The 72,089-nt window shown below is 45.8% G+C and overlaps 1 protein-coding gene across 1 annotated transcript; it reads left to right on the top strand.

The window, feature by feature from the left end:
* Nucleotides 1–53,174: 53,174 nt before the first annotated feature.
* Nucleotides 53,175–54,776, top strand: LOC127347731 (mitogen-activated protein kinase kinase kinase 18-like). The gene has a single exon (XM_051373893.2). It carries the CDS (start codon nt 53,412–53,414, stop codon nt 54,774–54,776), a length of 1,365 nt encoding a protein of 454 aa, XP_051229853.1. The 5' UTR covers nt 53,175–53,411.
* The last annotated feature ends 17,313 nt before the right edge of the window (nt 54,777–72,089 follow it).

Below are 72,089 nucleotides of genomic sequence, written 5' to 3'. Positions count from 1 at the left end.
ATAAAGGTGGAATTAAGTATCCAGAAAGTATGAGTTGAGGCATATGGATCAACAGTGGGATTTGTCCATCCCGATGACGGATAGATATACTCTGGGCCCTCTCGGTGGAATGTCGTCTAATGTCTTGCAAGCATATGAATGAGTTCATAAGAGACCACATACCACGGTACGAGTAAAGAGTACTTGTCAGGAGACGAGGTTGAACAAGGTATAGAGTGATACCGAAGATCAAACCTCGGACAAGTAAAATATCGTGTGACAAAGGGAATTGGTATTGTATGTGAATGGTTCATTCGATCACTAAAAGTCATCGTTGAATATGTGGGGGCCATTATGGATCTCCAGATCCCGCTATTGGTTATTGGTCGGAGTGAGTACTCAACCATGTCCGCATAGTTCACGAACCGTAGGGTGACACACTTAAAGTTGGATGTTGAAATGGTAGAACTTGAATATGGAATGGAGTTCGAATATTTTTTCGTAGTCCAAGATAAGATCCCGGACATCACGAGGAGTTCCGGAATGGTCCGGAGAATAAGATTCATATATAGGATGTCATTTTATGTGAATTAAAATGTCGCGGAAGGTTCTATGGAAGGTTCTAGAAGGTTCTAGAAAAGTTCGGAAGAAACCACCAAGGAAGGTGGAGTCCACATGGGACTCCACCTCCATGGCCGGCCAACCCTAGTGGGGGAGGAGTCCCAAGTGGACTCCCCTTAGAGGCCGGCCACCCCCCCATATGGGAGGTGGAACTCCCACCTCTAGTGGGAGTCCTAGCTTGGCTAGGTTTCCCCTCCATATGGAAGGTTTTTGGTTCGGGTCTTATTCGAAGACTTGGAGACCAACTCTTGGGGATCCACCTATATAATGAGGGGCCAAGGGAGGGGGCCGGCCACCCCAAGACCACAAGCTGGCCGCCCCCCTTGAAGTGGCCGGCCCCCCCCTCCCAAACCCTAGCCGCCCCCTCTCCTCCATATCTCCCGCGTAGCTTTAGCGAAGCTCCGCCGGAGTTCTCCACCGCCACCGACACCACGCCGTCGTGCTGTCGGATTCAAGAGGAGCTACTACTTCCGCTGCCCATTTGGAACGGGAGGTGGACGTCGTCTTCATCAACAACCGAACATGTGACCGAGTACGGAGGTGCTGCCCGTTCGTGGCGCCGGAACCGATCGTGATCAAGATCTTCTACGCGCTTTTGCAAGCGGCAAGTGAACGTCTACCGCAGCAACAAGAGCCTCCTCTTGTAGGCTTTGGAATCTCTTCAAGGGTGAGACTCGATAAACCCCTCGTTGCTACCGTCTTCTAGATTGCATCTTGGCTTGGATTGCGTGTTCGCGGTAGGAAATTTTTTGTTTTCTATGCAACGTTATCCTACAGTGGTATCAGAGCCGTGTCTATGCATAGATGGTTGCACGAGTAGAACACAATGGTTTTGTGGGCGTTGATGCTCTTGTTATCTTTAGTTTGAGTACTTTGCATCTTTGTGGCATAGTGGGATGAAGCGGCTCGGACTAACTTTACATGACCGCGTTCATGAGACTTGTTCCTCGTTCGACATGCAACTTGTATTGCATAAGAGGCTTTGCGGGTGTCTGTCTCTCCTACTATAGTGAAGATTCAATTGACTCTTCTATTGAAAACATTAGTATCAACGTTGTGGTTCATGTTCGTAGGTAGATTAGATCTCTCTCGAAAACCCTAAACCACGTAAAATATGCAAACCAAATTAGAGACGTCTAACTTGTTTTTGCAGGGTTTGGTGATGTGATATGGCCATAATGTGATGATGAATATGTATGAGATGATCATTATTGTATTGTGGCAACCGGCAGGAGCCTTATGGTTGTCTTTAAATTTCATGTTGAGTAGTATTTCAAAGTAGTTGTAATAGTTGCTACATGGAGGACAATCATGAAGACGGCGCCATTGACCTTGACGCTACACCGACGATGATGGAGATCATGCCCGAAGATGATGGAGATCATGTCCGTGCTTTGGAGATGAAGATCAAAGGCGCAAAGACAAAAGGGCCATATCATATCACATATGAACTGCATGTGATGTTAATCCTTTTATGCATCTTATTTTGCTTAGATCGTGACGGTAGCATTATAAGATGATCCCTCACTAAAATCTCAAGATAATAAAGTGTTCATCCTTAGTAGCACCGTTACCAAGTCTTGTCGTTTCGAAGCATCTCGTGATGATCGGGTGTGATAGATTCAATAAGTACATACAACGGGTGCAAGACAGGTTTTGCACATGCGGATACTAAGGTGGCCTTGGCCAGGCCTAGCATGTACAGACATGGTCTCGGAACACGTGATACCGAAAGGTAGAGCATGAATCATATGGTTGATATGATGAACAGTTTGAATGTTCGCCATTGAAATCACACCTTTTCTCGTGATGATCGGGTTTAGGTGCGGTGGATTTGGTTCGTGTGATCACTAAGACAATGCGAGGGATATTGTTTTGAGTGGGAGTTCACTTAGATTTTTAATTATGTTGAATTAAAATTTGAACTTAATCTGTCATAAACTTAGTCTAAACTTTTGCAAATATATGTTGTAGAGATGGCGTCCCCAATCAATTTTAATCAGTTCCTAGAGAAAGAGAAACTTAAGAGCAACGGTAGCAACTTCACCGACTGGTTCCGTCATGTGAGGATCTTCCTCTCTGGCGGAAATCTGCAATATGTGCTTGATGCACCGCTAGGTGACCCTCCTGCAGAAACTGAAACCAATGAAGTAAAAGCTGTTTACGAGACTCGGAAAATACGGTACTCTCAAGTTCGATGTGCCATCCTATGCGATCTGGAATCCGATCTTCAAAAACGTTTTGAGCACCACGATCCTCATGAGTTGATGAAAGAGCTGAAAGCTATTTTTGAGACTCATGCGGCCGTGGAATGCTATGAAGCATCGAAACAATTCTTCAGCTGCATGATGGAAGAAGGCAGCTCCGTTAGTGAGCACATGCTCGCCATGACCGGGCATGCGAAGAAACTCAGTGACTTGGGAATAGTGATTCCTAACGGATCGAGGATTAATCGTGTCCTTCAATCACTGCCACCAAGTTACAAGAACTTCGTGATGAACTACAATATGCGTAACATGAACAAGGAGTTACCTGAACTCTTTGGCATGCTAAAAGCTACGAGATTGAGATCAAGAAAGAGCACCAAGTGTTGATGGTCAACAAGACCACCAGGTTTCAAGAAACAGGGCAAGTCTAAGGGAAAATTCAAGAAGGGTGGCAAGAAAGCTGCCACACCTCCTGTGAAACCTAAGAACGGCCCTAAGCCCGATCTTGAGTGCTATTCTTTGCAAGGAGAAGGGACACCTTTGGAAGCGTAATTGCTCCAAGTATCGGCTGATCTGAAGAGCGGCCTTGTCAAGAAGAAGAAAGAAGGTATATCTGATATACATGTTATAGATGTTCATTTCACTGGTTCTCGTTCTAGTACACAGGTATTTGATACTGGTTCGGTTGCTCATATTTGTAACTCGAAACGAGGAACTAAAGAATAAACGACAACTGCTGAAAGATGAAGTGACGATGCGCGTTGGAAACGGATCCAAGGTCAATGTGATCGCAATCGGCACACTTCCTCTACATCTACCTTCGGGATTAGTTTTAAGCCTAAATAATTGCTATTATGTACCTGCGTTGAGCATGAACATTATATCTGGATCTTGTTTAATGCAAGACGGTTATTCATTCAAGTCTGAGAATAATGGTTGTTCTATTTTTATGAATAATATCTTTTATGGTCGAGCACCACAAAAGAATGGCTTATTTCTGTTAGATCTCGATTGTAGTGATACGCATATACATAACATTGATGCTAAGCGAATTAAATTGAATGATAATTCTACTTATATGTGGCACTGTCGTCTTGGTCATATTGGAGTGAAACGCATGAAGAAACTCCATACTGATGGATTACTTGAATCACTTGACTTTGAGTCACTTGATAGATGCGAAGCATGTCTAATGGGTAAAATGACTAAGACTCCATTTTCTGGTATGATGGAGCGAGCTACTGACTTATTGGAAATCATACATACCGATGTATGCGGACCAATGAGCGTAGCATCGCGCGGTGGTTATCGTTATGTTCTAACCTTCACAGATGATCTGAGTAGATATGGGTATATCTATTTCATGAAACATAAATCCGAAACTTTCGAGAAGTTTAAGGAATTTCAAAGTGAAGTAGAAAATCAACGTAACAAGAAGATTAAATTTCTACGATCTGATCGTGGAGGTGAATATCTGAGTTATGAGTTTTGGCATGCATTTAAAGAAATGCAGAATACTTTCACAATTGACACCGCCAGGAACACCTCAACGTAACGGTGTGTCCGAACGTCGTACTCGAACTCTCTTAGATATGGTTCGTTCTATGATGTCTCTTACTGATTTGCCATTATCATTTTGGAGTTATGCATTAGAGACAGCCGCATTCACTTTAAATAGAGCACCATCAAAATCCGTAGAAACGACACCGTATGAATTATGGTTTAATAAGAAACCTAAGCTATCGTTCCTGAAAGTTTGGGGTTGCGAAGCCTATGTAAAGAAGTTACAACCGGACAAGCTAGAACCCAAAGCGGAGAAATGCGTCTTCATAGGATACCCTAAGGAAACTATAGGGTACACTTTCTATCACAGATCCGAAGGCAAAATCTTTGTTGCTAAGAACGGAACCTTTCTTGAGAAAGAATTTCTCACTAAAGAAGTGACTGGAAGAAAAGTAGAACTCGATGAGATTGATGAATCTATACTCGTTGATCAGAGTAGCGCAGTACCGCCTACACCGGCAACAGAGGAAGCTAATGATAATGATCATGAAACTTCGAACGAGGAAACTACTGAACCTCGCAGATCGACAAGGGAACGTACCACTCCTGATTGGTATGATCCTTGTCTAAATGTCATGATTGTGGATAACAATGATGAGGACCCTGCAACGTATGAAGAAGCGATGATGAGCCCAGATTCCAACAAATGGCAAGAAGCCATGAAATCCGAAATGGGATCCATGTATGATAACAAAGTATGGACTTTGGTAGACTTACCTGATAGCCGAAAGGCTGTCGAAAATAAATGGATCTTCAAGAGAAAAACAGATGCTGATGGTAATATTACTGTCTATAAAGCTCGACTTGTCGCAAAGGGTTTCCGACAAATTCAAGGTGTTGACTACGATGAGACTTTCTCACCTGTAGCGAAGCTAAAATCTGTGAGGATTTTGTTAGCAATAGCTGCATTTTTCGATTATGAGATTTGGCAGATGGATGTCAAAACGACGTTCCTTAATGGAGACATTGAGGAAGAGTTGTATATGGTACAACCCAAAGGTTTTGTCGATCCTAAAAATGCTGACAAAGTATGCAAACTTCAGTGTTCAATCTATGGACTGAAGCAAGCATCGAGAAGTTGGAACCGACGCTTTGATAAGGTGATCAAAGACTTCGGGTTTATACAGTGTCATGGAGAGGCCTGTATTTACAAGAAAGTGAGTGGGAGCTTGATACGTCTCCGACGTATCGATAATTTCTTGTGTTCCATGCCACATTATTGATAATATCTACATGTTTTATGCACACTTTATGTCATATTCGTGCATTTTCTGGAACTAACCTATTAACAAGATGCCGAAGAGCCGATTCTTTGTTTCTGCTGTTTTTGGTTTCAGAAATCCTAGTAACGAAATATTCTCGGAATTGGACGAAATCAACGCCCGGGGTCCTATTTTGCCACGAAGCTTCCCGAGAAGACCGAAGAGGAGGAGACGAAGTGGGGCCACGAGGTGGCCGGACTATAGGGCGGCGCAGCCAGGCCCTAGCCGCGCCGACCTATGGTGTGGGCCCTCGTGCCGCCTCTTTACCTGCCCTTCCGCCTACAAATAGCCTCCGTCGCGAAACCCCGATGCACGAGAGCCACGATACGGAAAACCTTCTTGAGACGCCGCCGCCAATCCCATCTCGGGGGGATTACGGAGATCTCCTCCGGCACCCTGCCGGAGAGGGGATTCATCTCCCGGAGGACTCTTCACCGCCATGGTCGCCTCCGGAGTGATGAGTGAGTAGTTCACCCCTGGACTATGGGTCCATAGCAGTAGCTAGATGGTTGTGTTCTCCTCATTGTGCTTAATTGTCGGGTCTTGTGAGCTGCCGAACATGATCAAGATCATCTATCTGTAATTCTATATGTTGCGTTTGTTGGGATCCGATGAATAGAGAATACTTGTTATGTTGATTATCAAAGTTATGTCTATGTGTTGTTTATGATCTTGCATGCTCTCCATTATTAGTAGATGCTCTGGCCAAGTTGATGCTAGTAACTCCAAGAGGGAGTATTTATGCTCGATAGTGGGTTCATGTCTCCGTGAATCTGGGGGAGTGAGAGAAACCTCTAAGATTATGGATGTGTTGTTGCCACTAGGGATAAAACATTGGTGCTATGTTCGAGGATGTAGTCACTGATTACATTATGCGCAATACTTAATGCAATTGTCTGTTGTTAGCAACTTAATACTGGAGGGGGTTCGGATGATAACCTGAAGGTGGACTTTTTAGGCATAGATGCATGCTGGATAGCGGTCTATGTACTTTGTCGTAATGCCCAATTAAATCTCACAGTACTCATCATAATATGTATGTGCATTGTTATGCCCTCTCTATTTGTCAATTGCCCAACTGTAATTTGTTCACCCAACATGCTGTTTATCTTATGGGAGAGACACCTCTAGTGAACTGTGGACCCCGGTCCTATTCTTTACATCGCATACAATCTACTGCAATACTTGTTTCTTGTTTTCTGCAAACAATCATCTTCCACACAATACGGTTAATCCTTTGTTACAGCAAGCCGGTGAGATTGACAACCTCACTGTTTCGTTGGGGCAAAGTACTTTGGTTATGTTGTGCAGGTTCCACGTTGGCGCCGGAATCTCTGGTGTTGCGCCGCACTACATCCCGCCGCCATCAACCTTCAACGTGCTTCTTGACTCCTACTGGTTCGATTAAACCTTGGTTTCTTGCGAGGAAACTTGCCGCTGTGCGCATCACACCTTCCTCTTGGGGTTCCCAACGGACGTGTCAACTACACGCATCAAGCAAATTTCTGGCGCCGTTGCCCGGGAGATCAAGACACGCTGCAGGGGGAGTCTCCACTTCCCAATCTCTTTACTTTGTTTTTGTCTTGCTTATTTTATTTACTACTTTGTTTGCTGCATTATATCAAAACACAAAAAAATTAGTTGCTAGCTTTACTTTATTTACCGTCTTGCACTCTATATCAAAAACACAAAAAAAATTAGTTACTTGCATTTACTTTATCTAGTTTGCTTTATTTACTACTGCTAAAATGGCCACCCCTGAAAATACTAAGTTGTGTGATTTCACAACCACAAATAATAATGATTTCTTATGCACACCTATTGCTCCACCTGCTACTACAGCAGAATTCTTTGAAATTAAACCTACTTTACTGAATCTTGTTATGCGAGAGCAATTTTCTGGTGTTAGTTCTGATGATGCTGCTGCCCATCTTAATAATTTTGTTGAACTATGTGAAATGCAAAAGTATAAGGATGTAGATGGTGATATTATTAAATTGAAATTGTTCCCTTTCTCATTAAGAGGAAGAGCTAAAGATTGGTTGCTATCTCTGCCTAAGAATAGTATTGATTCCTGGACTAAATGCAAGGATGCTTTTATTGGTAGATATTATCCCCCTGCTAAAATTATATCTTTGAGAAGTAGCATAATGAATTTTAAACAATTGGATAATGAACATGTTGCTCAAGCTTGGGAAAGAATGAAATCTTTGGTTAAAAATTGCCCAACACATGGACTGACTACTTGGATGATCATCCAAACCTTCTATGCAGGACTAAATTTTTCTTCACGGAATTTATTGGATTCAGCTGCTGGAGGTACTTTTATGTCCATCACTCTTGGTGAAGCAACAAAGCTCCTTGATAATATGATGATTAATTACTCTGAATGGCACACGGAAAGAGCTCCACAAGGTAAGAAGGTAAATTCTGTTGAAGAATCCTCTTCCTTGAATGATAAGATTGATGCTATTATGTCTATGCTTGTGAATGATAGGACTAATGTTGATCCTAATAATGTTCCGTTAGCTTCATTGGTTGCCCAAGAAGAACATGTTGATGTAAACTTCATTAAAAATAATAATCTCAACAACAATGCTTATCGGAACAATTCTAGTAATAACTATAGGCCATATCCTTATAATAATGGTAACGGTTATGCTAATTCTTATGGGAATTCTTACAATAATAATAGGAGCACACCCCCTGGACTTGAAGCTATGCTTAAAGAATTTATTAGTACACAAACTGCCTTTAACAAATCTGTTGAGGAAAAACTCAATAAAATTGATATTCTCGCTTCTAAGGTTGATAGTCTTGCCTCTGATGTTGATCTTTTGAAATTGAAAGTTATGCCTAATAGGGATATTGAAAATAAAATTGTTACTACAGCAAATGCCATCCAAGTTAGAATTAATGAGAATATAAGATTAATGGCTGAATTGCGTGCTAGGTGGGATAGAGAAGAAAATGAAAAACTAGCTAAAGAGAAAAATGTAGCTAAAGTTTGGACTATTACCACCACAAGTAATGTTGACTCTTCACATGTTGCTGCACCTCCTACTATTAATGGTAAAATAATTGGTGTTGGCAATGTTTCTACTCCTAGTGCAAAGCGTACAAAATTGCCTGAAATTGCTAAAACTGCTGAAACTGCCTGTGATAAAACTGCTGAAATTTTTTCCAACCTTGGGGATTATGATCCCATTGCTGTAGCTCATAATGATTTAGATTTTGATGATTGCCACATCTCTGAAGTTATAAAGTTCTTACAAAAACTTGCTAAGAGTTCCAATGCTAGCGCTGTAAACTTGGCTTTCACAAAACATATTACAAATGCTCTCATAAAAGCTCGAGAAGAAAAACTAAAACTTGAAACTTCTATTCCTAGAAAGCTAGAGGATGGTTGGGAACCCATCATTAAAATGAGGGTCAATGATTTTGATTGTAATGCTTTATGTGATCTTGGTGCAAGTATTTCTGTTATGCCTAAGAAAGTCTATGATATGCTTGACTTGCCACCATTGAAAAATTGTTATTTGGATGTTAATCTCGCTGATAATTGATACGTCTCCGACGTATCGATAATTTCTTATGTTCCATGCCACATTATTGATGTTATCTACATGTTTTATGCACACTTTATGTCATATTCGTGCATTTTCTGGAACTAACCTATTAACAAGATGCCGAAGTGCCGATTCTTTGTTCTGCTATTTTTGGTTTCAGAAATCCTAGTAACGAAATATTCTCGGAATTGGACGAAATCAACGCCCAGGGTCCTATTTTGCCACGAAGCTTCCAGAAGACCGAAGAGGAGACGAAGTGGGGCCACGAGGTGGCCACACCCTAGGGTGGCGCGACCCCCCCCTTGGCCGCGCGGCCCTGTGGTGTGGGCCCCTCGTGCCGCCTCCTGACCTGCCCTTCCGCCTACTTAAAGCCTCCGTCGCGAAACCCCCAGTACCGAGAGCCACGATACGGAAAACCTTCCAGAGACGCCGCCGCCGCCGATCCCATCTCGGGGGATCCAGGAGATCACCTCCGGCACCCTGCCGGAGAGGGGATTCATCTCCCGGAGGACTCTACGCCGCCATGGTCGCCTCCGGAGTGATGTGTAAGTAGTCTACCCCTGGACTATGGGTCCATAGCAGTAGCTAGATGGTTGTCTTCTCCCCATTGTGCTTCATTGTCGGATCTTGTGAGCTGCCTAACATGATCAAGATCATCTATCTGTAATCCTATATGTTGCGTTTGTTGGGATCCGATGAATAGAGAATACTTGTTATGTTGATTATCAAAGTTATGTCTATGTGTTGTTTATGATCTTGCATGCTCTCCGTTACTAGTAGATGCTCTGTCCAAGTAGATGCTTGTAACTCCAAGAGGGAGTATTTATGCTCGATAGTGGGTTCATGCCTCCATTGATATCCGGGACAGATGAGAAAGTTCTAAGGTTGTGGATGTGCTGTTGCCACTAGGGATAAAACATTGGTGCTATGTTCAAGGATGTAGTTACTGATTACATTACGCGCAATACTTAATGCAATTGTCTGTTGTTAGCAACTTAATCGGAGGGGTTCGGATGATAACCTGAAGGTGGACTTTTTAGGCATAGATGCATGCCGGATGGCGGTCTATGTACTTTGTCGTAATGCCCAATTAAATCTCACTATACTCATCATGATATGTATGTGCATGGTCATGCCCTCTTTATTTGTCAATTGCCCAACTGTAATTTGTTCACCCAACATGTCTGTTTATCTTATGGGAGAGACACCTCTAGTGAACTGTGGACCCGGTCCAATTCTCTATCTTGAAATACAATCTCTTGCAATCTTTGTTCTACTGTTTTCTGCAAACAATCATCTTCCACACAATACGGTTAATCCTTTGTTACAGCAAGCCGGTGAGATTGACAACCTCAACGTTTCGTTGGGGCAAAGTATTTTGGTTGTGTTGTGCGGGTTCCACGTTGGCGCAGGAATCCCTGGTGTTGCGCCGCACTACATCCCGCCGCCATCAACCTTCAACATGCTTCTTGGCTCCTCCTGGTTCGATAAACCTTGGTTTCTTTCTCGAGGAAAACTTGCTTGTGCGCATCATACCTTCCTCTTGGGGTTCCCAACGAACGTGTGAGTTACACGCCATCAAGCTCTTTTACGGCGCCGTTGCAGGGAGATCAAGACACGCTGCAAGGGGAGTCTCCACTTCCCAATCTCTTTACTTTGTTTTTGTCTTGCTTAGTTTTATTTACTACTTTGTTTGCTGCACTAAATCAAAATACAAAAAAATTAGTTGCTAGTTTTACTTTATTTGCTATCTTGTTCGCTATATCAAAAACACAAAAAAATTAGTTACTTGCATTTTACTTTATCTAGTTTGCTTTACTTACTGTTGCTAAAATGGCCACCCCTGAAAATACTAAGTTGTGTGACTTCACAACCACAAATAATAATGATTTCTTATGCACACCTATTGCTCCACCTGCTACTACAGCAGAATTCTTTGAAATTAAACCTGCTTTACTGAATCTTGTTATGCGAGAGCAATTTTCTGGTGTTAGTTCTGATGATGCTGCTGCCCATCTTAATAATTTTGTTGAATTATGTGAAATGCAAAAATATAAAGATGTAGATGGTGACATTATAAAATTAAAATTGTTCCCTTTCTCATTAAGAGGAAGGGCTAAAGATTGGTTGCTATCTCTGCCTAAGAATATTATTGATTCATGGACTAAATGCAAGGATGCTTTTATTGGTAGATATTATCCCCCTGCTAAAATTATATCTTTGAGGAGTAGCATAATGAATTTTAAACAATTAGATACTGAACATGTTGCACAAGCATGGGAAAGAATGAAATCTTTGGTTAAAAATTGCCCAACCCATGGACTGACTACTTGGATGATCATCCAAACCTTCTATGCAGGACTAAATTTTTCTTCGCGGAATTTATTGGATTCAGCTGCTGGAGGTAACTTTATGTCCATCACTCTTGGTGAAGCAACAAAGCTCTTGATAATATGATGATCAACTACTCCGAATGGCACACGGAAAGAGCTCCACAAGGTAAGAAGGTAAATTCTGTCGAAGAAACCTCTTCCTTGAGTGATAAGATTGATGCTATTATGTCTATGCTTATGAATGGTAGGCCTAATGTTAATTCTAATAATGTTCCGTTAGCGTCATTGGTTGCTCAAAAAGAATATGTTGATGTGAATTTCATTAAAAATAACAATCACAATGATTCTAGGCCATATCCTGCTAATGGTAACTCTTATGGTAGATATGTTTCACCTAATGAAGAAAAGATGCTAGAAATTGAAAGATCCACCAAGAGCTTTATGCAATCACAATATGAGCAAAATAAATTGTTTTCTAAAACTATGAATGAGCAATCTACCTTGTTGAAGAATATAGGGAATCAACTTGAAAATCTGAATAGGGAGATCTCGGGGTTGCAAACTAAACTTGCTAATGCTGAAAACCGAATCTCATACATGTCTGCATCACAATCTTCTTTAATTAATAAAATGGCTGCTAAACCTGAGGATTTAGATGACAAAATTACTACTACAGCAAATGCCATCCAAGTTAGAATTAATGAGAATATAAGATTGATGGCTGAACTGCGTGCTAGGTGGGATAGAGAAGAAAATGAAAAACTAGCTAAAGAGAAGAATGTAGCTAAAGTTTGGACTATTACCACGACTAGTAATGCTAATGCTACACATGTTGCTGCACCTCCTACTATTAATAATAAAAGAATTGGTGTTAGCAATGTTTCCACTTCTAATGCAAAGCGCGAGAAACCACCTGAAACTGCTAAAACTGCTGAAACTGCCTGTGATAAAGCTGCTGAAATTTTTTCCAACATTGGGGATGATGATCCCATTGCTTTAGATTATAATGGTTTGAATTTTGATGATTGCCACATCTCTGAAGTTATAAAGTTCCTGCAAAAACTTGCTAAAAGTCCTAATGCTAGTGCTATAAATTTGGCTTTCACGCAACATATTACAAATGCTCTCATAAAAGCTAGAGAAGAGAAACTAGAGCGCGAAGCCTCTATTCCTAAAAAGCTAGAGGATGGTTGGGAGCCCATCATTAAGATGAAGGTTAAAGATTTTGATTGTAATGCTTTATGTGATCTTGGTGCAAGTATTTCTGTTATGCCTAAGAAAATTTATAATATGCTTGACTTACCACCGCTGAAAAATTGTTATTTGGATGTTAATCTTGCTGATTATTCTACAAAGAAACCTTTGGGGAAAGTTGATAATGTTCGCATTACCGTTAACAATAACCTTGTCCCCGTTGATTTTGTTGTCTTGGATATTGAATGCAATGCATCTTGTCCCATTATATTGGGAAGACCTTTTCTTCGAACTGTTGGTACTATCATTGATATGAAGGAAGGTAATATAAAATATCAATTTCCTCTCAAGAAAGGTACGGAACACTTCCCTAGAAAGAGAATGAAGTTACCTTTTGATTCTATTATTAGAACAAATTATGATGTTGATACTTCGTCTCTTGATAATACTTGATACACACTTTCTGCGCCTAGCTGAAAGACGTTAAAGAAAAGCGCTTATGGGACACAACCCATGGTTTTTACCTACAGTACTTTGTTTTTATTTTGTGTCTTGGAAGTTGTTTACTACTGTAGCAACCTCTCCTTATCTTAGTTTAGTGTTTTGTTGTGCCAAGTAAAGTCGTTGATAGAAAAGTTCATACTAGATTTGGATTACTGCGCAGAAACAGATTTCTTTGCTGTCACGAATCTGGGCTGTTTTCTCTGTAGGTAACTCAGAAAATCATGCCAATTTACGTGAGTGATCCTCAGATATGTACGCAACTTTCATTCAATTTGAGCATTTTCATTTGATCAAGTCTGGTGCCTCGATAAAATTCGTCAATACGAACTGTTCTGTTTTGACAGATTCTACCTTTTATTTCGCATTGCCTCTTTTGCTATGTTGGATGAACTTCTTTGATCCATGAATGTCCAGTAGCTTTATACAATGTCCAGAAGTGTTAAGAATGATTGTGTCACCTCTGAACATGTTAATTTTTATTGTCACTAACCCTCTAATGAGTTGTTCTAAGTTTGGTGTGGAGGAAGTTTTCAAGGATCAAGAGAGGAGTATGATGCAACATGATCAAGGAGAGTGAAAGCTCTAAGCTTGGGGATGCCCCGGTGGTTCACCCCTGCATATTCTAAGAAGACTCAAGCGTCTAAGCTTGGGGATACCCAAGGCATCCCCTTCTTCATCGACAACATTATCAGGTTCCTCCCCTGAAACTATATTTTTATTCCATCACATCTTATGTGCTTTGCTTGGAGCGTCGGTTTGTTTTTGTTTTTGTTTTGTTTGAATAAAATGGATCCTAGCATTCACTTTGTGGGAGAGAGACACGCTCCGCTGTAGCATATGGACAAGTATGTCCTTAGTTTCTACTCATAGTATTCATGGCGAAGTTTCTTCTTCGTTAAATTGTTATATGGTTGGAATTGGAAAATGATACATGTAGTAAATTGCTATAATGTCTTGGGTAATGTGATACTTGGAAATTGTTGTGCTCATGTTTAAGCTCTTGCATCATATGCTTTGCACCCATTAATGAAGAAATACATAGAGCATGCTAAAATTTGGTTTGCATATTTGGTTTCTCTAAGGTCTAGATAATTTCTAGTATTGAGTTTGAACAACAAGGAAGACGGTGTAGAGTCTTATAATGTTTTCAATATGTCTTTTATGTGAGTTTTGCTGCACCGGTTCATCCTTGTGTTTGTTTCAAATAGCCTTGCTAGCCTAAACCTTGTATCGAGAGGGAATACTTCTCATGCATCCAAAATACTTGAGCCAACCACTATGCCATTTGTGTCCACCATACCTACCTACTACATGGTATTTTCCGCCATTCCAAAGTAAATTGCTTGAGTGCTACCTTTAAAATTCCATCATTCACCTTTGCAATATATAGCTCATGGGACAAATAGCTTAAAAACTATTGTGGTATTGAATATGTACTTATGCACTTTATCTCTTATTAAGTTGCTTGTTGTGCGATAACCATGTTCACTGGGGACGCCATCAACTACTCTTTTTTGAATTTCATGTGAGTTGCTATGCATGTTCGTCTTGTCTGAAGTAAGAGCGATCTACCACCTTATGGTTAAGCATGCATATTGTTAGAGAAGAACATTGGGCCGCTAACTAAAGCCATGATCCATGGTGGAAGTTTCAGTTTTGGACATATATCCTCAATCTCATATGAGAAAATTATTAATTGTTGTTACATGCTTATGCATAAAAGAGGAGTCCATTATACATTGTCTATGTTGTCCCGGTATGGATGTCTAAGTTGAGAATAATCAATAGCGAGAAATCCAATGCGAGCTTTCTCCTTAGACCTTTGTACAGGCGGCATAGAGGTACCCCTTTGTGACACTTGGTTAAAACATGTGCATTGTGATGATCCGGTAGTCCAAGCTAATTAGGACAAGGTGCGGGCACTATTAGTATACTATGCATGAGGCTTGCAACTTGTAAGATATAATTTACATGATACATATGCTTTATTACTACCGTTGACAAAATTGTTTCATGTTTTCAAAATCAAAGCTCTAGCACAAATATAGCAATCGATGCTTTTCCTCTATGGAGGACAATTCTTTTAGTTTCAATGTTGAGTCAGTTCACCTATTTCTCTCCACCTCAAGAAGCAAACACTTGTGTGAACTGTGCATTGATTCCTACATACTTGCTTATTGCACTTATTATATTACTCTATGTTGACAATATCCATGAGATATACATGTTATAAGTTGAAAGCAACCGCTGAAACTTAATCTTCCTTTGTGTTGCTTCAATGCCTTTACTTTGAATTATTACTTTATGAGTTAACTCTTATGCAAGACTTATTGATGCTTGTCTTGAAGTGCTATTCATGAAAAGTCTTTGCTTTATGATTCACTTGTTTACTCATGTCATATACATTGTTTTGATCGCTGCATTCACTACATATGCTTTACAAATAGTATGATCAAGGTTATGATGGCATGTCACTCCAGACATTATCTGTGTTATCGTTTTACCTGCTCGGGACGAGCAGAACTAAGCTTGGGGATGCTGATACGTCTCCGACGTATCGATAATTTCTTATGTTCCATGCCACATTATTGATGTTATCTACATGTTTTATGCACACTTTATGTCATATTCATGCATTTTCTGGAACTAACCTATTAACAAGATGCCGACGTGCCAGTTGCTGTTTTCTGCTGTTTTTGGTTTCATAAATCCTAGTAACGAAATATTCTCGGAATTGGACGAAATCAACGCCCAGGGTCCTATTTTGCCACGAAGCTTCCAGAAGACCGAAGAGGAGACGAAGTGGGGCCACGAGGTGGCCACACCCTAGGGCGGCGCGGCCCTGTGGTGTGGGCCCCTCGTGCCGCCTCCTGACCTGCCCTTCCGCCTACTTAAAGCCTCCGTCGCGAAACCCCGATGCGAGAGCCACGATACGGAAAACCTTCCAGAGACGCCGCCGCCGCCGATCCCATCTCGGGGGATCCAGGAGATCACCTCCGGCACCCTGCCGGAGAGGGGATTCATCTCCCGGAGGACTCTACGCCGCCATGGTCGCCTCCGGAGTGATGTGTGAGTAGTCTACACCTGGACTATGGGTCCATAGAAGTAGCTAGATGGTTGTCTTCTCCCCATTGTGCTTCATTGTCGGATCTTGTGAGCTGCCTAACATGATCAAGATCATCTATCTGTAATCCTATATGTTGCGTTTGTTGGGATCCGATGAATAGAGAATACTTGTTATGTTGATTATCAAAGTTATGTCTATGTGTTGTTTATGATCTTGCATGCTCTCCGTTACTAGTAGATGCTCTGGCCAAGTAGATGCTTGTAACTCCAAGAGGGAGTATTTATGCTCGATAGTGGGTTCATGCCTCCATTGATATCTGGGACAGTGACAGAAAGTTCTAAGGTTGTGGATGTGCTGTTGCCACTAGGGATAAAACATTGGTGCTATGTTCAAGGACGTAGTTACTGATTACATTATGCGCAATACTTAATGCAATTGTCTGTTGTTAGCAACTTAATACTGGAGGGGGTTCGGATGATAACCTGAAGGTGGACTTTTTAGGCATAGATGCATGCTGGATGGCGGTCTATGTACTTTGTCGTAATGCCCAATTAAATCTCACTATACTCATCATGATATGTATGTGCATGGTCATGCCCTCTTTATTTGTCAATTGCCCAACTGTAATTTGTTCACCCAACATGCTGTTTATCTTATGGGAGAGACACCTCTAGTGAACTGTGGACCCCGGTCCAATTCTCTATACTGAAATACAATCTCTTTGCATCTTTGTTCTCTTGTTTTCTGCAAACAATCATCTTCCACACAATACGGTTAATCCTTTGTTACAGCAAGCCGGTGAGATTGACAACCTCACTGTTTCGTTGGGGCAAAGTACTTTGGTTGTGTTGTGCAGGTTCCACGTTGGCGCCGGAATCCCTGGTGTTGCGCCGCACTACATCCCACCGCCATCAACCTTCAACGTGCTTCTTGGCTCCTCCTGGTTCGATAAACCTTGGTTTCTTTCTGAGAGAAAACTTGCTGCTGTGCGCATCATACCTTCCTCTTGGGGTTCCCAACGAACGTGTGAGTTACACGCCATCAATAATGCTAAAAAGAAACCTTTGGGGAGAGTTGATAATGTTCATATTATGGTTAACAATAACCTTGTCCCCGTTGATTTTGTTGTCTTGGATATTGAATGCAATGCATCTTGCCCCATTATATTGGGAAGACCTTTTCTTCGAACCGTTGGTGCTACTATTGATATGAAGGAAGGTAATATTAAATATCAATTTCCTCTCAAGAAAGGTATGGAACACTTCCCTAGAAAGAGAATGAAGTTACCTTTTGATTCTATTATTAGAACAAATTATGATGTTGACACTTCGTCTCTTGATAATACTTGATACACACTTTCTGCGCCTAGCTGAAAGGCGTTAAAGAAAAGCGCTTATGGGAGACAACCCATGTTTTACTACAGTACTTTGTTTTTATTTTGTGTCTTGGAAGTTGTTTACTACTGTATCAACCTCTCCTTATCTTAGTTTAGTGTTTTGTTGTGCCAAGTAAAGTCTTTGATAGTAAAGTTCATACTAGATTTGGATTACTGCGCAGAAACAGATTTCTTTGCTGTCACGAATATGGGCAAAATTCTCTGTAGGTAACTCAGAAAATTATGCCAATTTACGTGAGTGATCCCCAGATATGTACACAACTTTCATTCAATTTGAGCATTTTCATTTGAGCAAGTATGGTGCCTCGATAAAATTCGTCAATACGAACTGTTCTGTTTTTGACAGATTCTGCCTTTTATTTCGCATTGCCTCTTTTGCTATGTTGGATGAATTTCTTTGATCCATTAATGTCCAGTAGCTTTATGCAATGTCCAGAAGTGTTAAGAATGATTGTGTCACCTCTGAACATGTTAATTTTTATTGTCCACTAACCCTCTAATGAGTTGTTTCGAGTTTGGTGTGGAGGAAGTTTTCAAGGATCAAGAGAGGAGTATGATGCAATATGATCAAGGAGAGTGAAAGCTCTAAGCTTGGGGATGCCCCGGTGGTTCACCCCTGCATATTCTAAGAAGACTCAAGCGTCTAAGCTTGGGGATGCCCAAGGCATCCCCTTCTTCATCGACAACATTATCAGGTTCCTCCCCTGAAACTATATTTTTATTCCATCACATCTTATGTGCTTTGCTTGGAGCGTCGGTTTGTTTTTGTTTTTTTGTTTTGTTTGAATAAAATGGATCCTAGCATTCACTGTATGGGAGAGAGACACGCTCCGCTGTTGCATATGGACAAATATGTCCTTAGTTTCTACTCATAGTATTCATGGCGAAGTTTCTTCTTCGTTAAATTGTTATATGGTTGGAATTGGAAAATGCTACATGTAGTAATTCTAAAATGTCTTGAATAATTTGATACTTGGCAATTGTTGTGCTCATGTTTAAGCTCTCGCATCATATACTTTGCACCCATTAATGAAGAAACACCTAGAGCTTGCTAATTTGGTTTGCATATTTGGTCTCTCTAAAGTCTAGATAATTTCTAGTATTGAGTTTTGAACAACAAGGAAGACGGTGTAGATTCTTATAATGTTTACAATATGTCTTTTATGTGAGTTTTGCTGCACCGTTCATCCTTGTGTTTGTTTCAAATAACCTTGCTAGCCTAAACCTTGTATCGAGAGGGAATACTTCTCATGCATCCAAAATCCTTGAGCCAACCACTATGCCATTTGTGTCCACCATACCTACCTACTACATGGTATTTCTCTGCCATTCTAAAGTAAATTGCTTGAGTGCTACCTTTAAAATTCCATCATTCACCTTTGCAATATATAGCTCATGGGACAAATAGCTTAAAAACTATTGTGGTATTGAATATGTACTTATGCACTTTATCTCTTATTAAGTTGCTTGTTGTGCGATAACCATGTTTCTGGGGACGCCATCAACTATTCTTTGTTGAATATCATGTGAGTTGCTATGCATGTCCGTCTTGTCTGAAGTAAGGGAGATCTACCACCTTATGGTTAAGCATGCATATTGTTAGAGAAGAACATTGGGCCGCTAACGAAAGCCATGATTCATGGTGAAAGTTTCAGTTTTGGACATATATCCTCAATCTCATATGAGAATAATAATTGTTGCCACATGCTTATGCATTAAAGAGGAGTCCATTATCTGTTGTCCATGTTGTCCCGGTATGGATGTCTAAGTTGAGAATAATCAAAAGCGAGAAATCCAAAATGCGAGCTTTCTCCTTAGACCTTTGTACAGGCGGCATGGAGGTACCCCATTGTGACACTTGGTTAAAACATGTGTATTGCGATGATCCGGTAGTCCAAGCTAATTAGGACAAGGTGCGGGCACTATTAGTATACTATGCATGAGGCTTGCAACTTGTAAGATATAATTTACATAACTCATATGCTTTATTACTACCGTTGACAAAATTGTTTCATGTTTTCAAAATAAAAGCTCTAGCACAAATATAGCAATCGATGCTTTCCTTTTTGAAGGACCATTCTTTTTACTTTTATGTTGAGTCAGTTCACCTATTTCTCTCCACCTCAAGAAGCAAACACTTGTGTGAACTGTGCATTGATTCCTACATACTTGCATATTGCACTTATTATATTACTCTATGTTGACGATTATCCATGAGATATACATGTTATAAGTTGAAAGCAACCGCTGAAACTTAATCTTCCTTTGTGTTGCTTCAATACCTTTACTTTGATTTATTGCTTTATGAGTTAACTCTTATGCAAGACTTATTGATGCTTGTCTTGAAGTACTATTCATGAAAAGTCTTTGCTTTATGATTCACTTTTTTACTCATGTCATTACCATTGTTTTGATCGCTGCATTCATTACATATGTTTACAAATAGTATGATCAAGGTTATGATGGCATGTCACTCCAGAAATTATCTTTGTTATCGTTTTACCTGCTCGGGACGAGCAGAACTAAGCTTGGGGATGCTGATACGTCTCCGACGTATCGATAATTTCTTGTGTTCCATGCCACATTATTGATAATATCTACATGTTTTATGCACACTTTATGTCATATTCGTGCATTTTCTGGAACTAACCTATTAACAAGATGCCGAAGAGCCGTTGCTTTGTTTTCTGCTGTTTTTGGTTTCAGAAATCCTAGTAACGAAATATTCTCGGAATTGGACGAAATCAACGCCCAGGGTCCTATTTTGCCACGAAGCTTCCAGAAGACCGAAGAGGAGACGAAGTGGGGCCACGAGGTGGCCAGACTATAGGGCGGCGCGACCCAGGCCCTGGCCGCGCCGACCTATGGTGTGGGCCCCTCGTGCCGCCTCTTTACCTGCCCTTCCGCCTACAAATAGCCTCCGTCGCGAAACCCCCAGTACCGAGAGCCACGATACAGAAAACCTTACTGAGACGCCGCCGCCGCCAATCCCATCTCGGGGGATTCTGGAGATCTCCTCCGGCACCCTGCCGGAGAGGGGATTCATCTCCCGGAGGACTCTTCACCGCCATGGTCGCCTCCGGAGTGATGAGTGAGTAGTTCACCCCTGGACTATGGGTCCATAGCAGTAGCTAGATGGTTGTCTTCTCCTCATTGTGCTTAATTGTCGGGTCTTGTGAGCTGCCGAACATGATCAAGATCATCTATCTGTAATTCTATATGTTGCGTTTGTTGGGATCCGATGAATAGAGAATACTTGTTATGTTGATTATCAAAGTTATGTCTATGTGTTGTTTATGATCTTGCATGCTCTCCGTTATTAGTAGATGCTCTGGCCAAGTTGATGCTAGTAACTCCAAGAGGGAGTATTTATGCTCGATAGTGGGTTCATGTCTCCGTGAATCTGGGGGAGTGAGAGAAACCTCTAAGATTATGGATGTGCTGTTGCCACTAGGGATAAAACATTGGTGCTATGTTCGAGGATGTAGTCACTGATTACATTATGCGCAATACTTAATGCAATTGTCTGTTGTTAGCAACTTAATACTGGAGGGGGTTCGGATGATAACCTGAAGGTGGACTTTTTAGGCATAGATGCATGCTAGATAGCGGTCTATGTACTTTGTCGTAATGCCCAATTAAATCTCACAGTACTCATCATAATATGTATGTGCATTGTTATGCCCTCTCTATTTGTCAATTGCCCAACTGTAATTTGTTCACCCAACATGCTGTTTATCTTATGGAAGAGACACCTCTAGTGAACTGTGGACCCCGGTCCTATTCTTTACATCGCATACAATCTCTTGCCAATACTTGTTTCTTGTTTTCTGCAAACAATCATCTTCCACACAATACGGTTAATCCTTTGTTACAGCAAGCCGGTGAGATTGACAACCTCACTGTTTCGTTGGGGCAAAGTACTTTGGTTGTGTTGTGCAGGTTCCACATTGGCGCCGGAATCTCTGGTGTTGCGCCGCACTACATCCCGCCGCCATCAACCTTCAACGTGCTTCTTGACTCCTACTGGTTCGATTAAACCTTGGTTTCTTACTGAGGGAAACTTGCCGCTGTGCGCATCACACCTTCCTCTTGGGGTTCCCAACGGACGTGTCAACTACACGCATCAGAGCTCTGTAGCATTCCTGATATTATATGTAGATGACATATTATTAATCGGGAATGATATAGAACTATTAAGCAGTGTTAAAGGTTATTTGAATAATAGTTTTTCAATGAAAGACCTTGGTGAAGCATCATATATATTAGGCATAAAGATCTATATAGATAGATCAAGACGCCTAATAGGGCTATCACAGAGTACATATCTGGACAAGATTCTAAAGAAGTTTAGAATGGACGAAAGTAAGAAAGGGTTCTTACCTATATTACCAGGCAAAGTCTTGAGTAAGACTCAAGGACCGGCTACGGCAGAAGAAAGAGAAAGGATGAGTAAAATCCCCTATGCCTCGGCAGTAGGATCTATCATGTATGCCATGCTATGTACTAGACCGGATATAGCACATGCTGTTAGTTTGACTAGCAGATATCAAAGTGATCCAGGAATGGAACACTGGACAGCGGTCAAGAATATCGTGAAGTACTTGAAAAGAACTAAGGATATGTTTCTTTGTTATGGAGGTGACCAAGAGCTCGTTGTAAATGGTTACACCGATGCAAGTTGGAACACTGATCCTGATGACTCTAAGTCACAATCTGGGTACGTGTTTATATTGAATGGTGCTGCAGTAAGCTGGGCAAGCTCGAAGCAGTGCACGATGGCGAAGTCTTCAACAGAATCAGAGTACATAGCGGCTTCAGAGGCTTCATCAGAAGCGGTATGGATGAAGAGGTTCATTGTAGAGCTCGGTGTGGTTCCTAGTGCATTGGACCCATTAATCATTTACTGTGATAACATGGGTGCCATCGCCAATGCACAAGAGCCAAGGTCACACAAGAGGCTGAAGCATATCAAGCTGCGTTACCACTCGATTCGCGAGTACATCGAAGATGGAGAAGTAAAGATTTGCAAAGTACACACTGATCTGAATGTAGCAGATCCGTTGACTAAAGCTCTCCCTAGGGCAAAGCATGACCAACACCAGAATGCCATGGGTGTTAGGTATATTACAATGTAATCTAGATTATTGACTCTAGTGCAAGTGGGAGACTGAAGGAGATATGCCCTAGAGGCAATAATAAAGTGGTTATTATTTATATCTTTATGTTTATGATAAATGTTTATATATCATGCTATAATTGTATTAACCAAAACATTAGTACATGTGTGATATGTAGACAACAAGAAGTCCCTAGTATGCCTCTTAAACTAGCTTGTTGATTAATGGATGATTAGTTTCATAATCATGAACATTGGATGTTATTAATAACAAGGTTATATCATTATATGAATGATGTAATGGACACACCCAATTAAGCGTAGCATAAGATCTCGTCATTAAGTTATTTGCTATAAGCTTTCGATACATAGTTACCTAGTCCTTATGACCATGAGATCATGTAAATCACTTATACCGGAAAAGTACTTTGATTACACCAAACACCACTGCGTAAATGGGTGGCTATAAAGGTGGAATTAAGTATCCGGAAAGTATGAGTTGAGGCATATGGATCAACAGTGGGATTTGTCCATCCCGATGACGGATAGATATACTCTGGGCCCTCTCGGTGGAATGTCGTCTAATGTCTTGCAAGCATATGAATGAGTTCATAAGAGACCACATACCACGGTACGAGTAAAGAGTACTTGTCAGGAGACGAGGTTGAACAAGGTATAGAGTGATACCGAAGATCAAACCTCGGACAAGTAAAATATCGCGTGACAAAGGGAATTGGTATTGTATGTGAATGGTTCATTCGATCACTAAAAGTCATCGTTGAATATGTGGGAGCCATTATGGATCTCCAGATCCCGCTATTGGTTATTGGTCGGAGTGAGTACTCAACCATGTCCGCATAGTTCACGAACCGTAGGGTGACACACTTAAAGTTGGATGTTGAAATGGTAGAACTTGAATATGGAATGGAGTTCGAATATTTGTTCGGAGTCCCGGATAAGATCCCGGACATCACGAGGAGTTCCGGAATGGTCCGGAGAATAAGATTCATATATAGGATGTCATTTTATGTGAATTAAAATGTCGCGGAAGGTTCTATGGAAGGTTCTAGAAGGTTCTAGAAAAGTCCGGAAGAAACCACCAAGGAAGGTGGAGTCCACATGGGACTCCACCTCCATGGCCGGCCAACCCTAGTGGGGGAGGAGTCCCAAGTGGACTCCCCCTTAGGGGGCCGACCACCCCCCCATATGGGAGGTGGAACTCCCACCTCTAGTGGGAGTCCTAGCTTGGCTAGGTTTCCCCTCCATATGGAAGGTTTTTGGTTCGGGTCTTATTCGAAGACTTGGAGACCAACTCTTGGGGATCCACCTATATAATGAGGGGCCAAGGGAGGGGGCCGGCCACCCCAAGACCAGAAGCTGGCCGCCCCCCTTGAAGTGGCCGGCCACCCCCTCCCAAACCCTAGCCGCCCCCTCTCCTCCATATCTCCCGCGTAGCTTTAGCGAAGCTCCGCCGGAGTTCTCCACCGCCACCGACACCACGCCGTCGTGCTGTCGGATTCAAGAGGAGCTACTACTTCCGCTGCCCGCTGGAACGGGAGGTGGACGTCGTCTTCATCAACAACCGAACGTGTGACCGAGTACGGAGGTGCTGCCCGTTCGTGGCGCCGGAACCGATCGTGATCAAGATCTTCTACGCGCTTTTGCAAGCGGCAAGTGAACGTCTACCGCAGCAACAAGAGCCTCCTCTTGTAGGTTTTGGAATCTCTTCAAGGGTGAGACTCGATAAACCCCTCGTTGCTACCGTCTTCTAGATTGCATCTTGGCTTGGATTGCGTGTTCGCGGTAGGAATTTTTTTTGTTTTCTATGCAACGTTATCCTACAGTACTATGATGGTTTCCTGCATGATCTTGTAGAGCTTGTTCCTAGCTTTAAAACAAGCCCAAGATCATCAAAATCGGAGTCCGGATGCTAAAGTTATGCCCGTTTCAGTTTGATGTTTCTGCCAGTTTTCAGGGGGCGGATATTCCGGCCCAAGTTTGGGCCGGATAATCCGCCCCCCCCCCGAAAAATCCGGTTTTTGGGAAAATCCGGCCAAATATCCGGCCAAATGTCCGGCCCCCTTACTGCGAGCGGTTTTCTCAAGTCCTTAGCCGATTTTCGGGGCCCGGATATTTTGCAAATATCCGGCCCGAAAAATCCGGCCTGAGCTGACCCAAACGGTCATATTTCGATGGGAGGGGGTATTTAAGACCCCCTTCTTCCTCCTTGGGCAGCTTACCTCTTCCCCTTTGTGCTCTCCACCATTGTTGACCTTGAGAGCTTGCCATATCCCTCTACTCCTCATATACTTCTTGAATCTTTTTGAGGGAAAAGGAAGAGGAGATCTAGATCTACATTTCTACCAATCAAATCCCTCTCTTTGTGAGGGGAATCCACTAGATCTAGATCTTGGAGAAATTTTGTGTTCCTCCTCTTATTTGTTCTTCCTCTCTTATTCCCCCAATAGCTTTTGTAGCTTTGTTGGAATTTGAGAGAGAATGACTTGAGCATCTTTGTGGTGTTCTTGCCATTGCATTTGGTGCATAGGTTTGAGTTCTCCACGGTGATTCGTGGTGGTGAAAGCAAGAAGGTTGTTTCTCTTGGGTCTTTGGACCCTAGACGGCTTAGTGGCCTTTGTGGCATCTTTGTGGTGTTCTTGGGGACTCCAATTAAGTTGTGGAGAATCTTCAAGGGCAAGGCCTTTGTGGCATCTTAGTGGTGTTCTTGGGGACTCCAATTAAGTTGTGGAGATTCTTCAAGGGCAAGGCCTTTGTGGCAATTTGTTGGGAGCCTCCAATTGAGTTGTGGAGATAGCCCCAAGCTTTGTGCGGGTTCGGTAACCTCCCTAAGGTTACATAGTGGATCGAGGACATCCCTCTTGGTGGGAATTCTCGAGGAGAATACGGTGGCCCTCGTGCATTTGGAGTGACTTGTCCTCCACACCGCTCCAACGGAGAGTAGCACTCGCAAGAGTGTAAACTTCGGGCTACATCGTCGTCTCCCGCGTGCCTCGGTTATCTCTATACCCGAGCTCTTTACTTATGCACTTTACCTTGTGATAGCCATCGTGCTTGAAGTTATATATATCTTGCTATCACATACTTGCTTGTATTGCTTAGCATAAGTTGTTGGTGCACATAGGTGAACCATAGTATATAGGCTTTGGGCTTGACAAAGTAAACGCTAGTTTTGTTCCGCATTTGTTAAGCCCATCTCGTAAAAGTTTTAAATCGCCTATTCACCCCCCCCTCTAGGCGACATCCGTATCCTTTCAGACGCTCCACCGCCTCTTGCTGACGCTGCTCAATCGCCTCCCACTGTTCACGGTGCTAGAGATCCCGCTCCATGTGCAAGCGTTTCCGCTCTGCACGCCACCGCTCGCCAGGGAACTGGCCGGCGCCAGGGTAGTTCATCATTGCGAAGGTGGTGTTTATGCGACGAGGGTTATGCTTGCAGCTGAGAAAGGGGTGTCGGCGGCTGTGATGGCTACCATTGAGCGGGTGAGGCCTTTATAGACGTCGGCGTCGCCAGAAGAGGCGTGAAGATAGCGCGGGAAGATGCTACAAGCGGCGGGAACGCCCGGTGGCGTGCGATCACCGGTAATGCATGGAGGCTGCGCAACACCGACGGGGCATCTCGCCTGCCCCTCCGTCGCCATTAAGGAAAAGCTGCGACGGTTCGTTCGCGAGTCGCTGACGCATCGGTCCCGCCGCTCCCCGTATCGCATTTCGTTGTGTCCGGCGTGCCCAAAGCGGGCTTTGGGGCGCGCGGCTGGAAACAAAATTTTGCCCGGTGCGCCCCAAATCCCTTTGAGAACCGCTTTGGGGGACGCCTGCTGAAGATGCTCTGAGGGCATCTTCAACGCGGCGACCAAAACGGACGCGATGGGTCCGTTTTAGGCCGTTTGGGTGGCAGCGCGGACACGCGGATATGTGGACCTGGCCGTCGGTCCGTTTGGGTCGCGCAGTGCGTCCAACGCGCGGACGCATCGCATAATTGAAATACAACAAAAAAAGGAAAAAACGAAAGCAATTAAACCTAAACCATATTTCATTAAACATATGCCCTATTTTGGGAAAATTTATACATATGCCCTATTTTGGGCAAATTTAAACTACAAAAAAACCCTATCCTAGGGTTTGAGGATGACGAGGTGGCCGCTGGTGCGCCGCCTAGTCCATGTGGGCCTCATCGTCGTGGGGGTCGACGACGTCCCCGGGCGGCGAGGTGTTGTTGTGGCTCGACCGCGACGGTGACTCCGGCCACGGCGACCACTGGGCCTCTTCCCAGGCTGAGTGGGGTCCTGGAGCCACCCGCTGCTCCGCCGCAGCAGCCCGGAGCTCCGCGTCCTCCCTGAGGCGGAGCTGACTCTCCTGCCACGCGAGGCGTCTGGCCTCCTGGCGCCTCTCCTCCTCGCGGCGGAGCCTGGCCTCCTCGCGCCGCCGCCTCGCTTCCTCCTCCCGACGGACCTGGTTGAGCAAAGCCCATGCCTCGGTGTCCTCGACCGCCTGCCGGGCCTCCTCCTTGATCATGGAGGTGCGGATGACCTCCGCGAGATGCGGCCAGTTGGCCTCGTCCTCCGCCTTGGACAGCGCCAGAGCGGCGCGCATCTCCGGGTCGTCTTCCTCCTCCGGCTTCAGCAGCAGCGGCGCGGGTTGCGCCAATGCCGCGCCGACGCGGGCGGCCTCTACGATGTGGAGACCGCCGCGGTGTCCCCCAGCCCTCAGCGCCGGCGGAGGACTGCGGCTGCTGCTCGCCTCGCCATCGTTGGCGCCGAGAGCGAAAGACCTTTTCGGGGCCATGGCGATGGTTGCGCGTGCATGGGGAACTACCAAGTGTCAAGTATAGTGGGAAAGTGGACTGGACAGGGACATATCCCTCCCAGTCCACATTTAATAGGAAGCGCGTCCCCCACCGACAGCTGGGCCTAGGGAGGCGAGAAGGCGACCAGACGGACACGTGAGGACGCCGCGTGCTATCCGTGGCCACGAAAACCTGGCTTAGATTTGAGCCAGATTTGGATCGTCCCGAACAGCGGCTATCCGCTTTTGCGATACCTGATCATATTAGACCGTGGTTTTATCCGATTCGACTCATCCAAATCGCACAGGCGGGGCAGGATGAGTCGCCCCTAACTCCGTAAGAAATTGCCTCTCGGCAAGCAGGCCAAGGTGTTGTGCGCAGACATGGCTAGACAGGCCATGCCGGCTGCCTGCTCCCTGCTGCTCTAGAATAATGAGGTTCTATTATCATGTTTACTCTCTGCTCCCAAGCACGTCTATTCAGTGAAACCTTGCCATGCTTGGACAACTATCAGACAAGCATGGCTGTCAGACGTGTTCCCGAGTCATGAACAAAAACAAAGCATCCAAAATGGTAGCGCCCCCGTCAGATCATAGATGAATCATGAACAAAAACAAAACATGAAAATGGTAGCGCCCCCGTCAGATCATAGACAATAATAATCACAGGAGTACTACATAGCTTCTTTTCTGTGAGTTTCCACATACCTGTTTGTGCTTATACAGTACTTCTTGCCTTGTTGGGTCCTCTTGATAAGCCTGCTCATAGTGGGGAGTAACTTAGACTAGTAACATATGCCATGTTACTAGTCTATGTTACTAACTTCATAGTGGGTACTAACTTATACTATGTGGTTTCATGCATTGTGTCATTTATTATGTTGTAGATTCATTTTGCCTTGGGGTGTGTGATGTTATGGTAACATAGCTAGTTACCATCTCACTCTCTTTATTCATTTATTTGCATGCTATGTCACCAAAATGTCTTGAGATGTGTGATGCTACTAGCAATGTTACTCCCATTATGGGCAGTCTAAATTGGGTAGTCGCGATCTCCAGCGGGGCGATAAAAAGCAACGAGCCATTGCGTTCAATTTGGTCGGGATGGGTCAACCTGCGGGCAGATAATGGATCGTGGTTCGGTCTGCTAGGCCTGTGCCCACGGCGACGCTACCCATTCAGTCTACACTGGTCAGTTTAGCCGTTGGGTGAAGACATAAAACTAAATCGAATTCAAATAAAATTTAGAAGTGCGCGGAATTTTAAAAAATATTACATTGCATTCATCCGAACAAAGTTTACATAGAAAAGAAACAAAAGCCCCGCCCCTAGTCCATCCTAGGGCTGCAATATTCCTTTTCGTCGGTCGTGTGGTACTGCTGCAGAGGAGGCGGAACCATCTGTTCGTCCCACTCCGCCTGGGGAAATGCGTGGGGCGGCAACGATGGTGGCGGTGGCAGAGGGGCTACGTGCTCCGCCACCATGGCCGTGAGCTCAACGACCTGCTCTAGGACTAGCCAGAACTATTTGGCCTCCTCCACGGCCTTGGAATGCTCCAAGGCTCAAGCGATGGCGGTTTCCTCGTCGTAGTCATCGGGGACGAACTCCTCCAGCTTCATCGAAGCGATAGGTTCGTCGTCCTCCATGCTTTCGTCATCATCGTGTTCCTCCACCTCATTGTCCTCGTCGGGCACCGTAGTCCTCGCTGGGCTGAAAGTCCTGCATGCCGCGGATCGCATGCCGCGCCTCGTTCTCCCACGCAAAAAAATGCGCTCCAGAATTCCGAGCGCATGAAGGCAGGGTTGTACCGCAACACTTGCTTGTGGAGGCGGCGTCAGATTTCGAGCGACGTAGGGTTGCGGCGAGGCATAGAATACCGAGAGGGTCGACGGCGGACCGATGACGACCCCGCCTCGTGGTCATTGGCGTTTTTCAGCTATTACGGCATCTTCATCGGCGACATAGGTTTGGTGGCTTTCTAGCAATACCGATGGCGCTAAAAGTGGGGAGGAGAGACGGTCGCAGGGCTAGTTATGTAGCTCTGGCCATCAATGCACGCGCAGCTTCCAGTGCCAATGGGATCAATGCCGTCGGGAGAGCTGAGGCGGCGGTGGCATGGCAGTGATCAGTGAAGGCTTTGATGGCGATGGCCGCTGCCGGTCAGCCTTCTGCCTTCGGGTCACTTCCATGCGGATCGCGGCACTCGCAAGTCGACACACACGTTGTCTGTGGCGCGTCCTCCATTTAATAAATTTTGTGGACGATGGATCGCACCGGATAGATCGGTTCGTTTAGGTCACGCGCTGGAGCGTGCGTGACAAGTTCACCTGTCCGGCGCCCGACCTAGACTGTTTTAGACACACCAACATTATTTATGTTGTCCCGGTGAAGATGCCCTTACTCCTTACCGGCGACGCGGGAGAAAACTAGTACTCCCCGATCGATCCATGAGTCGTCCGGTAATGCAATTCACAAGCAAAGTGTATTTTATGCGTCTCAATCGACTGACAGCACTATAGGAATGACGCGATGCGCCTAAGGATTTTTATGCTCCGACGGCCAAAAGTTGAGGCCCACGACGTATGACCCGGCCAGGCCAGCCTGCCAGTCCGACCCTCGGCGTAGCGTTGCCGTCGGTGTAGCGAGGTCTACGCCGAGGACAGCCCTCGGCATATCTTTGGCCCTAGGCATAGACAGGGCTACGCTGATGGCCACCCTCGGCGTAGGCCATTTTTCAAATTAGTATCAAAATGTTGAAAAAAACATCATCTACCCGTTTATGTGAAAATCATGCATATTTGAATCATGTACAGTACCATGTTAACATAGTAACAATTCAAATACTTTCTTATATGTCCTCGGGTTTTCGTTTTGGCCAAATGGCAATTTAAACAAAGTCAGAAAATCCTGCGGAGCCGTATGACGTCATTTTTATGTGTCCTAAAAACCATTCAAAAGTTGGAATTATGATACGGCAATTATTTTGAAAAACCCTTCACAAAAAGGGTTATCACGTCCGGGGTTCTATGGCTTTAGGGCAAATGAGTAGGAAACGGCATGTGACACCGCATAGTTTGTCGGACCGAGGCCATATTTGCCACATGTGTGGTCCTTGGGATGGGAAGCAAGGCCCGAGGAGCGGATTTCCAATCTAACCCATGGGTGATAATTTTTTTTCATTTTCGGGGTGCCAAAACGGTTTTTTTTAAGCTGCTACATGGAGCGCATTTTAGTATTGTGCAAGACCACCACATAGTGGTAGGACACCGTGCTTCCCACCACATATCACATGCCATATGTGCATGCTAGCTATCTAGGAATCCATGAGCTTCCTGCGGTATCCCGCCGAATCCGCTGGAAACTGGCCGGATTTGAACTAGGGGTACACTTTCCGTCACTAAATAAATTCCGGGAAAAATGTTTCTAGGTCTACGACATATCACTTTATGTACTATTTTTTTTCCGTTAAGCGCGATGGTGAACGGGTGCACTAGCGCGCCCGGTACGACCATACAACATCTCCGTGGGGCCCGTTTTGGCCAAATGGCAATTTAAACGAAGTTAGAAAATCCTGCGGAGCCGCATGACGTCATTTTATGTATCCTAGTAACTACGAAAATTATTTTGGAAAAGCCTTCACAAACAGTGCTATCACGTCCGGAGTTCTATGGCTTTTAGGGCAAATGAGTAGGAAACGGCATGTGGCACCGCATAATTTGTCGGAACAAGGCCATATTTTGCACGTGCATGCTCCCTGGGATGGGAAGAAAGGCCCTGGGATCGGACTTCCAATCCGACCCATGGGCAATCGTTTTTTCATTTTCATGCTATCACGTCCGGAGTTCTATGGCTTTTAGGGCAAATGAGTAGGAAACGGCATATGACACCGCATAGTTTGTCGGAACGAGGCCATATTTTGCACGTGTGTGCTCCCTGGGATGGGAAGAAAGGCCCTGGGATCGGACTTCCAATCCGACCCATGGGCAATCTTTTTTCATTTTCAGGGTGGCAAAACGGGGTTTTTTTTGTGAACCAGCAACATGGGCGCATTTTAGTATTGCGTGAGACCTCCACGTAGTGGTAGTACACCGCCTACGCACCACATATCACATGCCATATGTGCGCGCTACCTATCTGGGAATCCCTGCGGCTTACTGCGGTGTCCCGCCGAATCCGCTGAAAACTGACCAGATTTGAACTAGGGGTACACTTTCCATCGCTCAATAAATTCCACGAAAAATGTATTTAGGTCTATAAGACATCACTTTATGTGATAATTTTTATCCGTTTAGCGTGTTGGTAAAAGGTGCACCAGCGCACCCGGTACGGCCATTTCGCATCTCCCGAGGGGCTGTTTTGGCCAGATGGTAAACTTGACATCATATTTGGATTTCTCTAATTTTTAGGTTCAAATGATGATATGGATGTTATATTTAGATTCATCTCATTTTTATGATCAATTTAGACATATTATTTGTGGAATTTTGATTGTCCGATTTAAAGATATAATTATTCCATATTAAATAGAAAAAAGACCAAAAAATAAAATCATTTTATTGTTATTTGAATTCAATATTGTTATTACTCATATATTCATTGTTGTTTACTTAAGTAATTGTTTGGAATTCAAAAATAAAGAGGTGTGACATCACGGTCCAATGGTTAATAGGGTTGATATGCTATTATTATCAGCAATATGTTAATTCTTTAATGAAAGCTTATCCAAATGGAAGAAGTTAAACGTGCTGAGGCTGGAGTAGTGTGAGAATGGGTGATCGACTGGGAAGTTTAACCATGATTGTAATTTGCCCTAAGATTAAGCGTATTTAAAGCTATAAAAGTATATTGGGTGAAAGATAAATAAGTAAACAAATGAAAGAAAAAATAGTGTAAAATAAATTAAAATTTTAAAATTTAAAACTCTATGCCGAGGGTTTTGCTGTCGGCACATAAAAAAATATTTTTTCGAATTTATTTTGGAAAAGGGAAGTTTGAAATTTTAAAATTTATATGCCGATTGTTTTGCCGGCGGCGTAGCGTGCTACGCTGACAACAATAGTAGCTCCACCGAGGGAGGTAGTCGCCGAGGAGCTACGCCGAGGGCTGCCCTCGGTGTAGTCTATGCCAACGACCACCCTCGGCATATCGGCCTATTCCTGTAGGGACAATTTTTACTCGTCGTCAACAGAACATGGGAGGCCAGAAACAGCAAGGGTATCCCGAACACGGCACGATACATCTTGCTTTCACGGCATACCCCTTGCACGTGACCGCAACATGCTCAGTTTTTCTCGCTGCATCCACGGGATTTCGGCTTGGGCCTGCGTGCGTGACGCGCCGGTTCGCCGCGGTCCACACTCCACAAACGCAGTGCCGCGCCGGCCGTTCCGGAGGCACATGCATGCCGTCTCCGCATCGCCACCGCCGGCATGAAAACGACCGGGTTCCAGGAAGGAAGACGGCAGCGCAGTTCGGCGCGGCACCGCCCCGGTGATTCCTCCCGGCCTCGCCCGCGCGGCCGGCACCCTGGCCCGCCGGCTATGCTGTCGGCTTCGGCTCACTACTGGTCGGCCGAGCCCCATCTATCGGCGGTGCATTTGTCCCATGCTCCCGTCGTCGTGCCGCGAAAGAGATTTCAACTGACCGTCGTTTCCCTCCGGCCACCGTCATCGTTGGAATGACCGGTCGTGCATGCATGCGGTCCGATGTGCCGCAATCCGTGCAGCATCTCCGGCATGGGCCGGTGCGAGAGCGAGCACGCGCGATTGTTTAATGCCAAACAGCTCTTCCCTCCCTGGATTAGCCGGTTTAATTACTTACGCGCCTGTTAGCTAGCGGATCTGGTTTGCTTGTCCTGGGACGGAGGCAGCTCCTCCAGAAAGCGATGCCCCAAAGTATCTTGACCAGGAAATACGTGTACTGTACTGTAGCGTGACTTTGTGACAGCCGCAATAGGTGGGACAGCCTCTCCCAGTTTCTAGCTCAGATCGATTAAGTAACCGGGAAGCCATAAAAACGTGATGGTATCTAGTCCTGTCAGGGTAGATCTAGCGTACAAGCACAGATTCACCCGATCACGCCAAGTGAAATTTTGAGCAGTGACATCTTTCCTTGGTACACAGTATATTCGCTCAGTTCAGCCAAGGTTGTCCGAAATTTGTTAAATTTTAGATGTATGTAGATGCTATTTACGGTCTTGATATATCTAAATTTTGGCAAATCTTAAATAATTTTCATGGAATGGAGTGAGTACATTACTTGTGCGATGGTTGATTGAATTATGGTGCTTCTTTCGCCGGCCGGGCGGCATTGATCCTCGCCACCCAGGGAGAATCGTAGCAGATCTTATCCTACACTCAACTACGGCGAGCATGGGAGGTTTATCGCATCAACAACTAAACCTGCAACACATAAAAAGTCCAAGCTCACGAGCGAATGAATGCCTAGCAACTAGCATCTCTCAGCCGCAACTTCCGGGTCCATCCATCGGCTCGGCTGGATATAGGTGCGTGGCCCGTCATAACTAAGTTGTTACCTCTCACGGCCGACCGTAGATAAGAAGAGATATGCACGAACGCCAGCCTCATGATCACCATCATATCGTGCCAATGTAAGCTGCATGTGCCACAGATTCATAACAGGCTAACATGGTAAGAGCATCTCCAACAACAACAAAAAAAACACCATTGTTTTTTTGTGTGGGAGGCCAGAAACTATGCTCCAGCAGACTAAATAAAATAGGTTGCATAAAAAAGAAAAACTAGTTCTAAACTCAGGTGTAGATGCTCCTGGTTAAATAAAAAGTCAAAACAAAATAGCAGACAAATTTTTAAAAAACCCTGTTTTTTTGGAAAATGAACATGAACAAGCGTCCTAACGGCAAAAAATATACATGTAGTGGTATGTGCAAAAAAAAAAAGACAAAATATGATGTTGTTTGGAATATTTAGATTTTGCTTCTTACATCACTCCGATTTATCTTTTTTTGCACATACCACTATATATGTCTTTTTCCTGGAGACTTTTGGTTGTGAATTTATAACACTTGTTCATATTCATTGTACAAAAAAATAGATTTTTGTAAATTTATCTATTTTTTCGATTTTTTATTCAACACCCGGGTTTAGAAATGCATTGTCTGCATTAAAATAAAATTATCGTGAGCCTAAAAAAGATCTATCGCGCGTGCCAAAATCCCACCGGGAGTGCACCCCATCCGCCTCCGTGAATTTCCCCTTCTTCTACCGCCGTCGTCGACTATTCCCGCAACCAATGCACCTCCCCACATCTCTACGCAAAGATCTATCCCTCCCCGCTGCATGCGAGCCGCGGCGCCGCATTTTCCCGTTGATTTCAAACCCTAGCCGCCATGGAGGCCTACGACGTCACCACGAGGAGAGTCGACCGCAATTGTGGCTAGCTCAACTTTCCAGAGACACAGATCCAATGTTTTAAACATGAGTCTTGAAGAACAGAGGGCTGGAATACTTAGAGCATCTTTAGTGGCCTAACGCATATGTGGCCCAAATTTGCGTCGCAAATGCATCTACGCGGAAACGTCGCGTGCCCGTGGCCTGTCTCCATGGGCTCGCCCAGCAGCGGGCGCGAGGACGCATCGTTTTGGCTGAATCTTTCGCGACTACGCGTGCCGTAGCTTTCACCATCAACGACGCCTCGTCTACAGAGGCCTTGCGAGGTTTGGCGGGCGACGGCTGGCCTTCTGCGCCGCCATCATGCCATCGTGTTCCGCGCCCACCAACCATCTTGGCATCGCCCACACCTCCCTGGCCACCCTTACACCCAAACAAATCGACAAAATAGCGCGCCGCTGCCATGCCATGGGGATGAAGAAGAACGATCACGAGGCAAGATCGTCGCATCCGGCGGAGGTGAAGCAACGTATAGGGTCCTCCTTCGTTCCTCCATTGCGCGGACGTTCTATGCGAACTGGATGTCGTGCGACGCCTGAGGCGACGTGCAGCTGCCTGGCGGGTGGCACATCAACAAGGAGCGGGTTCCCATCCCGCCGATGCCGCATTCCGACCCTTAGTGGGATCCAGAGATCGAGCGCCAATGCCCCATCCTCCCTCCATATCTCCTCCACAACCCCGACTTCGCCGTGGACTCCCCCATGTGGGAGAACTACCACCACCGCCACGTAGTACTTGCCAAGCGGCAGAGGGTGGGGTTCCTCGGCGACAAGGACTTTGGCCGACCACGACAACCGCGACAGGAGTTGACGTGGCGGCCGTGTAAGCCGCCACCTCCGTCACCTCCGTCGTGGGACGACTCAGAAGACTACGAAGCCAGCGTCTTCCAACAAAATATACACCATTTTTTTTGTGTGGTAGGCCAGAAACTATGCTCCAGCAGACTAAATAAAATAGGTCCCATCAAAACGAAAAAACCAGTTCTAAACTCGGGTGTAAATGCTCATAGTTAAATAAAAATTAAAAAATCATACAAAATAAAAAAATCTGAATTTTTTAGAAAATAAACATGAACATGCGTCCCAACTGCACACAAAAAAAATCCCGAGAAAAGACATATGTAGTGCTCTGTGCAACAAAAAAGTGGTGTTGTTTGGAACATTTAGATTTAATTTTTACATTACTCCGATTTGTCTTTTTTGCACAGACCAAAATATATGTCTTTTTCTGGAAACTTTTGGTTGTGAAGTTAGAACACTTATTCATATTCATTGTAAAAAAAATGTAGACTTTTTCAAAAATTTATTTGTTGTTTTTTCAAATTTTCTATTCAACTAGGAGCATCTACACCCGAGTTCAGAAAGCCTTGTCCGCATCAAACTAAAATTGTCGCAAGCCCAAAAAAGAGCTATCGCGCGTGCCAACATCCCACCGCCTGAGCACCCAAGCCGCCTCCGTGAATTTCCCCTTCTTCTACCGCTACCCGCGACCGCGACACAACGTTGACTATTCCCGCCGCCACTGCACCTCCCCACAGCCCTAAGCACAGATCTGCCCCTCGTTGTCATCCAGATGCCGGAGGAGCTAACCGAGGACGAGATGATGAGGCTTGATATCCTCATATCGGAGATGCCGCAATAGGGCGCCGCTTCGGGGAAGCAAATTTGCAACGCCAAAGGCAAATTTTACGGTGATGTGAAAAAATTGGAGAACTTTTTAGGGATAGGCTATCCGTCGGAGCTAATATTTTTGCCCTACATGCCCTAAATGACATGTTCTTTTTTGGACATTTGTTGGATGATGCTCTCAACCACTAAGAGCATCCCCACTCGTCTCCCCGACGAGGCCCCCGAGCGACGTTTTTCTAATCCGGACGGCGTTATTCGGCCCAGTCGCGCCCCCCGGTTCCTCGATTTCGTTCGGATTTGGGCTTAAATCCATCCGGCGAGTCCACGCCATCCCCGTACACCCGGGGAGCGCTCGGGGACTCCGGACGAAACGAAAGCGCGCGAAACGTCGAGGAAACTTCCCGCGCGCCTAGTGGCCCCAACTTGTCGGCGAGAGACACCGATCGTCGTCCTCATCGCATCGTCTTCCACGCGCTGCAAAAGCCTGCCGTCGGTCACTATTCGTTGACGCGTAGCTTCCACACGGCGAGTTAATGCCGTCGTCTCGGTAGCACGCGCGGCTACCTATATATGTACGAATTCGGCCTATATATGTACGAACTCGCCTATATAAGTTAAATATCACTAAATTTCGCTTATGTTTGCATGAGTTTCGCCTACTTCTCTTCGAATTCGTCGTATTTTGTCAAAACCTTTATATCTATCCTGGGCTCGCCGCTGGGAAAAATGGGCTCCCCAGACCAAATTTTCCTCCAATCCGAACGAAGCTTTCGCCGGATTTAGATGTGGGGAGGGCAAACGAGTGGAGATGCTCTAAACCTGCAGCACATAAAAAGGCCAAGATCAGGAGCGAATGAAGGCCCCATCTCTTGGCGGCACCGTCAGGATCCGTCGATCGCCTCGGCTGGATAAACGTGCCCCGTGATAAGTAAGCTGTTATCTTCCACGGCCATCCCTAGACAAGAAGCGATACGCACGACCAACGCCGGCCTCATGATCCGCACGTGCCTCTGCCGGCCCGGCCGTCGTGCCAATGTTCAATCCCCGCGCGCCCTCGACGTTAAGCCTGGGAAGATCGTATTAGTGTAAACTTGCAAGTTTGCTAGCCAAATGGGGCGCATGAGTTGTGCTGCTCAGCTCAGCTGGGCACGTACGTTCCATGGGATCATTGCTAATCACTCAGCATACATCATTGGTTTGGAATCTATGGATTATGACATAATATACTGGCTCCAAATGATTGCCAACCTGTCACATGCAAATGACAATTATACGCCCCCCTCAAACCAGGAATTTGTATTCACAGGCGTCTACAGCAACTTTCAAGCGTATCATTGGCAACGGTATCGCATTGGTAGGCTATGTGCCTGGGTATGGTGTGGCTCGGCCGCGAGCACGTACCTCCGCCACGACGTGGACGTCGACGCGCGCGTTGAATGCCGCTACGCGATACCCACGAGCCAGCGATCCCCAAGGCCCCGTATCCCAGTCTGATGCCACACCTTTCCGGCTTTCCGCACAGTGCGCTCTGCGTGTTCTCTATCCTCCGCCTAGTTTGTTTGGTTCGCCTGTGCCGCCAAGACGGGACCACCTGGAGCTTCAAAAAACACGAAGCCACCTGCGCCACTCGCGTCCTCCCATGTCACCACAGCCTTGTGTGCCATGTCAGCTACCAAGGTCGAGCTCCGGACGTGCATGTGGTGTACTGAGAGTGTGGCGTGCTCTGTTCTTGGTGGTCTATCTATCCTCTTGATACTCCTATTTGGAGGCACAAGTCATACGTCACCAATAAAAATCTGGGGCCATGGCTTGTTAGATGCTAGCGACGTAGTTATGTGTGGACGACCGAGTCCGGTATATTTGTTTGATGTGGATAGATGTACCAGTGATTGACAAAAAAAAGTTCTTTTGAAAAAAAATCCCGTAGCTTTTATGCATGCTGCTTACATTGTGACGTTGACACTTAACTCGGATGAAAACCATGAAAATAACCTAATCTCAAAAGGCCAGCACAAAATAACACAATTTCAAAACCAATACACAAACTGATATATTTGCATGGGGCCGTACCTCACGGAGCCACACTCTATAGCATGAAGCCGTGGTCCATGACCCCATGGCCATGAATGCTAGAGAGCATGCCTCCGATGAAGAGGGGTTATTATTAAAATTATTTTTTGATAAGTTTATTTTTCATTCTAACTTTTCAGAATAGGTTATCTTTGTCAAAATCATCCTTAACTTTGAGATAATTCCCATCTTACCATGATGACTTTTTTTTTGAATGGTCATAGGGTTATTAATCCCAACCTGAATTTTCTCATGGTTTTTGGAAGTAACAGAACGAGGCCCATTGGCGATGCACGTCGACACATTGAATCTGAGACAGTCGAGTGGGTGGGTGGTGGGGCATTTTCAGAGTGGGATGGGAGGGGGCTAATTGTGTGGCAATGACACCGACCGCCAAGGATGGCATCGTCCGGTAGCGCGGGAGAGTGTGTAGCTAGCTGCAGGAGGGGTGATTTTCTTCCGGTGGGCTGGCGATGACGCCTCAGAGTTATCTGGGGGGTGGGGGGCTACATGGAGGCGGCTAGGGTTCAAATTTAAAGCAACTCATCCCCTCGACTATGATGACTTTTTTCTGGATCATTGTCATAAAATGGTAATAGTGTGTGTGTCAACGAAACTCCTCACACTCCCTCACGCACGCTGGTACCTTCCCTGGCCAGATACATGCACGACACTGGCCAAACGACGCGCGCCCAGGACGCCCAGTACATGCCATGACGCGCATGGTCACGACGCAGAGCGCACCAGAGCGCACGCTCGCCCGATCGCTGTCGTCCTCCTCTCGCATTTCCCCTTCGCACGCGTGATCACCACCCCACCTGCTCACTCCCAGACAACCCCATTGGCTCGCCGGCGCCCTGTAGCCGACGCCCTCATCAACCTCTACCGCGCCCGTACTACCAGGATGATGACGATGCCCGAGCCGTCCCCTCCTCCTTTCACTGCGCCAGCAAGTCCTTGAGCATGGCCATGATGCTGGCCATCCCACGCACACCTCGCCTTGCCTCTTCGCGCCTCAGAGACACCGTGCCACCGTCGACCTTGCCCGCACCCCACAGCCACCTCTCAACTCTATAAAAGGAGAGCTCCTCCTCCTCAATTGCTCACACCACTCGAATCACCTCCTCTCTCTGGTCATTCTCAACCCCTCTCCACTCCACATCATCGCCGGTAGACCTCCAATCGACAGCTGAAGTCCGCGGCGGTGCTACAGAGGGCGCCATCGATTCCCGCCACCGTTGGAGTCGCCGTCGGTACCAGCCACCTCGCCGTCATCCGCAACATCACCTCGCATCAACGCCGCCGTCTGCCGACCTCCGGTGAGCTCTCCCACCCCCTAGCCTCGCCGCGCCAGTAAGCCTCTCTCGTCAACGTAGACGATGGCCGAGCGCCGTTAGATCGCGATATAATCCTACGGTCGAGAACAGAGCATACCGTTTCGGGTTTAAATAGAGACTGACGCCTGTGCCCCACCTGTCAGGCGGCCTGCCGCGTGAGAAACAGTGCTGGGCTGGCCCGTTTAACCCCTCTCTGGCCCATCTACGTTTCCCGCCTAAGCCCACAGTTTGAATTCAAATTAAATTGTTTCAGTCAAATTCTTTACAGATGCTTTGTTCAAAATCAAACAACTTCAAATCTACTAAATCAAATTTGACAAATTTTATATATTTAGAAAGCTCATGAAAGGCTCCACCCAATCACACCGGATTCAAATCAAAATCCATTGTAGATTTTGAATAGTAAAAATAACAAGTTAGAGAGTTTTCAGAATTCAAATAATTTTAGAAATTCAACCATAATGAATTTTGAGGTGATTCCACCTCTCATAATTCACATTAAAAAAAACTCTAATTGTTTATGCAAAAATATGATATGGGTACTGTATATGATCATGGGCTAGAATCAAAAATTGGCTATGTAGTCAATACTAGTCCATTTAAACTTGTTCAAATTTAATTTTTCAAATCTATGAGGTGTACCACCTCCTTTAAATCATTTTCCAAAGTGTTATGAAGTAATGTGATGACCACTATTGCATGGTCTCACACTTGCTCACTTGAGGATATTAAATCAAATAGGATTTAAATTGCATGAGGTATAGAACCTCATTTAATTCATGTTTCTCAAATGATAAGTGTGAAGTGTTGACCTTGGTCAACATGTGACCATACATTGTTATTTAAGGAGATTAAATCTTAACAAGATTCAATGAGAGGAAATTAGTTCTCCAAACTAAAGAGAAACCCTAATCTATATTTCAATGAGAGGAAATTATTTTCCTAACACTAAGTAAGAAAACCCTATCTTAATGTTGAGTAATGTTAGGTGATGATGCTAGATCATTTGTGTGAGCCATTAAGGCGGAGTAAGTATACTTAAGTATTGTTTGGTGATTGTATCATCGTATTCGTTTATAGACGCTAGTACCGGAGACTATCAAGAGGAGGAGGTATTCTACCAAGAGGAAGAAGAAGAGAACTTTGATCACTACCCCAATCAAGGCAAGCTAGACTAATGCAAGTTATATATTGTTGCAAGCTAATATTCTTGCAAGTTACCCAAGTGCAAAGCTCTACAAGAGCAAGGCACCGTTACATCTTACTTTATGCTTAATGATCCTATCCCAAGTTTTTACTTTACAAGTTTTGACTTTGGTTTATCAAGGTTTAGTTTTGATTCATGATTCACTTGGTTTAGTTATGGAGTGGTACAAGAGCATCACACTTAGCCCAGAAAGCTATAAGCTAGTTAGCACCCTCATGATTAGTTGCTAGTGCTAAAATTAAAATGGCTACTCGAGATGGGAACTTGTGAAAACCAATGACTTTGAAAACCTTGGAATGATGAGTCATTCTATTGAAAGATTTTGAAGGTGAATATGGCTTGTGAATGACTTGGTGAAATTTACCAAAAATTGATGGTTGGGTTCGGATGCGATACCATTCCAATTCTTAAGTACCCCCACAATACCTGAATCTGGGTAAGGCTTAGCTGGAAACTTATGTATTTTAGTATGGGTTCCCTCTGAACAAGCGTCATAGGGGTTATGCTGAGGTTGCCTCCATTGAAAGTGAAATGACGTGAAATGAGGTGAATGTCCTACCCAATCCCTGTGCAGTTCCCGGGTTGGCGGTTTGCTTTCACCGGGAGGCCAAGCTCATGGGGAGAGGTGCCTATACTAGGGTATGTAAATGAAAGGTTATGATTGGTAGTTCGCGCACTGAGTGCGATAAATCAGGGCCAGTTACCCCTGGCGGACTATTGCAATTATTGTGGCACAAGTGTACAACCTCTGCAGAGTTTAAACTATTCGAATAGCCGCATCCGCGGTTATGGACAGTTGGAAAGGCCATACTGTTCCGTCATCAGAACTTTTCTAAAAATAGGAATGGTGACTTGTGACTTGAATTGAAAGGTGACTGTGACTTCGAATCACAATAGAGTTGTGGGAATGACACTAAGGTTTCCACTTGAGTTAAGATTAGGCAAATGAAGAGGCTTTGATTACTAAAGTGCTTATGAAATAAAACTGGCTTTATGCAAATGAAACTAGAGCTTAGCACCCCCTTACTATAGTTGATAGTACTTACATTAGTATTAGTTTGCGAGTACTTTAAAGTACTCATGGCTGTGTCCCTGGCTATTCAAATGGCCAGACTATGAAGATGAGCCCCAATACCAGGATGAAGGACAGCAGGACGTCTACGACAACTAGGACCACTCCTGACGTCAACAGTTGCCTATGGAACAGATGGACCACAACTGCTACTTCGCTTCCGCTATGTGTTTTGTAATAAGGATCTCTAGATCCTCTATGTTGTAATAAGACTTGATCATGTGATCCTTTTTAATGTAAGACTATTATGGTGTTGTAATGAATGATGTTCTGTGATATCAATCTATTATGTCTCGCAAAAACAATATTCCTGGGATTGCGATGAATGGCATAATAGGCATCTGGACTTAAAAATCCGGGTGTTGACATTAGTATTGTGTGAGACCTCCTCGTAGTGGTAGTACACCGCCTATGCACCACATATCACATGCCATATGTGCGCCCAACCTATCTGGGAATCCCTGCGGCTTCCTGCGGTGTCCCGCTGAATCCGCTGAAAATTGACCAGATTTGAACTAGGGTACACTTTCTGTCGCTCAATAAATTCCGCGAAAAATGTTTTTAGGTCTATAAGACATCACTTTATGTGATAATTTTTGTCCTTTTAGCGTGTTAGCGAAAGGTGCAGCAGCGCACCCGGTACGGCCATTTCGCATCTCCCGAGGGGCTGTTTTGGCCAGATGGTAAACTTGACGTCATATTTGGATTTCTCTAATTTTTAGGTTCAAATGATGATATGGATGTTATATTTAGATTCCTCTCATTTTTATGATTGATTTAGACATATTATTTGTGGAATTTCGATTGTCCGATTTGAAGATATTAATTATTCCATATTAAATAGAAAAAAGACCAAAAAATAAAATCATTTTATTGTTATTTGAATTCAATATTGTTATTACTCATATATTCATTATTGTTTACTTAAGTAATTGTTTGGAATTCAAAAATAAAGAGGTGTGACATCACGGTCCAATGGTTAATAGGGTTGATATCCAATTATTATCAGCAATATGTTAATTCTTTAATGAAAGCTTATCTAAATGGAAGAAGTTAAACGTGCTGAGGCTGGAGTAGTGTGAGAATGGATGATCGACTGGGAAGTTTAACTATGATTGTAATTTGCCCTAAGATTAAGCGTATTTAAAGCTATAAAAGTATATTGGGTGAAAGATAAATAAGTAAAAAAAGAAAAAGGAAAGAAAAAATGGTGTAAAACAAATTAAAATTTTAAAATTTTAAAACTCTATGCCGAGGGTTTTGTCGTCGGCGTATAAAAAAAGATTTTTTTCGAATTTATTTTGGAAAAGGGAAGTTCGAAATTTTAAAATTTATACGCCGAGGGCCGGGCTACACCGACAACAATAGTAGCTCCACCGAGGGAGGTAGGCGCCGAGGAGCTACGCCGAGGGCTGCCCTCGGTGTAGTCTATGCCAACGGCCACCCTCGGCATATCGGCCTATTCCTGTAGGGACAATTTTTACTCGTCGTCAACAGAACATGGGAGGCCAGAAACAGCAAGGGTATCCCGAACACGGCACGATACATCTTGCTTTCACGGCATACCCCTTGGCACGTGACCGCAACATGCTCAGTTTTTCTCGCTGCATCCACGGGATTTCGGCTTGGGCCTGCGTGCGTGACGCGCCGGTTCGCCGCGGTCCACACTCCACAAACGCAGTGCCGCGCCGGCCGTTCCGGAGGCACATGCATGCCGTCTCCGCATCGCCACCGCCGGCATGAAAACGACCGGGTTCCAGGAAGGAAGACGGCAGCGCAGTTCGGCGCGGCACCGCCCCGGTGATTCCTCCCGGCCTCGCCCGCGCGGCCGGCACCCTGGCCCGCCGGCTATGCTGTCGGCTTCGGCTCACTACTGGTCGGCCGAGCCCCATCTATCGGCGGTGCATTTGTCCCATGCTCCCGTCGTCGTGCCGCGAAAGAGATTTCAACTGACCGTTTCCCTCCGGCCACCGTCATCGTTGGAATGACCGGTCGTGGATGCATGCGGTCCGATGTGCCGCAATCCGTCCAGCATCTCCGGCGTGGGCCGGTGCGAGAGCGAGCACGCGCGATTGTTTAATGCCAACCAGCTCTTCCCTCCCTGGATTAGCCGGTTTAATTACCTGTTAGCTAGCGGATCTGGTTTGCTTGTCCTGGGACGGAGGAGGCAGCTCCTCCAGAAAGCGATGCCCCAAAGTATCTTGACCAGGAAATACGTGTACTGTACTGTAGCGAGACTTTGTGACAGCCGCAATAGGTGGGACAGCCTCTCCCAGTTTCTAGCTCAGATCGATTAAGTAACCGGGAAGCCATAAAAACGTGATGGTATCTAGTCCTGTCAGGGTAGGTCTAGCGTACAAGCACAGATTCACCCGATCACGCCAAGTGAAATTTTGAGCAGTGACATCTTCCCTTGGTACACAGTATATTCGCTCCGTTCCAGGAATGTTGTCTAAAATTTGTAAAAATTTAGATTTATGTAGATGCTATTTACGGTCTTGATATATCTAAATTTTGGCAAATCTTAAATAATTTTCATGGAATGGAGTGAGTACATTACTTGTGCGGTGGTTGATTGAATTATGGTGCTTCTTTGGCCGGCCGGGCATTGATCCTCACCACCCAGGGAGAATCGTAGCAGATCTTATCCTACACTCAACTACGGCGAGCATGGGAGGTTTATCGCATCAACAACTAAACCTGCAACACATAAAAAGTCCAAGCTCACGAGCGAATGAATGCCTAGCATCTCTCAGCCGCAACGTCCGGGTCCATCCATCGGCTCGGCTGGATATATGTGCCTGGCCCGTCATAACTAAGTTGTTATCTCTCACGGCCGACAGGAGATAAGAAAAGATATGAACGAAAGCCGGCCTCATGATCCCCATCGTGCCAATGTAAGCTGCATGTCCCAAGCTTGAGAACAGACTAACATGGCAAGAGCATCTCAGATCGTAAAATAGGGCGCACCAAAATAAAATTGCCACACGCCCAAAAACGAGCTATCGGGCGCGGCAAAATATCACCGCCACCACGGGAACCTGTACGTCAAGGTGCCGACGGCCAGATCCTGTGCTGACGGCAAAACATTGGGGTCGTCGGCACAAGCCGCCTCCACGCCAGCCCACGGATCCAGCCATCAGCACACCTTAGCCGTCGGCACATCGGAAGTTGTAAGCTGCATGTCCCAAAGCGTAGATGCACGAACGCCAGCCTCATGATCCCCATCGTGTCAATGTAAGCTGCATGTCCCAAAGCTTCAGAACAGGCTATCATGGTAAAAGCATCTCCAACAACAAAAAACACCATTGTTTTTTTTGTGTGGGAAGCCAGAAACTATGCTCCAGCAGACTAAATAAAATAGGTCGCATAAAAATGAAAAACAGTTCGATCTAAACTCAGGTTTAGATGCTCCTGGTTAAAATAAAAAATAAAAAATAGCAGACAATTTTTTAAAAAAAACCCTGAAATTTTTGGAAAATGAGCATGAACAAGTGTCCTAACTGGTCACCAAAAAATCCCTAGAAAAGGCATATGTAGTGGTATATGCAAAAAAAAAAAACAAAATATGATGTTGTTTGGAACATTTAGATTTGATTCTTACATCACTCTGATTTATCTCTTTTGCTCACCAGGAGACTTTTGGTTGTGAAGTTATAACACTTGTTTATATTCGTTGTACAAAAAATTTAGTTTTTTTTAATTTATTTTTTTTTTCTGTTTTTTTATTCAACCAAGAGCATCTACACCTGGGTTTTTTTATTTTATTTTGCGAAATGTACACCTGGGTTTAGAAATGCCTTGTCTGCACTAAAATAAAATTATTGCGAGCCCAAAGATCTATCGCGCGTGCCAAAATCCCACCAGGAGTGCACCCCATCCGCCTCCGTGAATTTCCCCTTCTTCTACCGCTACCTGCGATCGCGACACGCCATCGACTATTCCCGCTGCCAATGCACGTCCCCACAGCCCTACGCAAAGATCTGTCCCTCCCTGCCGCATGCGAGCCACAGCGTCGCATTTTCCATTTGATTTCAAACCCTAGCCGCCGCGCAGTCCTACGACGTCACCACGAGGAGAGTCGGCCACAATTGTGGCTACCTCAACTTTCTAGAGACAAAGTTCCAATGCTTTAAACGGGAATCTTGAAGAACAAAGGGCTGGAATACTTAGGGCATCTTTAGTGGCCCAACGCAAACGTGGCCCGAATTTGCGTCGCGAATGCATCTACGCGGAAACGTCGCGTGTTCGCGGCCTATCTCCACGGGTGAGGGCTCACCCGGCAGCGGGTACGAGGCCGCATCATTTTGGTTGAATCGCTTTCGCGACTACGCGTGCCGTAGCTTTTACCATCAACGGTGCCTCGTCTACAGAGGTCTCACGAGGTTTGGCAGGCGGCGGCTGGGCTTCTGCGCCGCCATCAATAGCACGAGCCATCGTGTTCCGCGCCCGCCCACCCATCTTTAAAAGGCCACCGACCACATCTTGGCATCGCCCACACCTCCCTGGCCACGCTTACACCCAAACAAACTGACAACACAGCGCGCCGATGCCACGCCATGGGGATGAAGAAGAACGATCACGAGGCAAGACGGTCGCATCCGGCGGAGGTGAAGCAACAGTTTAGGGTCCTCCTTCGTTCCTCCGTCGGGCGGATGTTCTATGCAAACTGGATGTCGTGCGACGCCTGGGGTGACGTGCAGCTGCCTAGCGGGTGGCACATCAGCAAGGAGCAGGTTCCCATCCAGCCGGTGCCGCATTCCGGCCCTTAGTGGGACCTAGAAATCGAGTGCCAACGCCCGTTCCTCCCTCCAGATCTCCACCACAACCCCGAATTCGCTGTGGACTCCCCCATGTGGGAGAACTACTACCACCGTCACATAGTACTTGACAAGCGGCAGAGGGCAGGGTTCCTCGGCGACAAGGACTTTGGCCGACCACGACGACCGCGGCGGGAGTTAACGCGGTGGCCGCGTAAGCCGCCACCTCCGTCACCTCCATCGCGGGATGACTCAGAAGACTACGAAGTCAGCGTCTTTCAACAAAACATACACCATTGTTTTTTGTGTGGGAGGCCAGAAACTATGCTTCAGCAGACTAAATAAAATAGGTCGCATCAAAACGAAAAGCCAGTTTTGAACTCGGGTGTAAATGCTCCTAGTTAAATAAAAAATAGCAGATAAAATAAAAAAACTGGATTTTTTTGGAAAATGAACATGAACGGGCGTCCTAACTGCACACCAAAAATTCCCGAGAAAAGACATATGTAGTGGCCTGTGCAAAAAAAAAAAAACAAAATGTGGTGTTGTTTGGAACATTTAGATTTATTTTTACATCACTCCGATTTGTCTTTTTTGCACATACCAATATATATGTCTTTTTCTGGAGACTTTTGGTTTTGAAGTTAGAACAATTGTTCATATTCATTGTACACAATATAGATTTTTTAAATTTATTTGTTATTGTTTTGATTTTTTATTCAACCAGAAGCATCTACACCCGAGTTCAGAAATGCTTTGTCCACATCAAAATAAAATTGTCGCAAGCCCAAAGAAAAGCTACCGAGCATGCCAAAATCCCACCGCCTGAGCACCCCAGCTGCCTTCGTGAATGTCCCCTTCTTCTACCGCTACCTGCGACCGCGACACGCCGTCGACTATTCCTGCCGCCACTGCACCTCCCCGCAGCCCTAAGCACAAATCTGCCCCTCCTCACCATCCAGATGCCGGAGGAGATGACGAGACTCGACATCCTCATATCGAAGATGCCGCAATAGGGCGCCGCTTCGGTGATGCAAGTTGCAACGCGAAAGGCAAAATTTAGGACGTGATGTGAAAAAATTGGAGAACATTTTAGGGACAGGCTATCTGTTGGAGCTAATCTTTTGGCCCTACATGCCCTATATGACATGTTTTTTTATTTGGACATTTGTTGGAAGATGCTCGCAACCGCTAAACCTGCAGCACATAAAAAGGCCAAGATCAGGACCAAATGAAGGTCCAATCTCTTGGCGGCACCGTCTGGATCCGTCGATCGCCTCGGCTGGATAAACGTGCCCCGTGATAAGTAAGGTGTTAGGGGATCTCCAACCATGCGATCCAAAAGGACGCGTTGGATCGTCTGTTTTGGGCAGTTTGGGTGGCCACACGGACACCCGGACAGCGCCCCGGTGGGTCGCACGCTGCGCTCAATACGCAGACGCAACGCAAATGTTAGAAAAAGCAAAAAAAAAAAAACGTAAATTCGATACAAGTTTCATTAAGCATATGCCCGATTTTGGGCAAATTTGTACATAACAAAAGAAGCCCTCTATATAGGCTTTAAAATTTAAAAAACAAATCTAAAAACCCTCTACTAGGGTTTGGTCGAGGACGCGGCGGCCGCCGGTGCGCCGCCTAGTCCCTGTGGGCGTCGTCGGCTTCGGCGTCGACAAACGTCCCTTGGCGGCGAGGCACTGTTGTGGCTCGACCGCGCCGGGGACTCCGGCCACGGAGACCACAACGCCTCCTCCCAGGCGGAGTGCGGATCCGGTACCGCCCGTCGCTGCTCCACCGCAGCAGCCCGGAGCTGCGCCTCCTCCCTGAGGCGCTGCTCCCTCTCCTTCCAGGCGAGACGCCTGGCCTGCTGCCGCCTGGCCTCGTCCGCACGGAGCCTGGCCTCCTGGCGATGTTGTTCGTCGCGGCGGAGCCTGGCCTCCTCCTCCCGCCGCGTCGCGCGGGCCTGGTCGTACAGGGCCCAGGCCTCGGCGTCCTCGACTTCCTGTCGGGCCGCCTCCTCCATTGCGGAGGTGCGAATGACCGCTTGGAGTTGCGACCATTTCGCTTCCTCCTCCGCCGCCGATATTATCAGCGCGGCGCGGAGGTCGGGGTCCTCTTCCGAGGACTCCGGCTTGGGCTGCAGCGGCGGCGGTTGCGGCAATGCCGCGCCACCGTGGCCGGCCTCTCCGATGTGGAGACCGCCGCGGTTTCCTCCGGCCCGCATTGCCGGCGGAGGGCGGCGGCTGCTGCTGGCCTCCGAGTCGTTGGCTCCGGGAGCGAACCGTCGCTTGGGGGGCCATGGCGGCGGTTCGCGTCTTGGAGAGTGGGGAGTGGAGTGGGGAGTGGACTGGAGGGCCAGATTCCCCCAGTCCACATTTAATAACCCGCTGCGGTCACCGACTGGTGGACCCAAGAGAGCAGGCGAGCATCCGGACGCGCCGGACGCCGCGTGCCATCCGCGGCCACGCAAACCTGGCCCAGATTTGGGCCGGGTTTGCGTCGTTCCGGACGCCGCGGCCATCCGCATTTGCGATGCGTGGCCGTGTTGGGCCGCGTTTTTGTCCGGTTGGATCCATCCGGACGTACAGGCGCTCCATCCGGACGTACGGGCGCGGGATGAATCGCCGCGTTGGAGATGCCCTTATAGCTTCCACGGCCATCCCTATATAAGAAGCGATATGCACGATGCGCACTCCCCGCCCCCGACGTTAAGCTTGGGAAGATCGTACTAGCATAAACTTGCAAGTTTGCTAGCCAAATGGGGCGCATGAGTTGTGCTGCTCAGCTCAGCTGGGCATGTATGTTCCATGGGATCATTGCTAATCACTCAGCATACATCATTGGTTTGGAATCTATGGATTATGACATAATATACCGGCTCCAAATGATTGCCGACCTGTCAGATGCAAATGACAATTATACGCCCCCCTCCAACCAGGAATTTGTATTCGCAGGCATCTACAGCAACTTTCAAGCGTATCATTGGCTACGGTATCGCATTGGTACGCTATGCGCCCTGGGTATGGTGTGGCTCGGCCGCGAGCACGTCGACGCGCGCGTTCAATGCCGCTACGCGATACCCACGAGCCGCCTGTCGCCACACGAGCTACTATACCTTTTCCGGCAGTGCGCTCTACGTGTTCTCTTTCCTTCCTCCTCCGCGTACTTTGTTTGGTTCGCCTCTGCCGCCACGACGGAACCACCTGCGCCCACTCGCGGCATTCCATGTCACCACAGCCTTGTGTGCCATGTCAGCTACCGAGATCCAGCTCCGGATGTGCATGTGGTGTACCGAGAGTGTGGCGTGCTCTGTTTTTGGTGGTCTATCTAGGAAAAAGTCTTTTTTAAACCCTCAATTTGTAGTGGTTCGGCAGATCAAACCCTGAAGTCGAAATCCCTGTCGTTTGCACCCTAAACTTACTAATCCCGGTCTAAATCAAACCCTGAAGCTGTTTGGAGCACCGGGAATGCACTGATCCCGGCTAGGATTACACGCTACTCTCCCTGACAGTGGGACCCAACTGTCATATTCATCTCTCTCCTCCGGTTCCTTCCTTTTATTTACCCTCAAAATCAATCCCGATTTCTGTCAAAAAAATTCAATACCAATCTTCGGTCCAAAAAACAAAAATCAATCCCCAATATGTAGAAAGCTAGCGACGTGACCTGGTTGATTTCTCTGGCCAACGTATCAATGTTGTTAAGAGCAAATTGTTATGTCCGTATGTGTAGTAAAAAGTACAAACGCACACGATGCCACCCGTCAGAATATTGTATTCCCGGGAGCTCCAAGGAACCAGCTCAACACCATCGCAATCGAGCAGAACTGTGTCCTCCTCAAGCTGTGCTTCACCACCACTTTGTCGCTTCCTAAGCCCAAGCCCCACCCCGCGTCAGTCACCACCTCAAGGCCGAGCTCTCCTGTTGCCCGCATGCGAGCTGCTAGCAGTGCTGCGATGCGGCCCGCGCCGAGCCGTCGCGCGGTGGCGTGCTTCAGTCCTCGCACGTCGTCTGCGCTATCCGGCTCCTCCCGCGCGCCCCCATGTGCCGACGCAGCCGCTAGATCGTGATTGATTTGGGGTGAATAAAAAGAAAGAAACTAGAGGAGGTTGTAATATGACAGTTGGGCGCTACCGTCAGTGAGAGTAGGTTGTAATCCGGCCGGGATCGGTCGCTCCAAACGGCTTCAGGGTTTGATTTGGACCGGGATTAGTAAGTTTAGGGTGTAAACAACAGGGATTTCGACTTGAGGGTTTGATCCGCTGAACTTATACAAATTCAGGGTTTAAAATGGACTTTTTCCATCTATCTATCTTCTTGCTAATACTCCTACTTGAAGGTACAGGTCATACGTCGCCAATAAAAATCTGGGGCCATATACCCCGATTGGATGCTGACGTAGTTGTGTGTGGATGCCTAAGTCCGGTATATTTGTTTGATGTGGATAGATGTACCCATGCTTCACACAAAAAAGTTCTTTTGAAAAAAAATCCCGTAGCTTTTATGCATGCTGCTTACATTTGTGACGTTGACATTGAACTCGGATGAAAACTATGAAAACAACCTAATCTCGAAAAGCTAAAACAAAATAACACAATTTCAAAATTAATTCGCAAACTCATCTATTTGCATGGGCCCTACCTCACGGAGCCACACTATAGCATGAAGCCGTGGTCCATGACGCCATGGCCATGAATGCTAGAGAGCATGCATCCGATGAAGAGGGGTTATTACTAAAATTATTTTCTGATAAGTTTATTTTTCATTCTAACTTTTGAGAATAGGTTATCTTTGTCAAAATCATCCTTAACTTTGAGATAATTCCCATCTTACCATGACTACTTTTCTTTTGAATGGTCAGATAGTTATTAATCCCAACCTGAATTTTCTCATGCTTTTTGGAAAGTAACAGGGGGAGAAAATCCAGATCTGTTCGCTCTCGTCGCTAACAGTCGCCCTACCAGAACGAGGCCCAGCGGGTGGTGGGGCATTTTCAGAGTGGGATGGGGGGAGGGGCTAATTGGGTGGCAATGTCATCGACCGCCAAAGATGGCATCGTCCGGTGGCGCGGGAGGGGGTTACCCACGGGAGGGGTGGTTTTCTTCCAGTGGTGGCGATGACGCCTCACAGTTATCTGGCGGCGGGGGGAGGGGGCTACATGGAGGTGCCTACGGTTCCAATTTTAAGCAATTCATCCCCTCGACTATGATGACTTTTTTCTGGATCAATGTCATAAAATGGTAATAGTGTTTGTGAGAAGTAAGAAGCAATGTGTCACATACGACACTTTGCCGTTTGCAATCGGGACTAATGTTGATTGTCGTGATCAAAAACCTTGCAGATGTAGGTACAACTTGGTTATTACACCAAGTGTGGTGTACCGCTGAGGCGCTGACATATCAAGTTCTCTCGGCTCATATGTGTTAATAACATAATTGAACATGTCATGCCACTTGTTATTTCTCATGGTTTTTTTCTTATATGAAAATCTGAGTAAATAGAAGTCACCACGAATTAACAAAGGTAAGCTTTGATCTCTGCATACATCACCCAACTTAATCAAGCAATCTTCCTTATCTTCCTCCTGGGCAACCGTAAACAAGAAACATACGCCATTTCTTCGGTTTTCAAATCAAGAATGGTAACTTTCACACAAAATCTACTCGAAGTATTTCACCTGGTCAGACCATTCCTAGCATTCTCCTGAAAAAGAATAATGTCCCAAAATGATGATAGTGTAAAAACAAGAAGCATGTGTCACATATGACAATATGGAGTTTGCAATCTGGACTAATGTTGATTGTGGTGACCAAAAACCTTGCAGATGACGTCCATCTGCTTATCCAAACTGAACCCCAATCCATCCATCAAAGTAACCCCAAAGGGATCATCGCCTATGTGGCCTCAACAGAGCGGCACACCCCCAAGCAAAGATAACATCACAAGTTGCACACCACTCGCTGTCCTGTCCAACGCAAGGCCAAGAGGCACTAGTTGCGGCTGCTGATGAGTTATTCCGTGATATATCCCACAAATATTCGGTCAATTTAATATCACATGTATGCGAATCCTGAGGAAATCGCCCCCAAAAAGTGAAGTGTAGACGCCTGAAATCCTCACCCACAAATGTTGCAGCATCGAAAAGCTCCACCGCACCTATATATACTCTACCGGCACGCTCGCCCTGTTCTTGCTGCTCCTCACAACTTCTTCTCTGCTCCTTTCCATTCACACACCTCTCAGCTTCTACTCTGTTTCGCTGCTCACTCGTAGAAGTGCTCTGCTCGTAGAAGATGGAGTGGACGCGCGGGAAATGCATCGGGAAGGGCGCGTTCGGCACCGTGCACCTGGCCGTCGACAGGGCCACAGGCCGCACCTTCGCCGTCAAGTCGGTCGATGCCAAGGGCGGCGCGCCGGTGGCCGCGATGGCCTGTCTGGAGAGCGAGATAAGGATCCTGAAGCGGCTCAGCTCGCCGTGCGTCGTGGCGTACCTCGGGGATGACGCGACGGCCGCGTCCAGGAACCTGCACATGGAGCTGGTCCAGGGCGGCACCGCAGCCGACGCGGCGGCTGCGACTGGCGGCCTCAGCGAGCGCGAGGCGCGGCGCGTCCTGCGCCGTGTGGCTGCCGCGCTGCGCTACCTGCACGACGTCGCCGGGGTGGTGCACGGGGACGTCAAGGGCCGGAACGTGCTCCTCGGCGGCGACGGTGGCGCAAAGCTCGCGGATTTCGGCGCGGCGAGGCTCATGTCTGAACCGGCGCCCAGGGGTCCGCGCGGGACGCCGGCGTGGATGGCACCGGAGGTGGCCCGCGGCGGCGCGTCGACGCCGGCATCCGACGTCTGGTCGCTCGGGTGCACCGCGGTGGAGCTGCTCGCCGGGAAGCGGCCGTGGTCGGAGATCGGCGGCGCGCGAGAGGTCGGCGAGCTGCTGCTCCGCGTCGGGTTCGGCGGCAGGCAGCCTGAGCTGCCCGCGCGCTTGTCGGACCCCTGCCGCGACTTCCTCGACAGGTGTCTACGCCGCGACGCCGGCGAGCGGTGGACCTGCGAGCAGCTGCTGCGCCACCCGTTCCTCGCCGCGGACGACGACGCCGGCGAGACGTATCCGTCTCCCCGGGCGGTTCTTGACTGGGCGGCGTCGGACTCGGACTCCGATGCGTCGTTCGACTGCTCGGAGGCCGACATCGAGGAGGAGCACGAGGTCATGGCGCGCGCCAAGGTGAGGATCGCCGAATTGGCGCCAGACATGCTGCACACAAGCCGGGCGCATGAGTTGGATGAATGGCCCACCTGGGCATCCGACACCTGGGCCCCACTGCCCGGCCACGAGATGTCAACCAATGTACCATCGGGACCGTCACCATCCGACGCTGCCACAGTCGACGATGCAGGAAATGGCGGCAGCGCCGGTGATGGTGCCGTCGTCACCGGCGCGTTCTGCTGTGTGAACCGCCGTGCTTGCTGCGACGATCGCTGTAGGAACCATAGAAGTTGGTCTGGGGTTGATCGGCCTGGTTCGCCGCCGTTCGCCGTTGTGTCCGCGTTGGTGTCATGTATTCTCTCGCATTTGGTTCAATCAAAGATTTTATTTGAGCTATCTGTCAGTAATTTTTTTCTTACAACTTCTGGTTCATGCTTCTTTCGTAGCTTTGACTCTTGATCTCGCTGCTAATTGGGTAAGCGACCCGGCCGAGGTTGGTTGGTCAGCAGGGCGTTCATTTTTTTGGGAGCATGCCTCCAGCATTTGCATCGACTACGCAACTTTTTTTTTTTTTTTTGAAACGAGGCAAAAGCTTTGCCAATATATTGATATAGAAGGAGCAAACAGGGTATGGCCTAGGCCAAAAAAAGAAAAAATAAAGAGGGACAAGCCCCTGAAAAGACAGAATCAACCCATAAGCTCAGCAAGGTTTTTAGCTCCAGCTAGCACCCAGGCTTCCCCTTCTTTTTTGATCCTACGCATGACCTCTGAAGGCAAGGAAGACTTGCCGTTGAAGACTCTCTCGTTCCTTTCCTTCCAAATCTCCCAGGCAATGAGCATGATTGCTGTTTTGAGACCTTTCGGGGAAGAGGAGGGTGATTTGGCAGTGGCCTGCCAGTATTCGAGAACCTTAGGCCGGTTGGTCCCCATGCTGAGCAGCAGATCTGGACAAGAGAGCCAGCTGGCCGTGGCCGACCAGATCCTTCTAGAATAGGGACATTCAAAGAGTATGTGCCGAGCTGTCTCCGGGGTGCACCTGCAGAGCTGGCAAGAAGGGGTGTGGGGCCATCCACGCTTGGCTAGGCGGTCGGCGGTCCAAAGACGATTCTGAACTGCGAGCCAAGCGAAGAAACGACATTTGGGCGGGGCCCAGGTCTTCCAGATGATCGAACCGAAGGCGCACGGTAGAGAGGCCATGAATTGTTCCTTATAGGCGGAACTAGCCGAATAGCAGCCATTAGGCGAGATGGTCCAAATGATGGAGTCTTCGACGTCCGGGGACAACTGGACATCCGAAAGGAGGTCCCATAAGTGAACAAACTGAGCAATATGATCGGCAGTGAAGGAGTCCACCACAAGGTCGGTAATCCAGTTCTGGCCATTTAGAGCATCCTGAACAGTCCGGTTTTTCCTTCTGGAAGCTTTAAAGATCAGGGGCACAAGGTCTTTAGGGGGCGAACCATTGAGCCAGGAGGAGGTCCAGAAGGAGGCCTTCCTGCCGTCGCCAATAGTCACTCTGGTGGCCGCGCTGAAAAGCTGACGATCGGAATCATCATTGGGGGTTTCAGTCCCCACCCAAGGCTTTCCTGGGGCCTTCCACTACACAACTTTTTATTGCATTGTTTAAAAGTTTAAGAGTTTACATCTCAAAGGTTACTTAACGTGTTCATAGAAATCAACCATAAAAAAAAAGCGCCACAGAAGCAGGCAAGACCATTTTCGGCTTCAATAGGTAGCAATACGGATAACCTGCACAAAATGAGCAGTTCCACTTCTATTAAAGACCATATCATTTCTGCAATTCCACATAGTCTAAACTAAATCACATACGCCTACACGAAATCCGAGCTTTAGCTTGCTTCTCAACTCCATTAAGCCAATTTTTGAACATATTCGTTGGTTACATTGGTCAGGTTACATTGGTCAGCAGGGTGTGTGCCATGCTTGCTCTATTTTATTTGCCAGTTTTGCGTTGTTGTGAGGTTGACATCGAATTTAGTACGGCATGTCTTCAAGAAAACTTGTCTAAAGACCATATCTAGGGGCGTGTTTGGTAGTCTCGGTCGGTTTTGGGCTGACTGGACATGCTTCTAAGTCCGTTGTGCGTTCGGAATGAGCCATGAGCAGCGTTGACGTTTAGTTTGGTTGCCCGTGATGCACAGGGTAATCAAATGGGAGATTAGGAAAGGGGAATCAAGGGTAGTTTGTTCTCTTCTTCATCTTCATCTAAGTATTCTCTTCTTCATCATCTTCTCACACAGTGGTCTGCCCTCCGGCCAATGCGCTTTCCCGCTCGAGCCTCTTGTTCTTCCGGTCTTCATTGTTTCATGCCTCCACGTCATGGCCGATCTCAACTTCATCAGGCACAACATGTACTTAAAAGTACTTAGCCTTGCCCCAACCTAAGATCTAGTTGTGAATAATGAAACAAGCAAGAAACAGTTTGACTTGAGCATCGTAAGTGTTGAAGGGTGACGAGGGGGCTCCTCGGCAATGCCCACCATGAGGGGGCTTAGGGTTGAAGGAATCCTGCAGGTTAGCACGAGACATCGGATACTAAATGAACAAAAGGAGATATTTACCCAGGTTCGGGACCCTCGATGAGGTAAAACCCTTGCTCATGCTTGTCTGATCTTGATTTATCGATGAAAAGGTTACAATGGGGCAGCCGATAGATTGCGTTGTGCTGAACTCGCCGGAAGGCAAGGTTTCTAGGGTTGGTGTATGCGGGATTGTGTAGGTTGATTTTGATGTCCTCCGACAGGCCTTCTCCTGGCCTTTATATAGGAGGTCAGGTCCCGAGAGTCCTACCTAGATTTAACTATGTTACAATGAGATCTAATCTATCCTTTCCTTATACGACGTTTCCTCGCCTTGTCTATCAAGAATCCGCCTCCTTCTACCTTTCCTTCATCGCAACCGACGTATTGGTCCATCTTGGGTTGCGGCGATTTTCATGGATCCCTTGTTGGGCCAAAGGAGGTAGGGCAATGTTGGATACCCGAAGGGTAATGGCCACATCAGTAGCCCTCGAGTGACTGGCCAAAGCGAAGCTTTGGGCAGGGACTAAAGGTGTCTTCATCCAAACGTCTTGATCACTCGAAGAATGTTGAATCTTGTGCTTGATGTAAAATTGAATTTTCCTGTTATCGGGTGCGCGAATAGCGCTCCCGATGGGAGTATCCCCCGAGTCTATGGGCGGATGCTTGCAACCGTGCGTAGACTCAAGTTGTACTACTCGAAGATCTTGCCGTTGATGTCGATGTTTTTGAATCTTCTTCTTCATCCGATGTCTTTTGAATGTATCGGGTCCTTAAGGAATGTAGACTTCGAGAGAAGCTGAATAATTGATCGTACGTAAGGGATAAGAGCAACAATCCCACTTTTACTCGGCGAACCGAGACTGGTTAACTTCCGAAGCAAAACAGCATTACCCTACACAGGCTCAAGTCCCCGTGCCCGAACCTGGATTGCTAGAATCTTCAGGTCCGTTCTTCCTTGAATTCTTTTTGTCATTGATGCCTTTATCGTTTTATTGGGTGCACGACCATCGCTCTCGATGGGAGTAGCCCCCGAGCATGTGGATGACTGCAAAGTAGTCATGCGCCACCAGCACCAGCGATGGGTACCGGGGCTCCGGCACGGTGCCGGGGTAGACGCGGTGCGAGCGGAACTTGATGATGCGACCGTTCTTGGGGAAGCGACCGCCGTTGGCGAAGTAGTCGGCGTTGTCGTTGACGAAGTCTAGCAAGCCGAGCCGCTGGACGAGGCCAGATACCACACGCTCGCCGGAGACGGTGAGGAGACCCGCCTGGATATCAACTCCGGAAAGCGCAGCTGCTGGCCCCATGGTGGGCACCAACTGTCGTCGTGGTGGAACAACAGATGCCATGGGAAAGGCTTAAGATTGGGGTCGGATGTACGCTTGAGGATCCGGGTGAGGGGAAGGTTTAGAGAAAAAGGGAGATTAAACTCAGGGTTTGTATTTCGTGAAGAACCAAAGGGGAGCTACAGAACCTAGCCTCTGGCCGGAGGTTGAAGATGTACGACAACTAGCCGATCTCCTACTGCAGTACTACCAAAAGATCGATCGTCCCGCACAGGGGTGCCCCTCCTCTCCTTATATAGTGGGGAGGAGGCTTACAGGGGAAGAAACCCTAGGGGTATCTTTGGTGACCTAAGCTACTTTATAAAGCTTATTTTGCTCCAGGGATGACACTTTTGTCTTTAATCAGAGGGCAGATGACCTCGTCCGGCTTCTTATACGTCATCCTCATCTTTGGCATCAGGGCTTCGATTAAAGCTGAAGTGCTTCACTCATCTTGTCATTTAGTCCTTGAGGGAATCTTTGACCGGGGTGCCGACATGCTACAGTTGAGCCTATGCCGGTGATGTCTACGGGTGCTTCTATTCTTGTAGACAGTGTTGGGCCTTGATGACCCACAAGTATAGGGGATCGCAGCAGTCTTCGCGGGTAGTATAACCCAATTTATTGATTCGACACAAGGGGAGACAAAGAACACTTGGAAGCCTTAACAGCGGAGTTGTCAATTCAGCTGCACCTGGAAACAGACTTGCTCGCAAGAGTTTATCAAGAGTAACAGCTTTATAAAGCGATAGCAGTAGTGAAATAACAAAGCGAGTAACAGGGACAGCAGTAGTGATTATAGTAAACAGCAGGATTAAAATACTGTAGGCACGGGGACGGATGACGGGCGTTGCATGGATGAGAGAAACTCATGTAACAATCATAGCAGGGCATTTGCAAATAATAATAAAACGGTGTCCAAGTACAAAGCAATCAATAGGCATGTGTTCCAATTATAGTCGTACGTGCTCGCAATGAGAAACTTGCACAACATATTTTGTCCTACCAGCCGGTGGCAGCCGGGCCTCAAGGGAATCTACTGGATATTAAGGTACTCCTTTTAATAGAGTACCGGAGCAAAGCATTAACACTCCGTGAATACATGTGATCCTCACGTCACTACCATCCCCTCCGGTTGTCCCGATTCTTGTCACTTCGGGGCCATTGGTTCCGGACAGCGACATGTGTATACAACTAGCAGGTAAGACCATAAACAATGAATATCATGATGAAACAATAACATGTTCAGATCTGAGATCATGACACTCGGGCCCTAGTGACAAGCATTAAGCATAACAAGTTGCAACAATATCATCAAAGTACCAATTACGGACACTAGGCACTATGCCCTAACAATCTTATGCTATTACATGACCAATCTCATCCAATCTCTACCATCCCCTTCGGCCTACAGCGGGGGAATTACTCACACATGGATGGGGGAAGCATGGCTGGTTGATGGAGAGGCGTCGGTGATGATGATGGCGATGATCTCCTCCAATTCCCCGTCCCGGCGGAGTGCCAGAACGGAGACTTCTGGCTCCCGAGACGGAGTTTCGCGATGTGGCGGCGTTCTGGAGGCTTTCTGGCGACTTCGACTTCTCCTCGTGCGTTTTTAGGTCGAAGGCAATATATAGTCCGAAGGAGGGCATCGGAGGCCGGCCGAGGGGGCCACACCACAGGGCCGCGCGGGCCCCCCCTGGGCCGCGCCGCCTTATGGTGTGGGGCCCTCGGGCCTCCACCTGACTTGTCCTTCTGGCTCCGTCAGTATTCTGGGAAAATAGGGCCTTTTGCATAAATTCCGAGGATTTTCCTGAAAGTTGGATTTCTGCACAAAAACGAGACACCAGAGCAGTTCTGCTGAAAACAGCGTTAGTCCGTGTTAGTTGCATCCCAAATACACAAATTAGATGCAAAACAATAGCAAAAGTGTTCGGGAAAGTAGATACGTTTTGGACGTATCAACTCCCCCCAAGCTTAGCTTATTGCTTGTCCTCAAGCAATTCAGTTGACAACTGAGCGATAAAAGAACTTTCACGAACACATTTGCTCATATGATGTATATATTATCATGCTATGGCTAATACTTAAGCAGTTCATAATGAGATACATGCAAATAAGATCATCTAACAGCTATGTCAATCATGGAGAGGTACCAACAATTAATAATAAGCATCATGAATCATGTATATAAGCAGGATTGCAATGTTCATAAGAGAGTATGATAAAGTGGTATCTCGCTTGCCTGTATTTGATCAGCAAAACATAAATGCCCAGGCACCTCTGAAGTTCATAGAAAGACTAGAAATAGTGATTGTCAAAGATAAAAGCATCAAAGTTATACCACAATCAATCATATTTTGAGACAAGCATATTATACTAAGAATGACAGTTGTGCTCTCAAGATAGCGCTCAAAGAAAGAATGGAGACACAACATAAAAGTAAAAGATTGACCCTTCGCAGAGGGAAGCAGGGATTAACATGCGCTGGAGCTTTTCATTTCTAAAACAAGAGTAAAATTATTTTGAGAGGTGTTTGTTGTTGTCAACGAATGGTAATGGGTACACCAACTACCTCGCCAACCGGACTTCCAAGAGCGGCTCCCATGAATTATTTTTATGTTTATGTGGCACTCCTTCCAACCTTTCTTTCACAAACCATGGCTAACCGAATCCTCGGGTGCCTGCCAACAATCTCATACCATGAAGGAGTGCCTTTTTATTTTAGTTTTATTATGATGACACTCCCCCCAACCTTTGCTTACACAAGCCATGGCTAACCAAATCCTTCGGGTGCCGTCCAACGATCACATACCATGGAGGAGTGTCTATTTAAGTTAATTAATTTGGGACTGGGAATCCCATTGCCAGCTCTTTTTGCAAAATTATTGGATAAGCGGATGTGCCACTAGTCCATAATGAAAGTCCGTCAAAAGTAAATGACAAGGTTGAAAGTTAAACACCACATACTTCCTCATGAGCTATGAAACATTAACACAAATTGAGAAGCATTTGGAAGGTTTTAAAGGTAGCGCATGAGAATTTACTTGGAATGGTTTGAAATGCCATGCATAGGTATTTATGGTGGACACTTTGGAATAACTTGGTTTTCAGGTGTTTGGAAGCACGAGCAGCGTTCCCGCTCAGTACAAGTGAAGGCTAGCAAAAGACTAGGGAGCGACAAATCAAGAGAGCAGTAACTGTCATAATCATGCTTGCGGCAAAATAAATTAACGGAGGCATAAAAATGATACAAGAACTCTGAAGCAATATAAGTCATCGAGGCTTAATTGACTTTTGTTCAGTCATATGCATGCGTTAGCATGTGCCAAGTTGATATAAATGAATTATCCAGAGGGGGATACCACAATGCCGTACTTACTTATGAATAAAACAATGCAAGCAAACATTCATGACATGCTACTCATATTAATAAATTGGAGCAAATCATGAGAGATCATGAACTACTAGACTTTCTCAAATGACATATACCTCACATGAATCAACTAAGCATGCTCACATGGATGAGTATATGTACAAAAATGAAAACAAATAGAGTTCATACCAGCCTCTCACCACAATCCAATTGTCGTAGATCGTCATTATTGCCTTTCACTTGTGTAGCTTGGATAATATAAAATGAAAACCACGCTCCAGCCACCGAAGACCATTGAACTCAAGATGAACTTTACAAACCAAAGAAGAACAGCAAATATTTTTGGTGTTTTCGAATTTGGAAACAAGAACAAAAGAAAACAAGCGAACAAAGCAAAATCTTTTTGGGTTTTCTAAATAGCAAACTAGCAATAGCAAATAAAGCGAAACAAATGCAAGAAACCAAAGCAAACAAATGATGAAAAGAAACTACAGAAATATTTTTGGTCTTTTTGTGTTTTGGGAAAGAAACAAAGCAAAAACAAGAAATAGCAAACTAGAAAAGTCACATAAACACAAAACAGCAGAAATTCGTCAAACTTGACAGCAGTACAGTACTCGATTTTTAATAAATTCTTCCACTGCTCAAATCGAAAAGTGTTCAACTAATGAAAGTTAGATAAGAACCTGGGGAACATGCACAAAAATTGGCTTCGCAAAATACTGTTCTGGCTATTTTTGGAAAAAAATTCGGTAACAGTCCAGAATCTGTTTTCAGGCAGCACTTCCCAAAATATCATCTCCCTCTCATTAGAAAACCACTCAAACAAACTAAACAAGTATATACAAGTATCCAGCAATCATAATATGCAAAGAATGAGTGATGCCAGTATACCTCCCCCCAAGCTTAGGCTTTTGGCCTAAGTGGAGTTCAACCCCAGCGAGGGTCGCTGTTCCTCGCCGGTGGATAATGCATGGCGTAGTCATAGTAAGGTTCCTGTGCAGAAGAAAAGCGTGGAGGCTCCACATATCCAACATGTTGATGCGAGGAACTTGCTGCATCGGATGATGAGTCGAGGTGTTCCTCGGCCTCCTCCGTGTTGCCTCTTGCATGATGGCCTCCTCCCTCTATGTGTGCATTCAGTGCACCTTCTGTGACTGACCAATCTTCCCTGGAATCAAGGTTAAATAGAACAGGCGCAAGCAATCTTACTAGTTTCTCAGTTTTCTTAGTTATTCTCCAAACTTTCTTATAAAATGTCATCTTGTAGAACAGGTTACCCAAATTAGATGAAGCAGAAACAAATTCATGTTTAATCATAGAGACTATGTCAAGTTTTTCTATGGAAAGTTGAATATCAAGATGGTGAGGTTCTACATTATGCAAAGCTAGCAAACGAGAGGCGATGAGACCTCCACAAATTCCACCTTTTTCACGGTTAGTAGCAAGTCTATAAGCTATCAATGCCCCCAAATTATAAGTCTTACTACCTTGCAGTGCAGCAGCTAGAAAAGCTAAATCTTGGGTAGATAGTTTACCACCACTTTTTCTAGCAAGAACGCATTTAGTAATGAAATAAGCAAAGTAGCGGATAGCTGGGAGTTGAATGCTAGTAATTTTACCACCATCCTCTGAGAAACTCCTTCCATAACAAATCATCTCAAAGATGCTTAAGAGCTCTCGTGGCGATCCCCGTATCTTCTCGCACGATCCCCATTGCGGTACTCTAATTGCTGTACAAAAATCATTGAATGGCAAGTTGATAGTTTTATTATAAATCTTATACTGAACCGTGGGGTTAGATCGCGACCAATTGAACTGGAAGTCCTGCACAACAGACATAGTCAATTTTACATATTGGCATGGTTCTCCATCAACAAAACCATTCAACCCTGCACGAGAAATTAGACTCTGAACATCTTCCAGTATTCCTGCGCTTCTCATGAAATCTGTGCACGGGTAGTAAGAGGGGTATACTCCCTCTTCACGGTTCACTCTCATGACTTGTTGCACCTCCAATTCTTGTTGGTTTAGTTGATATCTATTCCACTCCATTTTCTGAAATTTTTCAACAAACAACATAAAATTTGATTTGGTGACATATAATCAAGTGGAACTACTATAGGAACTTGCTAGAGTGCTAATCATGCATCAAAACTAGTTTATACAACTTAGAACAAGCATGCAAGCTCACTAAACATGTTACCTACTGCAGCAAAATATTCAAGATATACTCAACCAAACAAAATTCTACTTGGATAATCGGAGGAGTCACATACCGGAGAGCAAATGTGCCAAATTTCAGACAGAAATCTGGGCTGAGCAAAGAGATCGAAAAATCCTGAGCTCTTGAGCAAAAACGCGAGTGAGAGAAAGCTGGTGCGAGTTTTTTCGGGAGAGAGAAGATTCTGGGAGAAAGAGATGCTAAAGTGGGGCAAGGAGGGGCCCACACCACAGGGTGGCGCGCCCCCTCCTTGGCCGCGCCGGCTGGTGGTGTGGCACCCTGGGGTGCCCCACAGGTCATCCTCTGGTGCTCCCAGGTGCCTCTTCGAAAAATAGGACCAACGGTATAATTTTTGTGAATTTTTGAAAACTTTGAAAAATGCACATTTCTGGGTATTAAGTTTATTATTACTGGCCAGAAATTTTTTTGAAATCTCTAATTAACTTAAGGAGCTTTGCAAATCAAAAGTGCTACAGCGAGTAAAACAAGTGGAGGAAGAAAGAGATGTTGTTTACCTCCTCTATGCATATAAAAGGTATTTGTTAACAAGGTTGATCAAGTCTTGCCACCAAATAAATTTTACATAGCATATGAAGAAATAAACCTCAAATCAATCATGTTACCTTGAATTGTATTGATATGGATCCAATCATAAGATTTTGATATCCTTCTTTAGGCTCATACTAGGAAAATTGCCCGTGCGTTGCTACGGGATATACTGTTTTTGCGATAACAACTGATGATATTCATTGGCGAAACCGATTACAAACTACTCCATGAATAAACAAAAATACAATATGATCCCAGACTATTGCAAGAATGACCTCACACCATAATTCCGGATCCCAATCAAGCCCACCGTCCTCGTCGTCACCAAACAAGTACAACGACCAGATCTAGAGGCAGTGCATCTTCCAACACCATCGTATCACCGCCACCGATGTCGCCACACTGGGCTTGAACACCGAAGGAGTGCCCACCCTGGAAGGTGAGAGCTAATATTCCATTTTAGACCATCGGGCGGGAAGGAGATGAAGAAGAGCCCGCAGTACCTTCGGATGAAGATCCCCGAGCAGTAGACCCAACCCACCAGCAGAACGTTCTACCATCTGGCATATTTAGGCGCCGACGTGTCCAGTCGCCTTCTCCCCTCACCAGCAAGGCCGGCCGGAGGAAGCTGCAAGACATTGCAGCCACAGACCACCGGAAGAGCCCTCGCCACCACGGCCGGCCGAGGGGAAGACAACGACATCAACACTCCTCCGACTCCAGAACAGACTCCACAAACTCCACGACAGAGTCGAATTCGACCGCGCCCGGGTAAACCACCCTCCCCAGATCCGCAGATCCTAGAGGATACCATGCCAGCAGCACACCGGCGCCGCCACAAGTGTCCTTGCCGAGATGGGGATCGATCTCCAGCACCCTTATTCCGATGCGACGCCGCCTTCACCATCCCGACGTCGTCCCCAGAACACCTAACGAAGACGAAGCCAACCGCTACCCGGCGCTGCAGAAGAAGATTCCCCCACCGCCGCCACGCCACCGGGGCTTAGCCCGACGGCGCCAGCGGCGGCGGCGGTGGGAGGAGGGGGTGTGCCGGGCTAGGGTTGGGAGGGTACGGGAGGAGGCACGAGACTACGGTCTTGAGGATATACTTAGTTAAAATGTTGTTATGACAGCGGATAGGAAAAAATCATGAAAGAATTAGGTGTATTTTTTTCTTACAAGCTTCCAGCGCAGTTAAGGTTTTCGATGCACCAGCCACGTGCTCAACGTAATCCCATCCTCCAACTGCTTTTCTTCTCAACGATTCGGCCTCGAGGAACAAATAAGCCACCTGCTAGATCGAGTTGGCCCTGCACTACGATCGTTTCTCGCTCTATCGGATGTGTCGCTGGTCGCGTAAACCACAATTCCTATTCCAAGGCACCAATAGTTGATCACTGCCACTGCCCGTCCACTTTATCTAAAATGTAAAAAAACTGTGACAGTGATGCATAATTATTTAATAAAATGTTAGCCCTACGTTTCGCAAAAAAAATGTGTAATCTGCCTATTCCTATGACAATGAAACTACATATTAGGTATGATGGTTTTTGACATACATGGAGAAAGGTTTATGAGTTTAGTGTGAATAAATTAGAATGTTTTACTTCGCACTCTCACAAATAAATACTCACCGCTTAGTATTCACATAAAGAAAATTAGCTATTTTGACTGATACTCTGATCCATGTGTGCACGTGCAATGCATAAAGTGATTCAACAAAGAAACCCAGATTTAGTGAGGCACTTTCCACGGCAGGGGGCACGACCTATGCATCCTCTGTAGAAATCTGTGCAAAAATTTGCACCTCTGTACGCATCTCACAGAATTATACATAGGTCGATGGAGCACCCTGGGAAGGATGGAGCTGTAGCACGAACTCTACGGCTTGAACACCAGGAGCTAGGCGTCAAAGCAATGTCCGGCCACGGATACAGGATGGACATGACCAGCGAGCGTATTGTGGAAAGAGTCTGGAGGCTGACCATCGAGCGTAGCGGCCTGGGCTTTTTGTGATCTTGCCTGACATTGAAATTCCTTGGCGTCGTATCCGGCAGCGACCAAGCCATTGCTGAAAGCGTTGGCCTGAGGTAGGTGTAGGCGGTGGGCGATTGGAGGACCGAATAGGCTGGTGGCTTGCAAACCACGGAGGCGGCCGGAATCTGGAGGCGCGATGGCAATACCACCACGCGCATCAGCCTGGGGCCGGGAAACCATAGGCGCGTCCGGCGATGGTGGATCGGAGGCTGCAGGGCACCGTCCGACGGCTGGCTGGAAACCTGATTAATAGATCATCTAGCTATGCGACGAGCCAGCCCATCAAGAACGACCGAGCGCACACATACATGAGTGCTTGTATTCAGATCGATCTCTGCTTCGCGAAGGACGTAGGCGCTGTTGGCTTTCCCTGCTGTTATGATTCGGTTCGGACTGTGCTGATGTACGTACGAAGCTGGGTTAATTATTATAGCGATCGAGGTAACGGACGGACGAACGACGGTGGACGAAACTGAACGGACCAAACTACGGAAACGCTTCTCCCTTTATTATTAGGTATAGATATAGGACAATCAATAGTTCCAATTTTGATAGTTCTCACATTAGAAATAGTATTGACTCCACATACTTTATCAATCATCTTGGGGAAATAGATGGTATGCTCCTTATCATCAACATTGAAAGTAACCTTCCCTTTATTGCAATCAATAATAGCCCCTGCGGTGTTAAGAAAAGGTCTCCCAAGAATAATAGACATATTATCATCTTCAGGCATTTCCAACACACCAAAATCAGTTAATATCAAGCAGTTATTAGTAACTTGAACAGGAACATCCTCACATATACCAACAGGAATAGCAGTGGATTTATCAGCCATTTGCAAAGATATATCAGTAGGTATCAACTTATCTAAATAGAGTCTCTTATAAAGAGAAAAAGGCATAACACTAACACCGGCTCCCAAATCACATAGAGCAGTTTTAACATAATTATTCTTAATAGAACAAGGAATAGTAGGTATACCTGGGTCGCCCAACTTCTTTGGCACTTTGCCATTGAAAGAGTAATTAGCAAGCATAGTGGAAATTTCCTCATTGGGGATTTTCCTTTTGTTAGTAACAATATCTTTCATATACTTTGAATAAGGAGGCAATTTAATGGCATCAGTCAAAGGGATTTGCAAGAATAAAGGTTTCATCCAATCACAAAATTTATTATAGTGTTCTTCTTCCTTTGATTTTAGTTTCTTAGCAGGAAAAGGCATTTGCATTTGCACCCAAGGTTCTATTTCATTACCATGTTTCTTAGCAATAAAATCTTCTTTAGTATACTTTTTATTTTTATCATGCTTTTCAGGTTCATCTTCTACCTCTTCTTTATCAGAAGCATCATTCTTATCATTACCATTATCATGTTCATTACCACTTTCAGTTTCAGCATCGGAAATAGAAATACTATTAGGATCATTAGCAGGTTCAGAGGATTCTACAACATTTTTATGTTTCTTCTTCTTTTTCTTCTTAGAAGGAGCACTAGGTTCAATTCGTTGAGAATCTTGTTCAATTCTTTTGGGATGCCCTTCAGAATATAGAGGATCCTGGGTAGAGACACCACCTCTAGTTGTTACTTCATAAGCATGTTTCTCTTTAGAATTATTATTTAGCAAGTCATTTTGCACTTTAGTGAGTTGATCAATTTGAGTTTGAATAATTTGAAAATGTTTAACAAGCATCTTAACATCATTGGAGGTTCTCTCCACAATATCATGCAAATTGCTAATAGCTTGAGAATTTTCCATTAGATGATTCTCTACTCTCATATTAAAATTTTCTTGCTTAACAATATAATTATCAAACTCATCTAAGCATTGCGCAGGAGGTTTTGAATACGGAATATCTTCCCTAGTAAAGCGTTGAAGGGAGTTACCTCAATCATGGATGAAGGGGGAATTATCTCACATATATCTTCTATGGGAGGTAGATTCTTCACATCTTCAGATTTAATACCTTTCTCCTTGAGAGACTTCTTAGCTTCCCTCATATCTTCATCATTCAATTCAATTAAACCCCTCTTCTTCAATATTGGCGTTGGAGTTGGTTCAGGTGTATTCTAATCATCATGATTCCGGCTTATTTTAGCCAATAATTCTTGTAACACCCCAAATTTCAATAAAAAGAAAGTTAGAGAATTCCAGAAAGCAAAATTTCAAACCAACAAAAACTTTTTAATTTGCATATAGTACCATGCATAGGACTTGTGCATTTGAGTGATATGCCATGATGATTGTTATTACTTGCTTTTGATATACTCTAAAACCCTAATGTGATCATATGAAGATCACCAACCAAATAAATTAAAGAGGAAGAAAATCCATAAAATGCAAAACCCTAAAAACCCTCACATATGCCCTATGGCATTATTATAAATTTTGACCCTAGACCTATTTGGTCTTCACCATTAGTTGAATAATGTTATTAAACACTTATTACAACTTTTGGAATCAAAGAATCACAATTCAAATGAAATTCAAACACAAATCTAGCTCACATATGATAATGGTCAAAATTGACAATTATAGTCTGATCACCACTTTGAGCCCTTGCCATTCAATTTTCCCAAACCAACTCTTGCTAACTCTTTGCACCATTTCAAAGTCAACATCAAGGTGAACAACTTTGGTAAAGATCACCATGCCAAAATCATCTTGGATCATGAGCCATGCTCATCCAAAGTCACAACTTTTTCACATAGGCAACATTCTCCACTTAGCCATTTTGGCCAATTCTTGAAATTCTAAATTTCCACCACCACCTCAAATCCTCTCTGGTTGATTACAACTTATATCAACACTCACATTTCAAAAAGATTCGCCATTTGAATATTTTCAAATTTGGATATTTTTGCAATTTACAAATTCGGGCACTATTTGCAACTATTGCAAATAGTGAATCTACCTCACCTAAACTACCCTAACCTACACCATTGTGTCCCCTGGTCCCCTCTAACCCTAATTGGTGCATAGTGATGCTAAGGAGAGGAGGAGAGCAGCTAGGGCATGGCCATGCCGGCCATGTCGCCGAGCCCGACCACCTCCCCTCTCTCCCCTTGCTTCTCTGCCATGGCCACCTCGCCACAGCACGCCAACGCACCTCCTACGCCACCCTAGCCTCGCCATGGTCACGCTCGAGGATGACACACGCCGGACGACGCGCGCCCTGGACGCGCTCACCATGCCGGTGACGTCGCGCGTGGACATGCGCGCGGACGTCACAGTACACGCGCCGCGCCACCACCTCGCTCTCGCCCTGGACCCGCTCTCGACGCCTTGAGCATCCACTCGCCACCTGGAAGCCGCCAGACAACCGCCAGACCACGACCCGTGCCCGCCGCCGCCGGAGACGAAGAGGAAACCCCGACGCGGACACCGCCAGACATGGACGCAACGCGAGCGATTCTGACGCTCCCCGACCAAGCTGTCGCTGCCAGTAGCACCGCCTGGACACGTAGAGCATCGCCATGACCACGCCTAGCTCGACCAGCTGCCGGAGAAGCCACGCCATGGTCGCCCGCATCACTGCCCCGCCACCCTCTCTCAATCCTATAAATAGGGAGTTCCCTGGACAGAACCAAGCACATCATCTAACTCCCCACCTCTCACTGCTTCTCAACCACCACTCCACCCATCGAATCATCGCCAGAGCTGCTCCAATTTGAAGATCGACGCCGCCAGTACCCGGAGGTCGCCGCCGTCGATTGGAGCTGTTCCAGGAGGAGCCGCCGGTACCAGGAGCTCCGCCGTCATCCACAACTTCACCACGCACACTGCCATCCCTCGCTGGAGCACTGGTTAGCCCACCGACCCCCTACTGCCGCCGCCGCATCGTCGGGTTCTCGTCGGCGACGATGATGAACCACGGCCGTTGATCTGCGTTCTAATCCAACGCTCCACTTTAAAACGTACCGCTTCGGTGACGCTGAGTCACTGACGCGCGGACCCCACCCTGTCAGCGCGCCGCGCGTCTGTGGACCGTGGTTGGGCTGGACTGGGTTGGTTTGGGCCGTTTTCAAATCTTTCAGCCCAACTAGTTTTCCCGCCGGCCTATTAATCCAAATCCAGTTTAAATAATATCAAATGAATTTCAATACTGCTGCCACTTTGAAATTCAATAGATTTAAATTGGCTAAACCAAATTTGATGATCTTTATACCGTTGGAAAGCTGGAGAAATTATCTATCAAATTCCACTGGTCCCATGACCAGACTCTTTGTAGAATTAATGTGATAAAAATAACAAGGCAGGGACTTTCCCTATTCAAATAATTATTAAAAATCAACCAAAATAGATATTAAGTTAATTCCAACTCTAATAGCTCACATTTGACTTGCACTAATTGTTTATGCAATAAAATGGTGTGGTCACTTTGCATTATCATGCCCTAGTTTAATTAATGGATCATTTGACTAGTTTAACTAGTTGATATTGTCCAAAACTATTAAAGTAAATTATGTGGAGTCTTACACTTCATTTAAACTTGTCTCACATGAATTCATGGGATGTTTGGACCCCTGGTCCCAAACTCTCTTATATGAATTACTTGAGATTTAAATCATATGTAGTAAGATTAAATGATATGAGGTGATCTACCCCATTTATATCATTTTCACAAATGATGATGATGAACATTTGACTTAGGTCAATATGAGTTCATTCATGATTGTTTGAGAAATTAAATCTTAAAAAGATTTCAATGAGAGGAAATTATTCCTCAAGAACCCTATGGAAACTATCATTTACATATTAAATACAAAGGAGTGAATTCTTTTTAAACAACACACCCCATGCACCCTAGTTAATTTATTTGTGTGCATAGAATAGTTTGTGTGTTATATGTGATGTATGGAATAGCCATTGAATTAGTGAGTAATTATACTCGTATTCAAATTTAGACGGTAGCACCGGAGAGTACGCCGAAGAAGAAGGTTGCTATCAAGAGGAGGAGGAGGAACAATTTGAGAACTACCAAGGCAAGCTAATATTCTTGCAAAGTGCAAAGCCCCTTTGGGGGCAAGGCACCATGATTCTTACCTTTTCTTACATAAGCCTACCCCAAGTTTTTACATTACAAGTTTTTACTTGTTTTCTAAATGAGTTACTTTTATAGTTAACTTGGGTCAAAGTACAAGTTGGTTACTAGAGTAGTGAGCTAGTCTCTTCCAAGCAAAGCAAGGTAGCACCCCTCATGATTTAGAGCTAGTGCTAATGAAATAAAAATTGACTACTCTAGATGGGAACAATGTGAATTTGAAATGAATTTGAAACCTTGGAATGGTGATGCATTCCATTGAATGATTTTTGAAGGTGAACATGAACATGAGAAGTTGGTGATTTTTTATAAACAATGATGTTGGTTCGAATGCGATACCTTTCCAATTATTAAGTACCCCCACAATACCTGATTATGGGTAGGGCTTAACTGGAAGTTTATGCTTCTTAGTATGGGTTCCCTCTGAACACACGTCATAGGGGTTACGCTTGAGGCTGCCTCCGTTGTTGAGAAATGATGTGAAATTGAGGTGAATTGTACGGCCAAGCCCTGTGCAGTTCCCAGGTTGACAGTTGGTCTTCACTGGGAGGCCAAGCTCATGGGGAGAGGTGCTCATACTAGGATTCGTAAGTGAAAGGTTATGGTTGATGATCCGCGTACTGTGTTACGACGATTCGGGGTAATCCCGACGGATGAAATCAAATGTTGTGGC

The sequence above is a fragment of the Lolium perenne genome, chromosome 4, assembly GCF_019359855.2.
Source record: "Lolium perenne isolate Kyuss_39 chromosome 4, Kyuss_2.0, whole genome shotgun sequence".
In the NCBI taxonomy this organism is placed as follows: Eukaryota; Viridiplantae; Streptophyta; class Magnoliopsida; order Poales; family Poaceae; genus Lolium; species Lolium perenne.
This window is presented reverse-complemented; position numbering and strand designations above follow the sequence as displayed.

What these genes read in the sequence shown, in the direction of transcription:
- LOC127347731 (XM_051373893.2), top strand. Translation starts at nt 53,412, where the DNA reads ATGGAGTGGACGCGCGGGAAATGCATCGGGAAGGGCGCGTTCGGCACC.